This window comes from Phoenix dactylifera, unplaced genomic scaffold (genome assembly GCF_009389715.1).
Source record: "Phoenix dactylifera cultivar Barhee BC4 unplaced genomic scaffold, palm_55x_up_171113_PBpolish2nd_filt_p 000090F, whole genome shotgun sequence".
NCBI classification, from domain to species: Eukaryota; Viridiplantae; Streptophyta; class Magnoliopsida; order Arecales; family Arecaceae; genus Phoenix; species Phoenix dactylifera.
The window spans coordinates 619365-680312 of record NW_024067679.1 but is presented as its reverse complement, the minus strand read 5'-3'; the positions used below and the strand labels follow the sequence as shown (position 1 = coordinate 680312).

Sequence of the window (60948 nt, the reverse complement as noted above, 5' to 3'; positions counted from 1 at the left end):
TTTCAACTTTTTGGATTGCAGCAGAAATAGTTTCATAACCAGAATTCCAGGGTTCCAATGTAAAACTTATTGCATATGTGCTCCCGCTCTCCTTGTCTGTCCCATCCCAAACTGGGGTTGCTATGAAAGCACCAATAATGTCTGATATTGCATTAGATCACTGCTTGAGCTCACTAATCATATTGATAATACCACTCAAACCATTTCTGAGCATGCTCTGGGATTACAGAGTCCTCCATGTATGTCTCAAATTTTAAGTCCATACATAAATGTCGAGCACAGCTAAGCCTTTGATTTCACACAAAATACACAGGAAGATCCTGAATTTGTGCCAAAAATATTGGCATGCAACCAAGTGAATATTGCACATTTTATTTTCCTTGTAAGGTTCATGTTTTCCCAATGGAGAATGGATAATCGACAAAGAAAACATATAGATTTAAAATAAGCAGCTGCTTTACAAAAACAATTAAAATGTAACAAAATATAACTCACTGGCAGCATATCCAAGGAAACGGGGCTACCAGCCCTCTGAAGCATCTCTCCCTTGAAGATCATAATAGCATAACCTGCCTCAAAACCAGGCCCTGCTGAAAGTATCGGTGCTTAAACATAACTTGGGGAAGAGAATAAGCTTGAGACCTGCTAGGCAAAAAGTCCACTGCTCATCAATTAATGCGCCAGGTCAGGAAATATCAATGATTTTTCACCCCTCCCAATTTAGGCTCTGGATTTTGGCATGGAAGCCAGCGACTTAAGAAGCGCTGGTGATGGCTTCCTTACAGTATGAGCAAGAAGGATCATAAGGGTCAGCAGGGTCAATGCTCCAGCTTGGTGGGCTGAGGCCAGAGAGACTGGAACATAAGTTAGAAGCGTCGATATTCCTAAAGTTACCTGAAATAGAGGACCAAAATAGGATTATTTTCCACTTTCATTGCAAAAACATAGATTAAAAGATCCTAACAAAAATCTTGTTCTATGAATAGATAAATTCATTATTTGCAATACTCTTTTATGCATTTTAATTAGAAATTTGTCTTGTAATTTCCAAGTCACTAACGCTTTCCTAATAATATTAGATTTCACTTGAGTATCACCATTATGCGCCAGGTCATTCTGCAGGAACTTAATTTCTGTGCTCATCTCAACAACTGATTATCAATTATACACTACAAAATAACATACGGATGGATATAGATATGAACGATTAGTCATGATATTTTATGTTTGCAGGTATTCATCAATCATTCATGGAATTACAGAGATGGATCCCCTCAAAGGCTAAAGCCTATACCATGCATTATGTCTTCCGGAAAATATGTCTTCCAAATCTCCCAAACTCATTAATGATCACGAGCAGGCTCTGCATTTTCATTGCGAACTTATTTTCTTGCAAATACAGCATAGTTGTGCATATTGCCTTACCAGAAAAACACAAATTATCAATATTTAGGTAGATATTATAAGGTGAGCACGTAACATTGGGTTAGATATGTTGGTAAGCCCGATAGCATTCTCAGATCAGTTTGACGCATATGAAAAGTTGTACCTCAAGGTGTTCCTATTTTGTCAAAATAGTCCAAATCATGGTTCTGATAAAGCTATCATAGCAGAAGGTTTCGTGTCTAAGCCTCTATTGATTCTAATAATATTATGACCAGTCATTATTTGGCTAAAACTCAAGCTTTTGTGCATAATTTTATTACTATGTTTTAGCAGCTATTATTAGCCGCTACAATGGAAATTAATGAGCAATGACAGCAATACAACAGCATTATATGATGCTCACCTCAGTAAAGACGTTATAGAGAAAATAGATGGTACAAAGAAATTTTATAGCTATACCTGAAGTGCAGTCATCCCCAACACACTTCCAACTAATGATTTTATAGCAGGATGCATGTCTAGTTTTCTTGCTGCTAGCCACAAACCACCGACTGACATCAAAGTGGTTGTTGCAAGGATTCGATGATTGAGCTACACAACACAGTAATCGCATTAATAACCAGGTTGGTGTCCGATACTTGTAGAACAACTGATGGTCTTAAAGGTCTTTAATCATAAATGCAAGGCATTTAAATTTAAATATATAAAAGGATTATACAAATTTGAAACGTCTGTTTCCACCTCTAAAAATGGAGTCAAAATATAACATATATGCTGCATGGAGACAAACTTTATTTACTTGGAGATTACCCAATTGCAATAGTTTGATGTAAAAAGAGTGATGGAGGGTCAACTTTGTTTCGTAAGAAATTTCATCTGTCTTCTACTTTACAATTTTCTGAACAAGCAATTCTGCCTCTATCTAAATATATGATAATGTCTCTTTATCAGTAATTAACTTTGCTGAATGACTAGTAAAAACATGAAATGATAAAAAACAATGCTACAACTAATAAGCGTGTAAAGTATGGTGCTATACCACCGTTCACTAACTTGGCATTTTCAGAGAACAATATTGGGTGCAAAGGAATACAATTTTGTCTGCTCTAATCAATAGATTGCAAAAAGAAAAACAAGTTGAGGTTGCAGGATGATGAAACTAAGTTACACAAGTCATTAAATTATTGAGAGACATGGCAAAGCTCAAATTCATCATCTAATGAAGACTATGAGTTGATGTTTGATAGGAAGACATGTCAGAGCGCAACTATGGATAGACAACCCAAAAAGATATGACATCACGGACTAAGATACTCTCTCAAAGCATACTTACCATGCTAGACAAGTATAGGCGTGGCACAGAGCTAAATACCTCTTATGCTATTAGTCCATGATGATTTGTACTGGTTAGGCAAACACAGCATAGACTGATACAGGAATAATGTACCCATTTACTTTGCCATGAGCTCCAGAACATGACTGGTACGACAAAGCAGCAACATGCCTGACAATGACCGGCACAGGTATTGCAGGTGGTACATCGATTCTTGCATCACAAAGCCTTCATTTGAGGTTTCACAGATATGAATCGCAGTAAAAGTTTTCTTAATAACATCTGATTTGGACCACTATCTATAATTCTATACCAGCCAACATGAGTTGATTCAGACTCTCATAAATGTGAAATATGGGAAATATCTACTTGATCGGCTATATTAGCTAGAACGATTTTGTTGGTTCAAAAAAACAAATTGCAATTTTATCAAACATTAAATAAATAAGATGACAATAAAATCACTCATAATTAGAAAGTTTCCTATTAACAATATATGTTGGTTTTGCAAAGAGACAGCCACTACTGAGCTCTAAGTATATTGTTTAAGAAGACTAAGGCACAAGAATGCTGCTCAGTCCTGGATACGGTTAAATAAGACTTGATTATGAGTGCAGATAGAAAAATGCTTGAAAACTGAATAAAAGAATATCCATACTCCTTGAAAATTTTCAAAAACATAAGTAGATAAATCATTGATAAGGAAAAGGACACCAGGACCAAAATGAAGGTGCAGAAAATTGGTGCTATGAACTCGTTTAGCCAAAGAGCTACTTGGATAGAATATTAAAGATTAGGAAAGCATCCGATACAGTAAGTCTGGAGAAGCAAAAAAAAGTTTTAAGTAAAAGGATATCCTAGATGTACATAATGGAACAACCCTTTTCTTTCCCTTGGGAGGATACGAGGTTAGGGAACAATATTAACACACAAGTAATTGTGGAAGAGTTTGTGACAACCCTAAATTAAGGAGTAAGGACACTATTACACCTTCACCTCTTTGCACATGTTATTATTGAACTGTCATAACCACAACTTTTGCTCTATCTAATATAATTGAGTACGCTTTGTAAAACATTTTTCATCAGGCATTCCTATTAAAGCTCTACTTTAGAACTTTGCAAGCCTTTTTATATGTCAAAATTTGACATCTAACATGTATTATCATTCCTTAGTATTATATTTGAGATTTCAAATGAATATTGATATTCAAGCCCATTATCTACGCCATGTGAGGATGATCTAGTCTTTGATACTATGATTGGTGCAAACAAAGAGTTTGACAATCCAAGAATGGACTTGCTAAAGAAGCTCTCAACAATTACTATAGATTACCTGATTGATTGAAATTCCTCTAACTGCAAAGATAGAGAAGCAAACATGGCGACTTTAACATAATATCAACAGAGACAGGGGCTTAAATGACTTCCTAGCTTCTGCAAACATGATCCCATCCTCACGTTTTGCACAACTATACTCTTTATTTCAACCAGGCATCCACCATCATTGTCTTTGGAGTTTTTTGGGCCATTTTTTTGCAGGGGAGTTTGGGGAGGCCCCTTTTATTTTTGTTGGTGGGGGGTGGGGGTTGGTGCATCGAGTAACATGACCAGGGCTTCTCTAGCTGTCCCTCTTTTCCACACCTGTATTAAGAATTAAGTGTTTGCCCACATATTACTCATTCAGCAAATATTTGTCTAAATTTCTTAACTTTTCTCCTGGACAGCCAGATAGTAGCCAAAGAGGTTCAATTACATTTTCTTCTTTATGTTTGTTTGTCTGTCATCTACCGAACACATCCCAGGGGTTCAAGAAGGATTTTTTTCAGGAGTTCTGAAAAAGAAGTGATCAAACAATATCAGGGGAAGGTTAAACTGTTGGCAGAACAAGAATCATAAAGGTTATACCAAACAGATGTGTAAAGCTTGTGATAGATACTGAAGTTAATAGACCAAGCAACTAACTAGGACAAACAAGAGACGAGACAACTTTTATAACTGGGGAGGAGTACACTCCATATCAGACAGCTGCAAACATCATGGATTTCTGGCAGTAGCAATAAACTAGGAACCCTGCAAGCTGTAATATAAAAAATTTATTGCTACAATCACTTCATATAAATGTAATGAAAACATGCTAGAAGACCCAATATCCCAACCAAAAAGAAGTCGATCTGCCAAAATTTTAATGACTAATATTCACATATATAGCATTGCCCGTACATTTAGTGATACTATTGAAGAACTACCTGCACGGTGGATGTGTTCTCGAAAAAGTTGCGAATAAATGGTTGCATGCTAAAAATGTCATCAGGAATCCATGAATCGCCCATCTTGGGAAATGAATTGTACGCATGGCCCTAATAGCATGCATGGTGCAAAAAAATGAATGACCACATAAAACATCGTTACCAAATGACAATCATAGCACATTCATAAAGCAGGTTATTGCCATACCGCATCATTGCCTGCAACAAAAGCTCCAGAGAGTGCAGTAAGGCCCACAAGGACACTGACAGGATGAGCCAGTTTCCGAACTTTTGCTGCCCCCTGCACCCAACTCAATGACCCATTTGGTGGTTCTGGCAAGACAATTGATAGAGCGGTCCACAAAATGCCACAGTATATAACAAATGCAGATGTAAGATGAGTTGCTAAGCGGTACGGACTAACTCTTGGCTGAACATATTCTGATGCAGGTTCCTAGAAACAAAAGAGGAAAAAGATAAGTAAAATACGCAAATTATGCGCATTTTAGGGGACAAGAAGAGAAGTTTCTTCTACCTCTAGACCACTTTTTACCATCCACCAGCCAATTAATCCTTGTCCAGCACCAAGCGCAAAAAGAGCAGTGAGTCTGAGTCCAAGTTGGCGAGTGATATACCCTTTTGCCAGGAAATATGTAAACGGCAAAGCAAAAACAGCACCCAGTCCCCTTCCCCACATCCGGTGTGCATACTCCATCCAATAGATAAATTTAAAATCTTCGATACACATTCCCTTGTTTACTCTGCAAGATTTATGCTACATATTGTAAACAACTACAACTGCAATATATTAGAAAACATGATACCTGTGGAGTAACCAGGCATTAACTTGTGAAACAATAAATAATTATCCAGAAATTGTAAAATTAGTGATGGCTTTTGAGAACATAGGTTGCCTATCAAGGTGATCACACTCTACATAAAGATTTACATACCTTCCAAGAAAATAATGATACTTCTTCACAAAGTTCATCCATGTGATCTATAACCCATGGCATATAATGCATATATTGTCAAATATTGGTTCAGTGTGATCAAGTTACAGCAGATAGAACAATATGATTACAAAGTGCTGAAAACTAATACAAAGTAACAGAATTTTTAGCTCTAATATACTTCATAGTAACAAATAAGAACTCTGTACGAAGACAAGTTCCAAGCAGTAGTGCAAAATTAAATAAAAGACCTTTGATATGCCCCATTGGATTAATAATGATCAATATATCATTTCTGAGTGTATGCCTAGGCAAAAAGAAATCAGCAAGGTTACAAAAAAAGGCCATTTACTTTTTTAAGATATGATACATTTTAGACGTTATTAAGACCATTATGCCCCTATCCTCAGATGGTGGCACATTTATCTTAATCATTGATGCATATGTATAACAGGTTGAAAGACACAAGTGTCCTTGCAAGAAATCATGCAGAAGGGGTGTGATGGTCCAGTAAAATTCAAAATGGGCTTTTTTTCAGAAATAAAAGTGGTTCTTTTCCACAAATTTGATAATTAAGTGGCCTTTTTTTGCAAAACCACAAAAGAAGTTGATCAGAAGAATAGGATAAAGTATATACATGCACAATCAGCACTAGCATCTCAAAGGTCAGGAATGAAAGCATTTCCTTATAAGATTACTTTATCAAAATAATAAAAAGATGCAAAAGCTTAACATATCATGTGAAACACTTAGCCATTCAGAAACTCAGTAACAAATAGAACACAATAAAGCAGTGAAATTACAATTTCATATCCATTTCAAGAAAAAGCACTATGAATGAAACAAACTCTTACCTCTTGTACTCAGGAGACTTCTGATATTTCTCAAATTCAAGAACCCATTGGTCCTCTGACAATGGAGGAAGGTTACCAGTGAACTTCCAGTCAGTCATTGATAGCCCGGAACGGGTGAGGCGTGTAACACCACCAAGTACCACCAAACTAAAGACCCAAGCAGCACAACCAAAAAGCCATATTCCAACCATTTTTTGAGCATGAGGTCCTTTAGCAACGAGCAATTTGAGTCCTGAATTTGTGATTTCTGCTTTATTTGAATTCAAGAGTGTCATGGAGGTTGACATTTTTCTTGAATATTGACTGAACATGCTCTAGAAATAAAAGTTTGCATAGGATGTCAGGTTGTTTCATGTGATACAAAAATAGATATTAAGTCAATAGAGGACAGCAGTAACAATCCACCAATCCAATAAAAGAATGTTAGAGTTATTAGTTTTGAGGGAAATTGAAATTCAAAATTGAAGACAGGAAGCCCACAAGTCATTTGTTTTTTGGCCCTGTTAACTACCCATCCCATTAAACATGATCTCTATTAAATCTCTAACCCCGGCCACCTGTTACGCCCTTTGTAAATATTGTAACCTCAAATGGAAGGGGTTACAACAAAAATACCAAGATTTGAGAACGCCTATTTTAACAATACCTCCAAAAGTACAAATTGGGCTAGTTAAGCTCAACATGTCAACAGTGTGGACTTCTTGCGACTTTCTTGCATTTTCTTCTCTCTTTTCCTCCTGTCCTCTTCTTGTGGTGTTTGCCTTCATATTTCTTGAGCAGAGAGATTAAATTATTCAAATATCCAACTTCTCCTAATTCTAACATTCTATTTCTTAGAAGCGGAGAATTTTGAGCAAGAAAAGTAATAGGATGACATAATATAATATAAATTATTCTGATGAATTAGTGAGCACAGCAGAACATGGCTATAAACCACTTAAAACAAAACAACTATAGAAGAAACTAATATCCCTGTTACATCTGTACGAAGACTACTATTATCAGATTTGATCGACATAAATCAAACAAAATGGAAAATTGGATAGGATCGATAGAATCAAAAGGACATTGAAGTAAGATGAAAGAGAAGATTAGAACCTTCGGAAGGGATTTGAATGCAAGGAAGGAGCTGTATTTGGAAAGAAAACATCCTTAACAGGCTCTCAAGGCCACAAACCTCAAAGAAGACAGAAGAGATAACTCACTGGTAACCCTAGAAAACCCCATGAGCCAAGATATCAGGGTTTGGACTTAGCTCCTTCGAAGAAGAGTTCCGAGTCTGCTCCCCAGCAGCGCTCCCGAATCCCACTCTCCTTACATCACCAGCAGTAATATCAGAAGCCAGAGATCAAGAAAGATGACAGCACTCAGTTCGGTCTATGTGAGACTTCACTTGGGGTGACAACCAGTTGGAGTGCATATGGATCGGATCCTAACAAAAGCATCTTTAAAACCCGAATTAGATGCAGTTCCAAGCTTCAATTTATGGGTGGCAAAATATTGACCCAACCTGAAAACCTGACCTGAGTTCAACCCTATTTGGCCAGCTTTGGGTCGATTGTTTTTTTTAGTTAGGGTCAAATATAGGTAATTTTTTGTGAATTGAACTTTAAATAAGTGGGCTATGGGCCAGATTTTTGACCCAAATCCAGTCATAAGGGTAGAATTCTATTTGGGTTGAAACAACTTGAAAATTTGTTGATAAAAATTGCAAAAGATTGGATTTAAGGATTTAAGACTTTCAATGATTGCCTTCATACTTTCAGTGATTTCCTTCATACTTCCCTAAGTCAGAGAAATCATTCATATTTCCAAGCTGGCCTCTTGCACATCTCACCTCATGATCAGTGTTCCATTCCAAGGACTCATCTCCTTCCATCCAGCCATCCATCTATTCTCCTCTCAAAATTTCCATCAAAGCGACAATAATCTATTTATAATAAGAAAATAAAATATAGAATGGGGGGAGAGAGAACGAAGGGTATTCTCCCCTCCTACAAGTTTGTAGCAGCTAGGCCCCCTTTCTAAACCCCCCTTGTAATGGATCCACTTGTCCCCCCTTCTCTTCTCTTCTTTCCACTTAAACTCCTCTCTTCTTCACTGACCCCAGTTCCATATCTCTTGCTGCTACTGCCATCAAGGGATTGGGGCTCCCCTCTGACACTGGGGAGAAGGCCAAAGGTCTCGATCTTTCTTCCCCTTGTCGTAATCTCCCTCACCAAATCCTTGTCATTTTCTCCTGATCTTTTGGCCTTTTTTCTATTTTCGCAATTTTAAGATTTATTGATCAAGGAATACAACCATGACCATAAGTTAATCATCTAGAACTCCAATGCCTTCAGAGTGGTAACACCCCAAATCCTTTTCTAATTTTAATTTTGGATTTCTTTCGATGAACTAGTGAACACAGCACAACATGGCTGTACCCCATCTACAACAAAGACAACTATAAAACAAACTAATACCATTATTACATCAAATTAACTTAAGATCAACTTCTTGCCACCCTAAGAAGAATACCAAAATAAGATTTAATCGACATGAATCAAACAAAATGGCAGTTTTGATAGTTCTTTAGAATCAAACGAACATGGAAGTTGAAAGAGAAGAATAGAACTTTCAGAAGGGATTTCAATGCAAAGAGGAGCTATTTATGAAAGAAAACATCCCTCACAAGATCCCGAGGCCATGAACTTCGAAAGGAACAGCAGAGATAAGTCACCGCAAACCCTTAGGTTTGGATTTAATTTCTTCAAAGGAGAGATCCAAGCATGCTCCCCAGCATCTCTTTTAAATCCCATTCTCCTTGCATCAGCAGTGGCAAAATCTGAAGCCAGAGACAAAGAAAGACGATGGCACTCAGGTTTATGTGAGACTTCACTAGGAGTAACAATGGGTTGTGGTGCTTAAGGATTAGATCCTAGCAGAAGCATCTTTAAAACCCGAATCGGATATAGTTCGAGGCCTCCAGCTAGGGGAGGCAAAATACTGACCCAACCTGAAAACCTAACCTGACACAAGTTCAGCCCTATTTGGGCTGGCTTTGGGCCGATGGTTATTCAATTAGGGTCAAGTATAAGTCAATTTTTCTGGCTTGACCTTTAAATAAGTGGGCTAAGGCCAAAGTTTTGACCCGACTCTAGTCATAGGGGTAGAGTTCTATTTGGATTGAATTAATGTAGATCATGTTGAATCACGAACTCAGATAAGAAATTTTGAACTGTTGATCTTTTTTGTTAATACTAATTATTTAAATTATTTCAAAAATTAGCCAATAAGAATTGTAAATATTAGATTTAATACTTTCAATGATTGCCTTCATACATTTCCCAGTCAAAGAACAAAATATTCATAATTCCAAGCTAGCTTTGTGCATGTCTCATCTAACAATTGTCCATATTCCATTCGAAGGACCCATCTCCTATTTCCATCTAGTCATCCATTTTCTATTCCCCTCTCAAAATTTCCATCAAAGATACAATAATCTATTAATCATAAGGAAAAACTTGAAAAAGTGGGATTCTCCCCTCCTACAAGTTCGTGACATCCAAGCCCCTTTTCCAAGCCACCACCACTCCCACTCATCCACTCCTCCCCTTTTTCTTCTTCTTTCCAATTAAAGTCCTCCTCTCTTCTCCATTGACCTGTAATCTAACTCTTGCCACCACCACCCTAAAGGCACAGAGGCTCTTCCAAGGTTCGCCGTCTTGGTATCAGACTCCGTACTGGTGCCACACTAGCACAGTGTCGGTACGATACGGTACGAAATTTTTTTGGCGTACCAAGAATCCGTACACCATCCGTACTGAGTACCAGTACCGAACCGGTATGGTATGGTACATCCCGTATTGTCCGGTTTGGGCCGATACGGCATGTCTTGGGCTCTTCTCCAGCACTAGAAAGAAAATCAAAAATCTCAATCTTTCTTACCCGTTCCCATCTCAATCCCTCTCACCAAGTCCATGTCTTTTTTCTCCTAATATTTTGACTTTTTTGGGCTATTTTTATGACTTTTTTCATGTTTATTAGACTTGATGGCCAAAGACTACATTTTATGTGAGACTTTGCTGGATGTGACAACAAATCGGATTCTATGATTCGGGTCAGAATCAGAGAAATCTTCAAAATCTGAATATGATGCAATTCCTATAGATAATCGAATATAGTTTTAAGTTCGTGAATGTGAGAGGGAGAGTGTATTTTAGGAAGTGAGTTGGCTCAACAACTAGTAAGAACACTAGTTGTGTGTCAGATGGCATCTGTGGCAAACAAAAACTATACTGGTGGTGGTCTTGCTAGCCCAGGAGCCAAGACACATCTAGTGTACTACCCATTTATCCATAGATACAACTTCACCTCATAAAAATTGTGAAACACAAGAAAGACACAATGTGTATATTTTTAGGTATTTCTAAGGTCTACCCATGGGATGCATGTAATACAATCCATAAGTGGTTGTTGTCTTTTATCTCATCAGAGAATCAAAGAATTTCTTAGTCTTTTACACCATTAGCATTTTACATTTAGTTTCTATGCACAATTATGAATTTTTTAGAGGGAAGCACCACTTATTTGTATTTGTCTATTTTACGCCTCCCTTGATTTTCCGTGGCCAAGAATCAACTGGTCATGATTTTGGATCAAACATCTAAGTCCCAAGCATCCAGATCGGCTTGAATCTTGGTACCAAGATCAATAGTTGATTTTTCCCACAAAGGAATATGGGCACATGGATAACTCACACTCTTGCCCAAGGTAGTATCATCAATCAATCTGAGCAGGGCTATGACCGAAGTTAACCATCTCGACCTATAGTGTCTCCAAAGTGGTAACACCATGGATCCTTTTTTAAATTTTAATTTCAGATTTTTCATAATAACGCATCATATATAAATTGTTCTAATAAATTAGCGAACACTCAACATGACTGTAACCCAATTAAAACAAAGTCAACTAAACAAAATAATACCATGTTACATCAAATTAGCTTAAGATCAAGACTTAATACCACCCTAGGAAGACTACCAACATAAGATCTGATCAGCATAAATCAAACAAAATAGTAGAGTAGATAGGATCTATAGAATCAAATGGGCATGCAGGTAAGATGAAATAGAAGAATAGAACCTTGGGAATAGATTTAACTGCATAGAAAGGGCTATGTCTTGAAAGAAAACATCCCTCCAAGGGTGCTGAGGCCGTGAACCTCAAAGGAGACAACAAGGATAAATTAGTGGAAACTCTAGGAGAACCCTTTAGCTGAGTGATTAGGGCTTGGGCTTTGCTCCTCCGAAGGAGGGTTCCAAGTCTGCTCCCCAGCATTGCTCTTGAATGCCACTCTTTTTTGTGTCAGCAGTAGCAAAATCTGAAACCAAAGACAAAGAAAGACAACAGTTCTCAGTTGGGTTTATGCAATGTTTTAAAAGCCAAATTGTGCAACAAATCAGAAAAGGAACCAGGTCCTAGGTCAATGGTTCAACCACCCTGTCAACCTAGGTTGAACTATGACATCATGATGACATAATAAATATACTAATTATTAATTATCATATATAGAAAAATATATTAAAGCTTTAAAAAATTACAAAAAAAAAGGTTAAAAATTCAAAACTTATTGGCATTTTCCCAACAAGTTCTGTTACTCTCTTATCGCCAAAATATCAATTTTTAGCATCACTATCACAATATTTCATTCAAGTTCTCAAACAATGATAACTATATATTCAAAGTAAATATAACCATGAACAGAGAATATGGGCAAAATTAATACAAGCAAAATAAATCCCTCTTCATTGAAATAAAACTACATTTTTCTTTAATCTGCTATAAATGATTAAGTTATACATAAACCATCAATTTGGAGACTAATTCATAGTGAAGTAGTAAAACTAAAGAAGCTCCATGGTTTTACACTTAACAATTCATTGCTTAACAACTAACAAATTAAACTAATAAACAGGGGCGATGAGGGGATCATAGTTGCTGCCGAACAGCCTACAACCGGGGTCCAGTGAGCTAATTTAACAATGAACCGTTAGAGCTAAAGAGAAGCCAAGAGCCATGGAACTTCCGAATGCTAATTTCAAAATGACAGACCATCATAGGATGGTAAACTCAATAAATAGATATCAAATTGTTGTTGCTCTCCAGCCTGCCACCAGGCTTTAGTGAGCAGGGTGGAGAGAGAGAAAGAGATCTTCAATGAGATCAGGCTTTATGGCTAGAAGACATCTGATATAAATTCAGTGATACTTTTCCCCTTAGAAAGCAGAGATAAAATCATTGTTCAAAATATTTAGGAGCAACTGTGATGGGCCAAAGGATAGAAAGGCAGAGGCCGCCAGCATAATAATTCAGCAAAAACATCACCGTCGCACCTAAGTTTTTCACATCAAATATAAGTGATTACGAAGAAATGGGTAATTTCTTGCTTCCTTGAGATTCAAAGCCAAGATTTAGCTAATATCTTGAGCACTATATCATATCAGCTCAACTGAAATTGGTAATCATGTTGGTAAATCTAATTAAATAATATACCAAACAGAGGCAGAATATGAAAGAATAAAAACTTTCCCTGCATTAGTAGCTTGAAGAAACAAATCAGAGCATGAATCATAACATATCCATACACATGCAAATAGGAGTTTGTATTTTTATTAGAAGAGGGAATTAAGTAAGACGTTGTGTCGGTACAAGTGGCATCAATTATAATCCACAATAGACAAGTAAAAGAAACAGAGATACTACCGTATCAAGATATAATCAATCAATAAATGATAAAAAAAATACTTTAAAGGAATGCTTTCAGTACTTTCAGGACTGTTCAAACATGTCCTTATGGAAAGAAACATGTCCTGACATTGGAAGGCCCAGGGGCATGAGGCATTTCTTTCTAAAATGAGAAAAGCTTTATATTTATAAATTCATATCAGCAATTTACGGGCAATGGCCAGCAGAATATGTATTGATTTCCATAAAGAGGTGGTTTAACCTGCAAACAACCCACAATTGTAAGATGAGGCATCTGATGACCACAGCCCACATTGTACGATTGTGGATTGTTTGCAGATGCCCACAGTCCTCTCATCCAGCTCAGTCTGTTGTACAGATTTTACAGAGTACTGGCCATAATTACTCACACAATGCAAACTTGATCCAAAAATTTGTTTTCTTCTCACAAAACATGTTGGCAAAAGACTTCCAATACACTCTATGTCATGATCAGTGGTTAAAGGATCATTCTTGTGATATTTAGCTTCACAGTTTTCAAAAGCTTAAAAGCTTGTTTAGATGCACATCGTTGTTTGAGGATAACTCCGCCAAGAGTAGGAGTCTGACGGCCATGGACTTCCCGATCCTAAAAGGGTGAATCACCATTCACAATGGATTTTTTGATATCCATCAAATATCTTGATTGCAAAACTGTTTTTTGAGCACATAAACACAAGCAGACACACTCAGAGAGACCCCTCATGTAGGTTTCATTAGAATCAGGCACCTTAACAACTGCCAAGAGGGGGATTTCAGGTAATGTGAAGCGGGATAGAGAGGTTTCAGGGGATTGTAGCGAAGCGGTGGTGGCAGCGTTGGCCAGGGGCGGCCCAATGCATTTGGGAGCCTAAGGCAAACTCACTAAGGGGGCCTTTTTATTTTTTGAAAATGATGAAATTTTTTTTGAAGACTTCCTCTTGTTGACAGGAATCTATGCTTAGTTATGTATCACAGATTCTTTTTTTCTAAACCTTGTTTACTATGCTTCAATCTTGAATAAGAATTAGTATATCTTTACACCCTTATGGGTTTCATTACTGTATTTGCTCATTGTGTGTAAACAATATCACACTGTTTTCATCTCATCTCAGCTCATTGCTTGGTATCCTAGTTTATCCAGTGATCCACTATCAAAATTAGTCTAAGGGAGAGCCAATACCTTCTTCCTTGCTTCAGCTCATATCCTAAGCTCAGTATTGAATAAAATCTACTAAATTCTCAAAGCAAACTTTTCTTGTGCAACTTGAATATTTTTTCTCTAACCTGTTTGAGTTTGGAAACATCCAACAATGCCAGCATCCGCCAATTCTCATGATCCTACTACTTCAAATGTCTAATCCTAGGCCCCACATAGCATATGTGCTTGAGTCTCTACAATTGCCCCAGCATGGAACTGATAGTCTGTGTTACCTACCATGATCGAACTGCAACCACGCATTTTTTGTATTCCATTTTCCACCATTCTCCTCCCTATCCTCTCTGCTTCTTCCCATTTTTCTGAAGCAGCATAAATATTCGATAGCACTACATATTGTGCATCATTAGTGGATCCAGCACCAGAATTCATGGTTTCAATCTCATTCCTCTCAGGCATTTCATCAAATAACTTACGAGCAACAGAGGGCCAATGGCATTTACAGTACACGGAGACAAATGTGGTAGTCATTGTGTTGATACCAATGAGACAGGCAAATCAAAAAATATATTGTTGTATGCAGTTACAAGATTCATGATCATATGCTGTTACAAGACATGCACAAACTAAAGATATATAGTTGCATATAGTGGCTGAATAGGTGTCAGATCAAATTTGTTGGAGGTGTGACAGGGGACTACCAAATGGGAAAGACTCAAAATCATAGAATGAGGTCATCTGACAATTAAAGAAGTAAAAACAGTGTCATCGCGTCAACGCTCAAAATCCGTTTGGAATCTAGAAAAGATCTGATTTTTGCAATTGGTTAAACAAAAGATTGAAAAACCCCAAATGTGTGACCGGCTTTTAGAATGCTCGCATCGAGAGCAACCGGAAAGAACCATCGGAATCTAAACTGGGGCTCCATGATGTGTTCAGTAACCAGCTGAAAAAGAAAAAACAAGGCGAAACCCACCTGAACAGCTAAAAAGATCTCTCTTTTCCACCATTTTACATTTAAATGCAAGCTATAAATGAGAAAGCGACGGAAAAAAAATAAAAAAAAAACATTTTCCCCCTGCGATTTTCCTTGTATAAATTGCAAATTATAAACAGGAAACCAGGTAAATCTGTTCAAAAAGGTAGTATTTTGATACGGTTTCGGCAACAGTAGACCCAGAACGACAACAAACAGCGATAAAACTCAATTCCAAACTCAAATCCGCCCCTCCTCTTCTCAAAGCCCGCAAACACAGGAAACCCAGCACCATCCAAGAAACAAAAATGATCAGGTACATAGAACTCCCTCCTATACAGCACGACTATTGCCCTCTAAATCACATGGATAAGCGAAAAAAATCCATTTTTGAGGGATTTCGGAAGGAAAGAGGAAGAAGAGAAGGAGAAGAAGGCTCACCCAGAAATCGTAGGCAATGGAGGTGTGATCACTTGACAGCTATTCCTCAGCTCTCAGCTATTCCTCTTTCCTCAGACCTCGAGGAGTTGAAGGAGGAAGGAGGCGAGGAGAGGGGCGAAGTGCGGTCCCTAGCGGCGGAGGGGGAACGAGACTGAGGAGCGCACGAAAATATTGTGGGCGGGGACAGCAGGGTCGAAACCAATCCCTAATTTCGTGAAAAGAAAGTTTGAGCACCCGTTTAGATATTCCTACAGTAAAACTAAATATTCTATAAGAATCAAATTTATCGGCCCATCCATCTCATTATTTTTAAAGAGCCTACATAAATCCAAGTATCCAACCTAAATTCTAGTCTTCAATCTACGGAAAGAGAAAAAGAAATCCTAGTTGGATAGTTTTTGGTTGATGCAACGTTACATTTAAAATGAGCAATTTAATGCATAAACTATACAGAATTTTCAACTAAACTCTATAGAAATATGGACAGATTGGACGGGGCCTGGTATTTGAAATCAATCCCGAGATTAGTGTACCTATTCCTCCACTGTTGTGAAGTATTTTGGTTTGTAACTCTGTTGCCAATGCTCGTGAGATTAGTATGAGTGGCTGGTTTAAAAAAAAAAAAAAACAATCTCAAAAAGGAGAGTCGAAACAAATCCCCGATCTCGTTAAACCAATCCCGAATCAAGCAAGGCTTCGGATGGATTCTGAGGATTGGGTTCGGACTCAAGTTTTAGAATCCAAACCACAGACCGGCTTGGCAGAAACCAGACCTAAAGCCTGTCCTTATCATTTGGTCTGGACCAACTCAGAGCCAAACATAGGTACTCCAGTTTTGGGTCCCTTTAGGGCACGTTTGCACGTAACTGGACGCCTCGAACTCAAGTTCAGGTTAACCAGACCAGTTCGGCTGTTTGCATTGAAAACACAGTGATGCTATACTTAACCAAAAAAAATAGTGATGCTATTATCACTTACTCCACCTTTTCTAGTTTTAAAAGCTATAGGTCTGAAAATGGATTTGGTACAGATCAGATCAGATATTTGTGTATGCCCATATCTTACCTATTTTCTTTAGTAGATACAAATATGAGTATAGATATTAGTGGGATGGCAAAAACTTTTGTCCTTATCAGGATAAAAATCAGCTAGAGAATTGGATCCAGTTTCTGAGATATTCATGCAACATGTATTAGATATGTGAAACGTGTATTAAAGCAATTTAGAGAAATAATGTCTACATTAACATCAGAACCACAATGCAATCTATATATACAAACAGAAGTTCTGTGAACCCATTGTGATCTGCTATAAAGCATGATAGAAGTATGTACAGGTGTATGAGTGTTCTGAGCTACTGATCAAAAATTAAATATGACATGCCTGCTTCTTTTTTTTCTCATCTTAAACAATCACAAAGCACCAAGATGAGTAAGTTGATGACAGATCTTACTTGACATATATGATCCTATCAATCATTCTTCTTCTATTCTTCTTCTCTTGCCTTTAGCAAAAGCAGCCATGATCGCGGGACTTTGAAAGCACCGTCTAAGCATTATTTTCTCGACATATATGATCCTATCAATCATTCTTTTTACTTGACTATATAAGTTGATAATGATGTTCATTTGCCATGAGTAGGCTCTGAAATCTGGTCGAATGCTTGAGAGTTCCATATTACGAATAATGATTTATACATATCTCCAGAACATGGTACGTCATATCGTATCGAACTAGATGGTATGAGGTGTACCATACCATACCGATTATATAATATGGGAAAATACCACCACTCAGTACACCGCACGTATCGACATAGTGACGTGATAGCACTAGTATGGGCCCCAGTATTGAGACGACGTACCTTGCTCCAAACCATGCAAAAGATGACAAATGGATATGGATGGTCCGAATGAAGTAAATAATGCTAAAGATCAGGATGCCAAAGATCGAACACCAATAGCATAGGTGGCATCTTACTTTATGCTGCTTGAATCGTTTTTCTTTCCTGGCATGAAAAATAGTTTGTAAGATGTAATTATTTGAGTACAAGTTGATAAAAAATTATAATCTGTGTGACATAAAGCATGCATCTATTGGACAGGTGATAATTTTCTAGTTTAGATGTAAAACTATGCTCTAGTCCCTGTATTGTGTTATTTATTTCGAAAACTTTTTTTTTTAGTACATCGGTAGCTCACATCAGTCTAACATGAGCACTACTGGCAGAGTCAAGTGAAATAAGATGACACAGGGGTGAAGGGGAAGAGTTGGACCTTGTCTACAAGATCTCTTCTGAGTGACGAACAGCAAAGGAGGCGACCCAGTTAGCAGCCCTGTTCGCCTCTCGATAAATATGAGAAACCTGGATATAGTGCCTTTTGGACACAAATCGTTGGATATCCCTGAGTAATGGATGGCCATTGCCCGGTTGCTCCACCTGACGAATCCACTCAATCACCGTAGCAGAGTCTTCCTCCCAAATAGTGCAGTCAGTTTTTAAAACACTCCTCACATAGGTGATCCCCTCACATGCTGCCCTGAGCTCGGCTCCAATAGCAGTTATGTCACAAGTGCGCCACTCGCCTACCACAACCAGCCTAGACCTATGGTCTCGGATCACAAATTCAGTCCCTCCGTTGTCTCCGCTTGCCAAGACACTACCGTCAAAGTTCACCTTAAGGTGGCCAGGGGGTAGAGGTTCCCAAGAAACAATAGTCACTCGGGGTGCTGTAGAAGCGGTGTGAAAGCCCCAGGTGTCCCTAACCCACCTCAGTGAAGGTAACTGGGTCGTGGCGATAATCTCGATCACATGACGAATGGCTCTATTCCCCACTGCCCTCGGGGGTGTCCTCCTCTCCTCAGAAATATGGGCATTTCTGTCTAGCCAGGTACCAATTGCTCTTGCTCTTTCTGGGTGAGTTGGTTCTAACATCTGATTTGCCTTCTTGTTATTTTTCAGGATTGAGAAGTGTTTCTACCAGCAATTCTGTAGATGGTTATCCTTGCCAGCAAGTTGACTGTTCCGAAGGGGTTTAGAGTTGACTGTATCTGAAGATGAAGGCCAGTGAAGTTGTGTCGCAGTTTTTTTTTCCCCCCCAAATCTACAACTCAATAGTATTCTGTATCTTCTTGATTTGTGCTTGGTCTGACTATATGACACGACTCAACTTGAGCTGTTTGTAAGAAACTTAGTTTATTTACAGCACTTTTATGGTCCAGGAATGCCTGTCTTCCGAGATTCAACATATGCTGTATTCATTTCATAAGTTTTACTCGGATTGCGAAATCTCAACAACATATAAAGCTGGAGGAAGTTGGATACTGGACCAGCATCTCTGTAGTTCTATCAGCCATGAAAGATTATCCAGTACTTGACTCAAAACACCATGTTCATGAAGCAAGGAATTTTCTGTGAGAACTTCTCCAGGAAAAAGAAAAAGAAAGAGAAAAGAAGAACAATATGTAGAAAAGATGGCCATTTGGGAAAATGCAAGCACAAGATCACTCATCAACATCCTTCGGTAGCTAAATTTAGATTCAAAAGCCGACCTGCTTTTCATTTCGACCAAATCCAGTGTCCCCAGGGATTAAAAGAAAAGAAAAAAAGAAAAGAAAACGTGAAGTATGTAACCTCATATCACCTGAAAATTTTACAGCTTAGCAGTGAAAATTTTAACTACAACCGAACAGTAAAATTTTTGCTGCATGAAAATCCAAACCCATAAAATAAGAAAGAAAACAATGTTTGGCTTATTTACCGATTTTCTTCCCAAGAACTGAACAGGAAAACTGCTATGCCCCATGGCAGGCTTTCCATTTCAGCAAGTTACAGGTGAAGAAAAAGACAGCCATTTCCATATTTGTTGATTCATGTAGAACAGGAAAGGAACCAAAAACAATAGAAATGACATGTAATAGCAGATCGTTGCATCCATGGCTCAAACACTTAATATGCCTGCTTAGTGCTTCCCTTGACAAATAAAATAAGAGAACGGGAAGGTTGTATATACAGAATGGAACATCCATACATTGAAGAGTCGAATGGACTAGCACAGACATCACAGTTTATCAACTATCACCATACAATTTTATATTCTGAAGCATCACTAGAGCATCACTGTACCAGACTCAAGATGCGTCTTACATCAAATATAATAGATGCATAGATAAAGCAAGCCTTGAGTTGAGGCATTTGGAAATTATGGCACAATTTAGCTAAATGACCCAAAACCAGGCTACAATCGAACCAACTGCTAAGCCAATCACTAGGAACAAAACAATTACAATCCCTGCAGTCTCAGCATGCTGAATTGGCACAGTTTTTGGCGCAAGAATCATCAGAACGGAAGTGAAATAACCATTTGTTAACCCCAGAAGGCATGTCAATACCGTGACCGGAATTTCTGTTCGGAAGAATTCAGGACCATGGAGGCAACCCAGGAACAGAGGATAAAACAGCAGCCTTGCAACACAGGCAGCAAGTGCAATACTTGCATTCTCAAGGAGATAGAATGCAGTCAAAGACTTCCCAACCAAATCAAACACATTGTATCCAGCAATAAGCACAATTGGGTACCAGTCCTTAAGAACCTTAGAGTGCACGTCCTCTGTGATATATCCCGGAAATATGGACAGAGTAACAACATAGATAAGAAAGATTCCAAACCCAAAACTTTTGACTCTTCCTACAATATCCCACAAGCTTGACCTCCAAGCAGATCCAGTCATGGAACCTTTCTCACTATTCTCTTCTTTTTGAGCTTGCAGTTTAACGTCTTTATAATACTGGACAACAGGAAGCCTGTCTGCCACATTGTAGCAAACAAGACAGATGACCATCACCACAATACTGACAATAAAGTAGAGGTTTGCACTTTTTCTTAAACCATCAGCATCTTGAGGATAGATGGCTTTGGTAAGTATTCTCATGGCTGAAACAAGTACTCCTGCAATAAAGATTTATAACCTCAAATCTTGCCACTCTTGGTAAGATGTAAGCAAATACTGCGAGCAAGAAAGAAACTTAAATGCTAGATCTTTGAAAAATTAAAATTTTCCGGTCCTAGGGGGCACTGGTGCAGGCGTAAACAACAAAGTTAAATTAGCAATGTCTATAAGTCTCAAAAGCTAACTAGGGAATTGATATCAAAAAAACGAAGCTAACTATGGATTGATAAGGGACAGCATAAACAATGAGACTATGAAGTAGAAAACATATGGATACAGCAGAATATGCATACACCAATATAAATCTTGGAAAAAGATATGACTGGAATACAGTAATATATGGCAATCAATCCAGCATTCAAATCCATAGAAAAGGGTCCATGCTTCACAGAATAACATCAACATCACTGGCTCTAAAATCTATAATCAATCATGTCCATCACTAAAGGTCAACTTCCGTTAAGAAAAAGAAAGCCCTCCTCATTAAGGTTTTCCATCTTGGTACCAAGCCCTGTACAAGTACCATGGTGGTACAATGTCAGCATGCTTAGTGTGGTGGTCGATTCGGTGTACCGAGACTTGATACAACCCCCGTCCCAAGTCTCATTTCGACCAGTACAAGGTGGTACTACTAGTATAGCGAACCTTGCTCATCCTTGGAGATGTTCAGAAAGTAACTTGTGTGTGTCAAGGAAGTATCTGCCATCTTTTCTATATTTTTGTAAACAAAAAAAATGAAGTATCTAATACACATCTTGTTTTTTTCCATTAAAAATGTAACCAACACATATCCTAGCCATATCTGACAAGTATTAGTATCTAATACACACCAGATTGGGATATGAGTGCAGTTTGAAATATCTGTGTCTCCTAAGAGAAACTTCAGAACATGATTAAGTTGAATTACAATGCCTTGAATTCTTAAGTAACAAATTGAATTTGTTGCGTAGAGTCTTTAGATCCATAGCTCAATTTCAGTGACATTCAGCTTGAACTACCTAGTCAATAAGTAGTTATCGAAAGCAAAAGAGTCTTTATTGTTACAAGTATCCGTGTGCAAAAGATTTGCCCGGCCTCTTAACTGTTCATTGACCTGATGAGTTTCCTGTAGCATAATAAAAAATTCTTGCCCTCCTATTTTGATATGGATCAGATAATCTTCTTTAGGGTCTCCATTACCTGGATTTGGAGATAATATTTCCCAAAGTAATAGCCCCTAGTGAAGAAACTATAACCAAAGGGCATGAAAGTGTAGCCTTCTCATATTTATTACTTGAATCTAAAAGGAAATATGCAGGAGACAGAACAATTAAGGTCTGTTTAGATGCTAGATGATCTTATCCGCTGATAAGATCGTCTGTTGTCAAAGAAACCGAAGAAAGAAAGGACGCCATTGAAGAGGTTTAAGGATAGACTGGTCACAAATTCTATTATCCCTAATTTCAGGGATAAGAAGAATCATGTTTCTGATCATATCAGTTATACATGATTACTGGGTTCCAACATCTCGGCCACACATGATCTTGTTAACTTCTCTTGCCTCATACTACCTTCATTGTAAACTCTTGAAGAGCAGGGTTATTATCACCAGATAACATGATCCAGCGTCTGAAAAGGCCATTAGCCTATAAACCAATTTGATGATATATAACTGTATAGTGCATGCACTGAATAGACTGAAATGCCTGTTGAGTTATCTTAGTCAGGTTGAGTACACAAAGTTGAAAAATTGGCTAATTTGGCATTTGGGTCTTTCATTTTGTCTTTTAAGACTAAAGAAAGAAAAGAGTAAGGTTCAACAATCCATGTCAAAAAAAATTGTTTTTCTAACAATGGTAATAGGACAATGTTGATTGCAACTACTATTTCTGCAACCTAAATGATTTTTTTCTCCCAGTTTTTATATAGCTAAATAGGCTTTAGACTAATGAAGATGATAAAAGCTGCTAAAGTCAACGAGGATATTGTTTCCATAGAAAGAGTTGTGGATTGAATACTTAGAAGCATTGATATCTTCCATAAATAAGTGGCAAAGGAGGTTTGGTAAGGAAAATAGGTTTTTCATTTGGGTTGTTCTTGCAAAGTGTTAGCAGTGTAATAGTATGATTTAGAATCCAAAGATGCATATGAAGGCCAAAATCATGTGACTTGTAAGTTGCATGTTTGTGTCTAGAACACTGAATCAAGGTTTTAAATTGTTGCCCCTATAAGTTACAGCATTATAGTAGCTGCAATAACAGATTCGAAGGCTTTCTGCTACATCTTGCATATCATAATGAGATTTAAATAACAATTGCTATTTAGCAGTTATTCTTCAATAAAGGTGATTATTACAAATAGAAAAAAAGTTGTTATGAGATATTTTTACTGTAAATTTCAATGATAGAATACTTTTAAATTCAAATATTCGCACTAACTAAGAAAATATATGTTTTTTGATTTGTCGGCAGCAAGGTCTACAATCTCGATATCAGGTATTGCACAGTACACACCCTTGTTTTGGGTAGTACAGGCCGGTACAAGGTAGTTTTACTCAGTTTGAACCAGTATGGACCAATTCAACCCATATACTGAATCTCGATACTCGATACCATACCAATACCTTATTGGTACTATATGGGTCAGTACCGTATAGATCAGTGCAACAAATCTTGGTGAGCACTGACATCGACAAACAACCCATTACTTTCATGTAACTGTCTATTACTTCCTCTTGAGAATGGCCAATAATAGCCATTATACATCTATTTTCTAGGTTAATTTGGTCGATTAATGGCTATTATTACCATTATTATAGGACATAACAATTTCAAAGGGGTTCCATTCCAATTCAATATTGGCTTTATTGAAACCATGGATTGAATAAGGTAATTTCTTGACTATCCTGCCAGTAGAAGAAGTCATAATTTTAAGAACAGGCAAGCAAGTATTGTTATAGCTTGGTTTAGGGACTAAGATGAGAGGTTTAAATAAGGCCAAAATATCTAAAAGACTCTACTACAAGCAAGACATTCCCATGGTAAAAATATTTAGAATTTAGTGTTTAAAAATCTCTTTAGGAATTCTACAAAGTGCATTAAGCAGACAAAATTCTCTAAATAAGTTTTTGCAACAGATAGGCATAGCATGATGAGTGGTCAAATTTCAAAAAGATTGAAAACCATCGGTCAATAGTTGAGATGATAACGCTTTACAAAGCAGTCTTAAGGGGCTGGGATAATAACCGGGTCAATTATTCAAACCAGGTTTCAATTTAAAAGTATTAAAAATAGAAATCAAAAGATAGATAGAATATAAGAAATATATGCATAACTATTGCGAAAAAAATTTTCCATTTTAAAATACTGCTGCTAAAATCACATGAATCTACATTCTAAATACCAAGGTCCGCCGTACCGGTACCGGTCGGCGTACCGGTGGCCGGCCGGACCGTATGGTACCGGTCCGGTCCGGTCCGTACCGGCCGGTACCGGTCCGGTCCGTACCGGCCGGTACCGGTCCCGTACCGGCCGGTACTCGGTGGTTTCAAAAACCACAGCGCGCGGCGCTGTGGTTCTAAAAAAAAAAAAAAATCATACCGGTGCGAACCGGCTGGTTCGCACCGGTACGAGGCCGGTACCGGCCGGTACGGGCGCCGAACCGGCCGGTACGGGCGCCGAACCGGCCGGTACGGGCGCCGAACCGGCCGGTACGGGCGCCGAACCGGCCGGTACGCACCCGTACCGGCCGGTTCGGATAAAAAAACCGGGAAATACCGGTTTTTTATCCGTTCCGGTACCGGTCCACGGCCGGACCGGTACGTACCGGCCCGTACCGGCCGGTACGGACCGGTACGGCATTCCATGCTAAATACTCTTTAATTATCTCGTAAATAGAATAGTCACAGGTCGTGTATCTTAAAAATGTAAGAAATATTACATATAACAGAGGAAAACATGTAGAATTTTTAGTATTTTAAATAGTAAATTTTTGAACATATCCAAAAAAAATGAAGTATATTTATTTATTTATTTATTGATGAAAAGAATTGGTTGTTAAAATACCTCAACATGCTTAACTCCATTTAAACTATGTAAGCCAACAAATCATATACTTCAATTGTTGTTTTGGTAGTTCAAAGATTTTTTTTGTATGCAAAGGTCAGGAGTCCAGCTTTCATGGAACCGGATGCAATTAGGGTTCAATTACAAAACCGGATCTTGGTCCAACCAGTTAGTCCGATCTAGGTTAAATCACAATGCTTCAAGATTTGGTGAATACAGGATGTGAATCAAAACCAATAATGCAAGCATAATGTGCAGGGTCAAGGCACAGAGTTTAAATGGCTTAGTTTAATAATTTCAAGTTAGATTTGTAATACGAGTTTTTTTCTATATTTAAAGTTACTTCAAAAATTCATTTTCCTTCAAACATGCATCTCTAGAAATATGGCTTATGTTGCCTATAGCATCAAACTGATAATGGACACTTGATATGGTTAACAGTTTATGTAAACTTTTATCTGTAATTAAATCAGGTTGTTTGTTTAGAACTTTAAAATATAGTGGCACGAGACTTTTATTTGGGGTGCTACACTTGCTTTGGAAACTTCCGAATAACATGATCCCTCACCTGCTTCTCAAGCTCTTCATATTATAATCCCTTTTCGAGAGATTCACTTTCACACTCCAAATTTACTCTAACACTCACTCAACCTCAAATAACTAAGGTTTAGAGTTTGACTTCACCACTTGAAGTGGTAGGTATTCCTTTCTTTTTTTGTAAAATTTGCTACTGTTCTTCTTTTCTTGCTCCTTGTCATTTTTCTCTTTCTTCATAAACTGTGAGAGCCCATCTCTTTATATTCCTTTTTTCATCTATATATGGATCATTTCTTTCAGATGAATTTAAATACTCCATCATTTGGAAATAAAAGATATTAAAGGCATGTTTGGATGATTGGACTGAAAATCCTATTGGATTCATGGATTGGGCCAGTACAACCAGCAAAATCATAGGATTACAGGCTGAGCTAGGCCTATATTCATAAGTACTCAGGAATAGATTTGGAGTGGGCCAGCCCGAATCCAATAGGGAGAAAAAAAAAAACCTCACCAATAATTTAAGCCTTGGAGAATTTATAGTTTTATTATTTATAAAATATTATATATTCTTTGAAAGGTGAACCATATCTAATTCTTTAACGAAAGATTATAACATTCCCTATAGGCTTAGGGCCGGCCCACTCCAAAGTTATTCCTGGTTACTTATAAATATAGGCCTAGCCCAGCTTATAATCTTATGATTTTGCTGATTGGCCCAATCCACAAATTCAATAGGATTTCAGCCCAATCATCCAATAGGCCCTAAAGAGAGAAAATCTGCAAATTGGCATTCTGTAGAACTGCTTGTGTAGGCACATGAGAACTAGACATGTGATTCTACATTAAGCATGGAAGCATGGAAGTTTTAATAAAACTAGAGGGAACATTAGATATTTTTATGTATATCCAAGTGTCTCAAGAAGTTGAAAGTTTATGGCATAAAGCATGTCATAAGTATACGAAGAATGGTGGGGTGAAGCTGAATTGTGAACAAAGGAGCATTTCATGGGTGTTACAGAGGTTGACTTGTGATAAGTTCCAATCAGACATCGAGTTTATTGAACTTGCGAGATAAAGAAGAGAATTGTCCCTTTTACTAATTGTAGTAGCACGTTGTGTGATGCTAATGAGTGTATTAATGTTTTGTTCGAAAGAGGAAGCTCTAGAATATCTTTGAGGTGTTTCAACACTAACCCAAGTCAGAATTTTCTGTGAAGGTACAGGGGAGTAAGTAGAGATGATAATGAGGTGATTTTTCTTATTCAGAATCTCGGAAGCAAATCGTTGAATCAACCTGAGGCGTATGCTTTCGAGAATGCTCTTACTTTAGAATAAATCTACTTGCTAATAAAGTCATGAAAGATAAATAATCTGTTGACTGCTCAATGCACCATTGAAATTATGATTTTTTGGCAGAAATAGCACTTTATCTTGGGTTCATAATTTGTGGGCTGATAAAATGAAGTACAGTTCTAATGGAGTGACCATTAGCACTATTGATCTTCTCTCAATTCTTGGAAAAGTTTATCCTTATTGTGTTCCAGTGTCCCTACTTACTCAATAAAACTTGTCCTTAATGGTTCTAAACTAAGAGCAAGGATACTGAGCAAGAACCATGCTGGCTTGTAAATGCAAGGTTGGATAGGGTTACACAGGTTGTCTTAGAACCTTGAAGTTCCCTCGGGGGCTTTTTTTTGATGAAACAGATACAAAGGAACTGCTTCTTAATTGCATATTTTTCCAAGGCATAAAATCCTATAGGAGGACTATAGAAGGAGAGGTCTGAAGTGTCATTCTGTTAGTGTAGTCCAGAAAATTTTTAGGAGAGTTTGGTATTACTCTTCAGCAAATGTAATAGGTAAAAAGTGTTGACTAACTTGCCAGTAGATGGTTGGGTGAGAGACACATAGGTTAGATTTAAAACCTCAAAGCTCCATTAAGAATTAATAATTTGGGTTTCTTTGATGGAACAGAAATATGTTTACAGGGCATGGAAGAAAACTGGGTGGAATATAACAGGAAATGCAAGCGGCGTCATTCTATCAGTGAAGTATGAAGATTTTTTAACAGTTCGCAGTATGTGTATATGTGTGTATGTATGCGTGTGTGTATACGTTGGCTAGATTTGGTTACACTCGATGGGCACTCAAATCCGATTAGATCTACATTGGATAATGGTGGTCCCACATTAATGATCCAAGTCATTGGATATAATCTACTACACCTAAACTGCCTACACACCTAAAATCATATGATTTGGCGACCCACAGCCTATGCATCAAGTGGTCAAAAATTAAATAATTTAAATAACACAAAACAATACTTTTTTTTTTGACTACTTGATGCATAGGGCAAGGGTTTCCAAATCACATGATTTTTATGTGTAAACAATTTAAAGATAGTAGATTACATCCAACGCTCAGATTATCTATATGGGATCCCCATCATCCAATATAAACCAAACCAGATCTAAGTAGAGACTCGAATGTAGCCAAGTTTGGCTCTCTCTCTCTCTCTCTCTCTGTCTCTCTCTTTCTATATATATGTACCCTCCAGCATATATAGTACAAACATCTTTTAAGGATTTCTAAAAAGTACGCTCACCTGCTACAATTCCTGCAAGTTTTTCCCCTAAAACATAAGCTCTAAGTACTTTCTTCGAGTCTTTCCCAAAAATAGACCTGGTTAGCCTTAAGTGATAAAGAATTAAGTTTATAATGTAAAGGCTACCCCCCGAAAATTGCAGTTAGAAAGTAAAGTATTTTATACCTTCACTATGAGCAGCTTATTTTTTGGAGTTCTTATATGTTTGCCTATCGTCCCACATAAGGACTAGTTGGATACCTAACAATAGCCTAATTTGAGTCCTTTTTAGGAAAAAATTCCTTGTTTAAAAAAAAAGAGAAAAAATAAACATGGTTCAACTACTTAAATCTTCAAGCTCCCAATTGCATGAGAACCTTATTAAAGAGTTACCACTAGCAACTCTCCACCCCTTTCACCAACCTCTTGAGAGATTCTTGTTGAAAAGCGAAAATAAGTTCAATTAGGGTTTCATGGTTTTTTCTGTATTTGCAATTTTCCTCATGAATTCACTCGATATTAAAATCCTTCATGTGGGAAAACACGATTTCTTCTTAATAAGGAAACTGTGTGTGTGTAAGAATAGGAAATCAGGGAATCATTGTATTTATGGTGTAAATTGTTATGCTTTATTTAGGGGATTTTTGTAGTTATGACAATCCCTTGATTGTGGCGATCAATCCCTTAATTGTGGGGATTTAAGTTGGGATAGTTTTCTATTTTAGTTAGTCTCCCTAAGTGTTATAAATTCAAAAAACTGTGCAGCAGATTTGAATAAGAAGGAGAATAATTTTCTCTTCAATTCTTCACCATGGTATCAGAGCCTTAAGCTCTTTGGGAATTACCCATTCACAGCCTTAATTGCTGTTTTTCTTTCTATTTTCCTCTTTTCCTCTCTTCGGCCATTGTTATTTCTGATCTAAATACATCTTTTTTCTTGATCTTCTTATCATCTCTAATCTCCAACAGCCATGGCAGAAATCACAAACAACACCAACACCTCTAAGATGGCAGAATGTTGAAGCAAATTCTGCTCCATCTTTAGGAGATTTACAGAACCTGCAGGTGGCATATAAATTGAATGGAAAGAATTACCTGAAATGGTCGCAGGTAGTCCGAACGTTCTTGAAAGGGAAAGGCAAATTGAGTCACTTGCTTGGTACGGGACCTAAAGCAACTGATCCCAGATTTGATGCTTGGGATGAGGCAGACTCTATGGTGATGTCCTGGCTATAGAACTCAAGTACTCCGGAGATCAGTGACACATGTATGTTCCTAACCACAGCGAAGGAGATATGGGATACTGTTGGACAGACTTATTCTAAGGTTCGTGATGCTGCTCAGATTTATGAGATCAAGATCAAGATTTCAGCCACCAAGCAGGGAGAACGTACTGTCACAGAATATGCCAACCTCTTGACGAATCTGTGGCAAGAAATGGATCATTATCAATGCATTAAACTGAAATGCAGTGATGATGCAGCCATGGTGAAAAGACTCGTAGAGAAAGACAGGATTATGATTTTCTTGCAGGTCTAAATATGGAGTTTGATCCGGTCAGAGTACAAGTTCTTGAAAGGATGATTTACCCTCATTAAATGAGACCTATTGCGATAATCCGAGCAGAAGAAGGACGGAGAGGAGTAATGGTGGAATCTCAGGCTATTGAGGCATCAGCTATGGTCTCAAAAGGGGCAGGTTTTAAAATCCCACCCCTAACCAACCGATTATGAGCATGAATGGAGGGACCAACCCTATCTAAAACCACAAGCAAGGATGCCTTATGGTGTACATACTGTAAAAAGCCTCGCCACACGAGAGAGCGCTGCTGGAAGCTTCATGGAAAGCCGCAATTGCCCAACAAAAATTGGACCATGAAGAATGAACAGCAAAGGGGACAGGCTCATATGACTTACACACAGCCCGAAAAGGAGGACATGCCACAAGAGCAAGGAGAATTCAATAAAAGTGAGATGGAGAAGCTGAGGAATTTGTTGGGGTCCTTGGAAAAGCCTACTACTACAGGTGCTTGTTCCGTAGCACTCTCAGGTAAGGATCCTTCCCCTTATGTCCTTAGTGTCTCAAGCATAACCTCTTTTTCGAGTTTCCTGGGTCATTGATTCAGGGGCCACAGACCATATGACTCATTCATCACACAAATTCATCTCTTACAGTCCATGTCCTAGCAATAAGAAAATAGCCACAGCCGATGGTACATAATAACAGTTGCTGGCCGAGGAAGTGTTTTAATAAACTAGACTTTGAAACTTGACAGTGTTCTTCATGTTCCCAAACTGTCCACTAACCTCTTGTCCATACATAAGCTCACAAAAGATTTGAATTGTAGCATTACTTTCTTTCCCTCACATTGTGTATTTCAGGACCAGGGAACTGGGAAGATGATTGGACGTGCTAGGGAGAAAGATGGACTTTACTATCTTGAAGAATCAAGTGGGCAAAATAGACCTAAGAATAATTTATCTTTGTCATTGCTTTCTGAGTTTTCTTTTTCAAATAAAGACAAATTTGGCATTATCATCTTCATCTAGGACATCCTTCATTTGGCATTCTTAAAGGTATGTTCCATTGTTATTTAAAGGGATTGATGAAAAATTTCTTCATTGTGATATTTGTGAACTTGCAAAGCACAAACGTGCTTCTTTTCCTATAAGCAATAAAATAACATCTGTTCCTTTTTCACTCATCCATAGTGATATCTGGGGCCTTCTACTGTTCCTAATATATCTGAGGCTCGTTGGTTTGTTTCATTCATTGATGATTGTACCCGTGTGTCATGGATTTTTCTTCTAAAGAATAAGTCTGATGTGAGTTTAGTGTTTCCTACTTTCCACAGTATGGTAAAAAATCAATTTGGGGTTGGAATCAAAAAATTCAGATCTGACAATGCTAAGGATTTCTTCAATCAAGTTTTATCACCATTTTTCCAGAAAGAGGGAATAATCCATGAGTCATCCTGTGTTAACACCTCCCAACAAAATGGGGGTGGCGGAAAGAAAAAATGGCCACTTGTTAGCCACTACCCGAGCCTTCCTATTTCAGGAAACACATTCCAAAAAATTATTGGGGGGAAGGTGTTCTAACTGCTGCTCATCTCATAAATAGGTTGCCCTCTCGAGTCCTTGGTTTCAAAGTCCCATGCAAGTTCTGTCCAAACATTTTCCCAACTTTAACACTACAAATAATCTTGTTCCAAAAATCTTTGGTGTGTGTCCTTTGTCCATATCCACTCTCATAACGGGGGAAAGTTAGATCCACGGGCACTTAAGTGTGTTTTTGTAGGATACTCATCTACTCAAAAAGGATACAAGTGTTATCATCCTCCAACTCGCAAATTCTATGTGTCAGCAGATGTAACATTTGTTGAAAGAGAAAGTTATTTTACACAGCCTTATCTTCAGGGGGAGACAACATTTATGGAAGATAAGGACAAGGACCTATCTTTACTGGAACTTAATTCTCACTCTTCTTCTCCTATTCCTTCTCCGGTCCCTCAAAATTCTACAAACTCCGTCTCCATCCCTGTTTCTATTGAACTCGAGCCACCTTGTACTCCTAAATCACAAACTTTGGCAAAGGATAATCAGGTTCAAAGTTCTACTCGCCCACTGCTGATTTATTCAAGGAAGAAGATACCCATTATTCAACCTATGCAAAATCCAAGATTCTGAACCACCCCTGGTAATGAGGTAACTACTCTATTTACACTTCCTCAAGAAACTATTTCTAACTCTCATGATGCTAGTGACAATAGTCTTCCCATTGCTATTCGGAAAGGCACAAAAAAATGCACCCAATATCCACTATACCCATTGTCCAATTTTGTGTCATATGAGAAACTATCACATAGTCACAAAACCTTTCTTACACATCTGAACACCATAACCATTCCCCAAAACAGTGCTTGAGGCCTTAGGACATAAGGAATGGAGAGATGCTATGAGGGTTGAAATGGAAGCTCTTGAGAAAAATAAAACTTGGAAATTAGTGGAACCACCCAAGGGAAAAAGTCCAGTAGGGTGTAAATGGGTGTTCACTGTTAAATATAAGGCAGATGGGTCTCTTGGAGAGATATAAGGCTAGGTTGGTAGCCAAGGGATATACTCAAACTTATGGAGTTGATTATCTAGAAACCTTTGCCCCAGTTGCAAAAATGAACATTGTGAGAATACTGATATCTTTGGTTGCTAATCTTGGGTGGAGTTTGCAGCAATTTGATGTCAAGAATGCCTTCCTATATGGCGATCTTGATGAAGAAATTTACATGAAAATTCCTCCTGGCTTGGTTCAGATCTAGAAGAAAGAAGGTGTGCAGACTAAAGAAGGCCCTATATGGTCTAAAACAGTCACCTCGGGCTTGGTTTGGGCGATTCGCTAAAGTTATGACAGCAATGGGATATAAACAAAGCCAAGGAGACCATACTCTGTTTGTTAAGCACTCGGTGTCAGGAGGGGTAACTGCCTTGTGGTATATGTGGATGATATTGTAGTCACTGGAAATGATATGGAAGGAAGAGAAAGCCTTAAGGAGGTGTTTGATCAAAGAGATTTGAAATAAAAAAACTTGGTAGGCTGAAATACTTTCTTGGTATTGAAGTTGCTCACTCACGGCATGGAATCTTTATTTCACAGCAAAAATATGTGATGGATTTGCTGAAGGAAACGGGAAAGTTGGGGTGCAAACCTGCTGAGACTCCTATAGAATTCAATCATAGACTCGGAGAAGCTTCTGAGGATGCCACAGTTCAGAAAAGTGCTTATCAAAGGACTAGTAGGAAGACTAATCTACTTGTCACATACCAGACCAGGACATTGCCTATGCAGTTAGTGTTGTAAGTCCATTTATGCATAACCCCAAGGAGGTGCATCTTCAAGCCCTAAACAGGATCTTGCCAGTACCTCAAGGGAGCTCCAGGGAAAAGAAATTCTGTTCAAGAAAGAAAAAAAATTGACTCTTGAAGCCTATACAGATGCTGACTATACAGGGTTCCCCAGTTGACCGAAGATCAACATCAGGTTATTGCACCTTTCTTGGTGGCAAACTTGTAACCTGGAGAAGTAAAGAAACAGAGTGTTGTAGCAAAGTTCTAGTTGCAGAGGCAGAATTTAGAGCAATGGCTCTAGGGATTGCGACTATTGTGGCTCAAGATCATTCTAGAAGATTTAAAGATAGGAATGGGAGACACCAATGAGGACTCTACTGCCGGACAACAATCAGCCATCAACATAGCACACAATCCTGTACAACATGACCGCACCAAACATGTGGAAGTTGACAGACACTTCATAAAGGAAAGCTAGACAGTGGTCTGATTGTACTCCTTTCGTTTCTACTGAAGGACAACTTGCGGATGTGCTGACCAAGGGACTAACTGGTGTGATATTTCAAAAGATGATTAGCAAGCTTGGAATGGATAACATCCATTCACCAGCTTTGAGGAGTGTGGGAAAATACGATTTCTTCTTAATAAGGAAACTGATGTGTGTGTAATAATCGGAAATCATGGAATCATTGTATTATGGTGTAAATTGTATGCTTTATTAGGGGATTTTGTAGTTATGACAATCCCTTGATTGTGGCGGATCAATCCCTTAATTGTGGGGATTTAAGTTGGGATAGTTTTCTATTTTAGTTAGTCTCTCCTTAAGTGTATAAATTCAAAAACTGTGCAGCAGATTTGAATAAGAAGGGAGAATAATTTCTCTCCAATTCTTCACACTTCAAGAAAACCTTCAGGTCACCAATATACACATAAAGCTATAATGCCTCTAAAGGTCATTGATATACACAAAAAACATGATCTCACTAAAGATCACCTCACCAGTTTTAGTTGAGTGCAAGGTTGCAAAAGAGAACCATACAAAATCCAAATTCCATCGATAAGCCTATTCAAGTAACTAATGATTTTTAGGCATTCGATTATCATGGTATAATATATAGACTAAATATTCCTAAGTTTTCCATCAAATATATCTCTTCATATCCACACAAAGCTTTGTAATAATCAATTACTTCCTCAACTCTTTGTTTAATAAAATCTTTTCTTTTATATTCCAAATAATATTTGCCAATATCAAGTCCCTTGTTGTAGCTAAGATAACAAATTTCCCTATTTGTAAAATTTAATCTGCAGCATTACCCTTTAAACTGAACGCCTGAGTGTTCTTCATCCTACATCTTAATTTTCTGGGTTACCATCTTAATGAACCTCCTAAAAAGACCTGGGTACACCACATAATTACAAATTTTAAAATTTGTCGGTTGCTTCATCTTGAAGTGCCCAGGAATAGTAAAACTACAATCTCAAAAACATCCAAAGAGCATGTATTTGACAATCTAAAATGAATGAAGCACGAACATTACAACCCACCCAACTTCCATAAAGAAGGAATATCTTGGACATTTAACCATATAAAGGTTAGCATCCCTTGATATATGGCTTCAGAATCTACTTTATGTTTCCACTCCGCATAATAATTTCTATAACATCATCACTTAACGAAAACTAATGCCATAAACATCACCATTAACACACCAAGTGTTTTCCTTTTTCCCCTTCTTTTTTGGTTGAGAATAGGATGGGAGGAAGGCTGCCAAATCAGGGTGAGGCAAGATGAAACCTAGGTCACTTAGTGTCCAACACTCGATGATTTTACCAAGTGAACCAGCTCTCATTAATAATTACCAAGTCGAATCTTAATAAGTTCCAGCTTATTATTCTCTCAGAATGTATGAAGTATGAACCAAAAGCTTGAAAGGAAAAAGAAGCTAATAAAAATAAATTACAAGATCCCCTCCCAGAATTTTCTTCCCTTTAAAGAAATATGGTCTATGCGAGTGAAACTAGGTAGAAATCATGACATGTTTAGGGTTATAACAGACAGCTGTTAAAGGAAAAAACACAAAATCGACGTAATGTTTATTTAACTAAAAGTATGCTCTGAACTAGTAAACTGTCACATGAATCAGAGGGCTTCTAGCTCATTTGATATTAACCAGTTATTAAATCGACTCATTAGGGGATTGCCAGCTTCTTTGATTCCCTTATACTGAATGCCTCCTGGATTGCCATGCTTTAAAGATCAACTGTGATGGGAAAGTAGACCATATTCTGAAGACAATTAGATCATCAGCAATAATCAAGCCAAACTAGTAAGGGGCTGGCAGGTCAGATCTTTAGAGCTGGAGTGACAAAGAAATTCAGTGCAGAATGACAAGCTTCATTCTGCAAATTATTTATACTGGTATAGGAAAGGATCTAGAAGCTTACAATCCACTGATTTGAGATTTAGGCTTCAACAAGGATTTGGCCCCAATCGCTAAAATTTACAGGTATTTAGGAAGGGCCAAATTATGCCAATCACAATGCTTTGCAGTTATCAGCATCTAAATGGATGGAGAGCCCTCCATTGTGATCAAATGATGGCTGTACCAAAATTCTTTTCAGGCAGTCATGATAAGCTGCTCGTGATATCAAAGCAATGTCACGCCAAGTTTAAGTCCAAATGACTTGCAGATACAAGTAATCCAAACAAACTAAGGAATGGTTGGCTGGTCAATGCCTTAAGAGACATTCTACTTTATGCAGCAAGAATCAGTATAATATTGTAGTTGACTAGATTTTGTACCTTGCATTATATATTTAGAAGATATAAACAAAACAAAGAAAACTATTTGGAGAAGCCAAAGTCGTCATAGTATATTCATTATGAAACTAGAAAAATTGGTGCAATATGTTTCTTAAGGAGCTATCAAGGAGCAGCCATGCCATCATCATAGATCCCAGTAAGCCAATTCTTTTTTACACAAATGCCTTCTTTCTTTTAATCAAATTCTTCAAACAGAATATCTCTATGCTCCTTAAACATAGGAATTTTCGCAAGGTAATGAATTGCCTCTTTTCCATACTTTCTTGCATTTGTACATACACATAATATCATATGTATGGTGGACTCACATCTTTCCTCCTCCTTGCCATTAAACAACTAATCAATTAATTAAAAATTGGTAAAGTGCCTCCCACAAGATTCCCGTCATAATTACTTTATAACCCTCTTTCTTCGAACTTCGTAACCCTATTTGCTACTCTATTCTCCAATCTATTCGTCAAGATCCATTGGCGTACTCTATTCGTCAAAATTCTCTAGCTATCGGTGAATTAAACTAAAAAAAATGTTGCAATTAGTGGTTGAAGAAGAAGATCGGGAAAGAGATGGTACCGGAAGCGGCGGTGCCCGGCAACGACAGCCTGCATGTACCGCTTGGGGAGCTCGCCGGCGGCCCCGATGACCCCTCCCTGGACGAGCGCGTCCGCGATCCCGGAGAGCAAAACGGCGGCGACGGTGACATCGTAAGCCGAATAAAGTCCCCTCACTCCCTTCACATACGCCGCGTCCATCACCGGCACGACGAGGAGCGCCACCGCGAAGAGCACCAGCCCGGCGTTGATCCTCACCGGCGCGCTCGACTTGTGGGCCCACCCGACGATTGAGAAGGAGGAGGAGGAGGCAGGAGAAGCATGTAGACCACCGAGAAGACTCGGTCCACCGGGGACCGCCGGATAGAGGTAATCGAAGTAATCGACAGCCGTGATGAAGCGTTCCACGGACGAGGAACCCGGCCCCCAGGGTGAAGTACACGAGGTACGCGACGTGGAAGTTGTCCTTAGGGACCGCCCCGATGGCCCGGGCCCTCGCCGCCTCCTCATCTCCGCCGTGCGATAGAGCGGCGCGCGAGGAGGGTCCTCCGCTCGTCGTCGTCGCTTATCGCCTTCTCCTCCTCCGCCACCTAAACCCCATCTCGTCTTCCGGCCTCTTCTAAACTCGCTCCCGTTTTATGGGGATCGAGGGCCACGATGAGCTTGGAAGGTCGGGATACAGGGTCTTAGATTTTTATTGTGCAGGGGGCTTGCCTTGCAGCTCGGAAGAATATAAAAAATCTTCTTGTTGCTACAGGAAACCCGTCGGTAATTGACCAATTGGTGTCTCGACCTCAGGGTAATAATATATTTACTGGCTTTAGCAAAAAAATAATTATAAACAATATATTACTGGCACGATGCTCGCGCGCTGCGTGGGAAAATAGTAAAATTTTAGAATAAATTTATTAAATACTCAAATATATTTTTTTATCAAAAATAGTATAAATAAATTGTAAATAAAATATTTAATAATTAAACCGAATTCAAAAATATTTAAAAAATTTATAGAAGGGATGGAGGAAAAGGCGCAAAAAAAAAAAAGAAAAAGCAAAGGACTAATTTAATTGATAAATTAACCGAATCTTCGTTATTATATCCCGAGCCCATATGATCATGTTTGGAATGTTTGTTAATATATATTCATATTTCATTGAGTTTCAATTTAATTTCACCAACTCAATTAAACATGCATGAATTAAACAAAAGTTTTGAAGGCTCCCATATATAATCCATTTATGATTGTAATTTCACATGTGATAATTCTTATTATCAAGGCTCCGCTTTATAATTGATAATTGCATGATCAACTGATCTATAACTTGCATGATTTGATCCTAACATCCAAACTTCGCCTCCTAATTCATTTTGCGCAATCCAACTTATCTCAACTTATATCACTATAAGTTGCATCCTAATGCAAGATAGTCCAACTCAACCCTCAGATTCATTCTAACCCGGACTAACCTATCTCAACTTACACCATTGTAACTTGTTACCAATGCAATCCATCCCAATTTAACCATTGAAATCTCATCAGAATAAAAGGAAACAGAAAATTGACTCAGTTCTTTTAGACTTAATTATTATAACATCGTTTTTTTGTTCAAATGGTAATGAAGCAAATAGTAAAAGATTGGCTGCCTAAGAATTGAGGTGAGCCCCACAAAACCATAATTAACTCAATCTTCAAGTTTCCTATCATTCACACTCAAAATCATATGAAATATACTAAGCCGAGGCTGCCAACCTAAATTAGCAGAAAAGGTTCATTCCAATGATAAAATTATTAGAATCATAACAATCATTCTTAGTATGGAGAGTGAGAACATTTATTAATTAGTGCACAATTGCAACTCTCAAACTTGATGTTTTCTTTGTAAGCATCATTTACACTAATACTATTGATGCATATAACAAAATTGGTATACGATGCAGAATCAAATGTGGTAAGATTTACAAGAAGAGAACAAAGGCATAATTATTGATTTATTTTTATTTCAAAAATGAATAATAACATAAATTGCATATTATAGATAAAAAAAATAGTAAGAATATAGTCTAAATTAGTTATATAGAGATATAGAAATATTAAAAAAAAGAATAATATACAAGTTACAATCCATACTCCACCTACTTCTACCGAAATATTATCAAGATCTATTATCTTTGAATTTCTTTTCTTTTCTTTGTCTAATAATTTATGGGTGATGGTAAGCAATAAAAAGAAGGGATAATTCATATACATGTTTGTTGTCGCAGAATCTGGACCGAGGTCGGAGCATAGCTCTAATGAACCTAAGGTCGGCAGGAACCAAGCTGAACCGGTTGGTCGAGGTGTCGAGGGTTGAGCTCCTTCGGAGATGGCTTACAAGAAGTCCGCTTATCGGAGAGTTTTCGGCAGGGGACCCTCCAATACCCTACGTCAGAATAGAGAGACAACATTATGGATGGAAAAAATTTCAGTATGAGGTAGTTTTTTGTGATTGATATTGTATGATATCGCATACCTAAGATTCTCTGGACTACCCTTTATATAGGAGAGTCAATTTTGTCGCTACCTAGGCACGATATGTACCAGACGCTAGGCAGCGGCCAGTAGTACAACTTCGGTGTGGACTATATATAGTATTGATCGCGCGCCAAATATAGAGTTGCCACTATGGCCAGTCACTGTCATGATGGTCGATAGCTAAGACTGTTTGTGTTAGAATAAGTGGCTCATATTAAGTGGTATTCTTATTTGAGTGGTACACTGGTATTCTAACGGAGCGGAGCGAAGCGACGGGATATATTTATCTTTAGGATAATTATGTAATATTTTATTTTACCAGGGATGCTGATAGGGATTGGGACTCTAGGGTTAGGATTTAGCTATAAATATCTTGTAACCCTTGTTATTTGGTGATAGTGAAGTTACGGCCGTTTCGCTCCCGTGGACGTAGGCACATTGCCGAACCACGTAAATTTCTGTGTTCAATTTCTTCTTCCTCTTCCTTTCTGTGCATTGTTTTGTTCGCTATTTTGCCCAACAATTGGTATCAGAGCATCAGGAAACAAAAAAAAAAAAAATTGCTTTCGGTTGCCATGCGGGTTCTCTCTTAAAGGCCGCAAAGAGGGGAAAAGAGCCGATCTTCCGTGGGTGGTTTTCTTCTTCACGTGGGTTCTATTGTGCCGTGAAAGGTCACGTCGTGGAGCATCAGAGGGGTGCTACAAAGCCTTCTTCTTCCCAAGCCGAAGCCATCTTCTCTCCCTATTGTTCTCTATTTGTGGTGGCTCCCATGGAAAAGGGGAGGAAGGCCCATCACGCCACCGCCGCATCCTCGCGCCGCTGCCGGCGTGAATAGATCCGGAGGAGAAGAACCTCCATCGCCGAGAAAGGGGGAGGCCCAAACCCCATCGCCGATCGGCTGCAAGCGAGGAGAAAGATCCTCCCATCCCGTAGCACCACCTCCAGCGTCCCCATCGCCGCCGCACGCCGGATCCGGAAGAGAGGAGGCTTGATCATCGTCCGACGCCACCATTCGTGGCCGGAACCAGAGGAGATCGACACCCCGTTCGGATCGCCGTTCGGAGGAGAAGAGGAGGCCACGTGCACGGTCCTCCTGTCACCGTTCGCACGCCGCCCGCACCAGATTTGGAGGAACCGCCGCACAATCCGAGAAAGGAGGAGGAGGAGAGCGTCTCCCTAACGCTGTCTATGGCCGGAGAAAGGAGGAGAAATCTCTGCCGCGTCTCCACCAAAGCCGCACATTAGATCCAGGGAGAAGGATCTTTGCCACGCGCCGCCGTCTGCCTTCGCCCACCCGTACGTCACCGTAGACGCGCGAGGAGGGGAGTTCTGCCGTCGCTAGTGCGCGTTCTGACCTTGGAGAAGAGGGGCATTTCTGGTATTTTTTTATTTTCATCAGATCCTATTTTCTCTAATTTATTTTGCAAAAAGATAAGATTGTAGGGATGTCTTCTGCAAAGTTCGATGTAATAAAGTTCGATGGAACTGGAAATTTCGGGCTATGGCAGAGGAGGGTGAAGGATCTGTTAGTATCACAGGGTATGGTGAAGGCCTTGTATGGAAAGAAACCAGATGACATGGGTAATGCCGAGTGGAAGGAATTGGAGGCTAAGGCTGTTTCAAATATACGACTTTGTCTGGCTGATGACGTGATATATCATGTCATGGACGAGAAATCACCGTCAGCAATTTGGTCAAAATTGGAGAGTCGGTACATATCCAAATCGTTGACGAACAAGCTCTATCTTAAGCAGAAACTGTACGGTCTTAAGATGACAGAGGGTGCTGATTTAAGCCAACATATCAACGTGTTCAATCAGATTATCAGTGATCTGCAGCGAGTTGATGTGAAGTTCGAAGATGAAGACAAAGCATTGATGTTATTGGCATTTTTACCCGCTTCTCCTACGTACGAAAATTTGGTTACAACTCTGATGTGGGGAAAGGAGACCCTAGAGTTAGAGGATGTCATTGGAGCCTTGTTAGGTTTTCATCAGAGGAAGAAAGCCAGTGCTGAGAGTTCTCAAGGAGAAGGCTTAGTGGTGAAGGGTAACCAGGAGCGTGGAAGAAGCAACACAAGAAATGGATCAAATCGCAGTAAATCTCGGTCTAAATCTAGAAAAAAGAAGAGCATAACGTGCTACAAGTGTGGAAAACAGGATCACATAAAGCGGAATTGTCCTAAAAAAAGAAGGATAAATATGATGACAGATCTGAAGGATCCAAGTCTGCAAATATAGTGAAAGAAGACACAGAGAGCAGTGACGGTGATATACTTTTAGTTTCGTCCAGTTCAAATCATCTCGCGGATTCTTGGATTCTGGATTTAGCATGTTCCTATCACATGACGCCCAACAAAGATTGGTTTGACACCTACAGGTTAGTTAATTCTGGTTCTATTTTGATGGGTAATGATGCATCTTGCAAAGTCATTGGAATAGGGAATATCAGAATTACTATGTTTGATGGTGTGGTTAGAACGTTGTGTGATGTTAGACATGTTCCAGATTTGAGAAAGAATCTAATTTCATTGGGTACCTTAGAGTCTAACGGATTTTGTTACAAGTCTCAAGGTGGAGTAATAAAGGTTAGTAGAGGTGCTATGACAGTGATGAAGGGGCAGAAAGTAGCACAGAACATCTACAGATTGATAGGGACTACTGTTGTAGGTGGAGTTGTGGCATATGCGTTTGGGTCATATGAGTGAACGGGGTATGCTGGAACTGTATAAAAGAAATTTCCTGAAGGGTATTAAAACTTGCAAACTGGATTTCTGCAAGTATTGTGTTCTTGGAAAACAGAACAAGGTTCAATTCAGGACTGCCACGCACAAGACAGAGGGTATTCTTGACTATATTCATACAGATGTTTGGGGACCAGTCGAGTAGCATCACGGGGTGGACATACATATTTCGTAACTTTTATTGATGATTTCTCGAGAAAGGTCTGGGTGTACTTCATGCAGCATAAGTCATAAACGTTTGCCAAGCTCAAGTTGTGGAAAGCTGAAGTAGAGAATTAGACAGGGAGAAAGATCAAATGCCTCAGGTCAGACAATGGGACTGAGTACACAGATTCAAAGTTCATTGAGTTTTGTGAGCAGCATGGGATTAAGAGACACTTCACAGTATGCAAGACACCTTAGCAGAACAGTGTGGCGGAAAGGACGAACAGGATTATAGCTGAAAGAGCACGGTGTCTCAGGTTAAATGCAGGGCTTGCAAAGAACTTCTGGGCAGAGGCAGCGAATATGGCATGCTTCTTGATTAACAAGTCACCTAGGCAGCATTAGATGGTAAGGTTGCAGAGGAGGTATGGACAGGTAATGAGGTAGACTACTCAGGTTTGAGAGTATTTGGATGTCCTGCCTATGTGCATATTCCTAGTGAGGAGAGGTCAAAGCTAGACCCGAAGTCTAGACAGTGTATCTTTTTGAGGTATCAGAAAGGGGTGAAAGGGTACAAGCTTTGGGATTCGAAGGCAAACAAGATGGTGATTAGCAGAGATGTGGTTTTTGATGAGAAAGCCATGTTGAAAAGTACTCAAGAAGAAGAGAAGCAGATGCCAGAAAGTTGCAGCAGCAATAAGCAGGTGGTGCAGGTGGAGTTAGAGAGTTCTGTCAAGGAGAATAATGTTCAGATACAGAGGTTTCTACCTCAGCCGATCAAGAGCAACATAATATAACCACAGACAGACCCAAGCGTACTATCAAGCCACCAACTAGCTATGGTTTTGAAGATTTGGTTTCCTATGCATTAATCACTAGCAGTGGAGATCCTACTACTTTTCAGGAGGCAGTACACAGCCAGGAGAAGAGTAGATGGATGGGTGCTATGATGGAGGAGATGGAATCTTTAAATAAAAATCAGACATGGGAGTTGGTGGAGCTTTCGGAGGGGAAGAAAGCGATAGGATGCAAGTGGGTGTTCAAGAAAAAGGAAGCAGTATCAGAAAAAGAAGGGGAAAAGTTCAAGGCACCTCTGGTAGCAAAGGGATACTCATAGAGAGCTGGAATTGACTATGATGAGATTTTCTCCCCAGTGGTCAGACACACTTCCATTAGGGTAGTGTTAGCATTGGTAGCACATTACGATATGGAGTTAGAGCAGATGGATGTAAAGACAGCTTCTCTTCATGGTGAGTTGGAGGAGCAGATTTACATGCAGTAGCCAGAAGGATTTTCAGAACCTGGACAGGAGCACTTAGTCTGTAAATTGAGAAAGTCACTTTATGGGCTAAAGCAGTCTCCGAGGCAGTGGTACAAGCGTTTTGACTCTTACATGATTCGGATTGGCTACAGGAGATGTGAGTATGACTGTTGTGTTTATGTGAGGAGCCTTGATGATGGTTCTTTTATTTTTCTGTTACTGTATGTGGATGATATGTTGATTGCTGCGAAGAGTATAAATGAAGTCAACAAGTTGAAGCTTTGTTAAGTAGAGAGTTTGACATGAAGGATTTGGGCGCGGCCAAGAAGATTCTTGGGATGGAGATTCGCAGGGACAGAGATTACAGGAAATTGTGGTTATCTCAGGGTAGTTATATATAAAAGGTGTTGGAGAGGTTCAGCATGGGTAATGCGAAGCCAGTGAGCACACCTTTAGCGAATCATTTCAGATTGTCTACCTCACAGTGCCCAAAGACAGAAAAAGAAATTGAAGACATGTCAAAGGTTCCATATGCTAGTGCAGTGGGATGTCTGATGTATGCTATGGTTTGTACTAGGCTGGATTTGGCGCATGCAGTTAGCGCAGTGAGCAAGTTTATGGCGAATCCTGGGAGACAACATTGGGATGCAGTCAAGTAGATTTTCAGATACTTGAGGAGTACTACAGACCATGGTATCATGTTTGTCAGACAGCAAGATGATCCTTCAGTCGTGGGGTATGTTGATGCAGATTATGCAGGGGACTTGGATGACAGGAGGTCGACTACAGGCTATGTATTCACTCTTGCAGGAGGGCCTATCAGTTGGAGGTCTATGGTATAGTCTCTAGTTGCACTATCTACGACTGAGTCAGAGTATATGGCAGTGGCTGAGGCTGCCAAGGAAGCATTGTGGTTAACGGGATTAGTTAAAGAGCTGGGTGTTCAGCAAGGTGGAGTTCAGTTGCATTGTGACAGTCAGAGTGCGATCTATTTGGCGAAGAACCAGGTGTATCATGCGAGAACCAAGCACATAGATGTGAGGTATCACAAGATCAGGGAGTTGGTTTCTTCCGGTGATATATTGCTTGAGAAAGTTCACACTTCTGAAAATGCAGCAGACATGTTGACAAAACCCGTTACTGCAGACAAGTTCAAGTATTGCTTGGACTTGGTTAACATCTCTAGGTGCTAGAGAGGATGTGTTCCAACCTATCAGCGTCAGGTGGTGTCCGAGGTTATTTCTCCTAAGGGGTGCATATTCGCCAAGGTGGAGATTGTTAGAATAAGTGGCTCATATTAAGTGGTATTCTTATTTGAGTGGTACACTGGTATTCTAACGGAGCGGAGCGAAGCGACGGGATATATTTATCTTTGGGATAATTATGTAATATTTTATTTTACCAGGGATGCTGATAGGGATAGGAACTCTAGGGTTAGGGTTTAGCTATAAATATCTTGTAACCCTTGTTATTTGGTGATAGTGAAAGTTACGGCCGTTTCGCTCCCGTGGACGTAGGCACATTGCCGAACCACGTAAATTTTTGTGTTCAATTTCTTCTTCCTCTTCCTCTCTGTGCATTGTTCTGTTCGCCGTTTGGATCCTGTATTTTGCCCAACAGTTTCTCTATATCGGCACGTGTCAATTGGCTTCTTGGTTCGAGACGAAATTGCTCTCTTCGGTCGGTTGGCTTCTCTGCTAGGGCCAAAATTGCCAACCTCGGTTTGTACCGAGGTTGTTAAGGTCGGTATGGTCTAAGGTTGAGATGTCCAGTATTTTCTCCATCAATGTCCATATTGCATTATCTCTCTAAGCTTGAAAGAGAACCAATCGATGACTCAACTAATCAACCTTTGGCCATAAGCTCTTGGAAAGGTCATCCTCACCGATCTCGAGGGGTGCAGAGATGGCGTAGATGACTGGCTGCGAGAGGCTAACAAAGAGACATTGGCAGTAGTCATCAGTGACCTATCGCATGAGAGTGTTGACCTTGGATTCATCGTGGAGAGGGAGGTGGGTGTGCCATGGCCTCTTCCATGAACTCGGCTTGGACCTCCATGTTGACGAATTGGAGCTTGAACTTGTCAAAAATCTCAGGCAACTTCTAGAGGTTGCTAGTAGTGGGGCAGAAGTTGAGGGCCTTGATGATGGAGGCCATGAACTTTCTGATGAATTACATCCATACTTGGTGTCGAGATAACCAATTATGGCATCAAGGCAATCGGCAAGGCGGCGGTAGTTCATGTGCTCGATGCACTTGCATATGGCATTCTGGACATAGATGTGGGCATAGTCCACTTGTCACTATAGGCTTTTTCTCTTTCTTTTTTTTTGTTTTTTTTTTTTGCTTTGGCAGATTTCTTATACAATACATGTGCAAATACACCCAATAAAATTAGAAAACAAAAGATCACGGAGTGCCTGAGGCAAGTCCCTCTCACCAGCCTACAAGATGCTCCTAGAATGACTAGCCATATAAGCGGCCATCCAATTCGCAACACCATTGGCTTCTCTGAAAACATGCTTGGCTTGGAAGGCCCCATCGTCCCTTGTCATTATTCAGATGTCTCGAAGCAAAGGATGGTCCAAGCCCACACCCCTCGGACCCTCTTGGATCCAACTGATCACTGTAGCCGAGTCACCCTCCAAGATAACCGAACTGGCCTGTAAAACTCGCCACGCATATCGAAGATCTGCCCAGGTAGCCCTCAACTCTGTTTTGGGGATCAAAATATCGAATAACTGGCAGCCGCCCGCTGCCACCACCTTGAAGTTCAGATCTCGGATGACAAAATCCGTACTTGCCCTTGTGCCTCCATCACTATAGGCTCTTCATCGTGAACTTCAACTCCATGGTCTATTTCGGTAACTTCACCATGTTCCCATCACCACCATTATCGTCGGTGGTGGATCGATCGGATATGATGTGATGCCTAACAACGGAGGGCAGATGAGATAGGATTATTAGTGGAGGAATTTTATGGGACTCGAGAGATAGAAAGGCAATAGTAATGGACCTTGGTGGGGATCCGAACTTCTATTAAAGGACTGAAACTCACTGATTTCTATTTAATAATTGGATAAAAGGTTTGTGATCTCTAACTCTCACTATATCATGCGAAGGCCTTAATTAACACGTGTTGATGTCATCCGCTAAGTAATAACATATAACGTTAAAGGTTGAGATAAAGAGTTGGAAGGTTTCATATCTCTAGAAGACTACCTAGTTAATATTTCTAATTGAGATGGTCTCTTGTGTTAAAAGTGTTACATCGGAAGTGAAATTTTATACATGGCCATTCATGGCATGGCATGCTTAATTTTTCTATAATTTTCTAGGATTATTTTTGAATTTTGGAGAGGGTAGAGCTCTCTCTCTTTTATTTGTTGACATCATCTACTAAGGAATCACATATAATATTCGAGGTTGAGATAACAGCTGGAAAGTTTCATATCTCCTGAAGACTGACCCAAGTAGTACTTTTAATTGAGATGCTCTTATGTTAAAAGTGTTACATTGGAACTGGGTTTTAACACATGGCCCTTTATGTTGTGGCATGCTCAACTTTTCTATAATTTTCTAAATTTAGTTTTCTGAAGTTTGGAGGAGTTAGATCTCACAACTTACTAAGTTGAAAATCTAGGTTTGCCAAACAATGAGCAAGCTGAGAGGATGAGTGAGATATTTTTAGCTTGTTTAAGCTCACTTGATTAAATTCAAGTAAATTTATATAAACAAGTTATATATGATAGGAATATATATTTTAAGTATAAAATTTAGATATAATTGAGATAATCGGCTGAAATTATATAAATTAAATACTTGAATATTTTGAGATAGGCTAGCTCAAATTGAATAGATTGAGTTCAATGATTTTGTATTGTTGCTAGTTTGTTTTATAGAGAGTTTAGTGAGTTTGAATGGTTAAAGAAGCATGAAGAAGCCTAAAAGAACAAACCTCAAAGTTGGAGAAGCATCTAAAGCATTTCAGAAGTTTTTATAGTGGAGGAGTCGACCCTAGAACCATCCAGAAAGCCACAGGTTGAAAACAAAAAGCAATAAAAAATAGCCCGATTGAACTCAAAAGGTTAATTTTGATGATGCAAAACAGTTGAGTCAAAAGTTGACTAATCTTTTACTTTGAGTTTAAATGATTAATTTTAGAAAACAAAGAAAAAAGCCTTCAACTACTCTCCAGAGAAGATCATCCATCTGAAGCTCCACATCAAGAAGCCGAACTCCAAAGACCATAAGAACATTTCTTGGAAGCTCACTTGCAAATACAGAAAAATTCATCTTGAGTTACCTTAAGAGTTGACCCCATGCTTGCAATGAGTAGACCCCGACACACTGTTATTGACTAATGCATCTTTGACGAGTCGACCCATGAATTACCCGAACTAACTCCATCTTAGCACGAGTTGACCCTAGATAAAGACGATTCGATCTTGGCCATAGAGAAAAGACAGAAAGATGAGAAAATTACTACGTTTGCGAGTCGACCCATGAAATTTATAAGCTGACTCTAGTAAAACTAGAGTCAACCCCAGAAACAGTCGAGTCGACCCTAAAACGGCCATAATGGAAAGACAGAAAGTAGCAAAAGATAGTCCATTGAAGAGTCGACCCTGAAATCATCGAGTTGACTTTTGAAAATCTTGAGTCGATCCTTGAACTAAAAGAGCCAACTCCATAAGTGCCATAGATGAAAGACAGAGGGCAGCAAAAATAGAAGCAAGCTTGAGTTGACTCCTGAAGATCACGAGTCAACTCCTAGAAAGCTTGAGTTGACTCTAAAAGATGGTGAGTCGACCCCTCTATGTCTGACAACTGTAATGACTAGTTTTTCTATGAGTCTAAATGGTTATTTTCATCTCACAACGGCTCTATTAATTATCTAATATCCAGAAAAGTGTTCCAACCTTTTTCAAAGAGTATAAATATATGGGAACACTAAAGAAAAGATGAGAGCTCAAATACTACAGCAACAAATCCACCAAAGCTAAAAAAAGAGAGCAAAAAGAAGAGCTTTAAAGAAAATATCACTTAAGAGCTTTCATTGTGAGCCGAAAGATTATATCTTCAACATCAGAAAGTTGGGAAACCACCTTCAAGAGCATGAAAGTCAACAAACAAAATGTAGCTTCATTTATTATTTTATATTTATTGTCTTGGAGTTGTGTTTACTGTAACAACACTTAATTCTTTCTATTCTTTGTTGTAATAAGTTTTAGAGATTGAGGGCGTAGATTGTGGAATTATTGTGAGATACTGGGCTGAAGCCGGCAGTCCCAGCCGACTTCAGCCCAACACCCCTTTTGGAAGGGGCAGAGCAATCGTGATCCCCTTCGACTTCTCCGGACACAGGGACACCGCAGGCACTCCGCAGCTACTCCGCGGTTGTTTCGCGTCCACCCCACGGTCGCATGAGCGGCCGCTGATTTCGCCCCATCGCTGCGATTCCCGTGGCGGAGAACCATTGGAATTGGGTGATAAAACTCCCTTTTCTTCCTTATAAGATCACCTGTGAGCCCTCCTCCCTCTCCTCTGTCTCCTCCGTCTCCTCCTCTTCCTCTCCTCCCTTCTACTCCTCCCTCTTCTCTTGCTTCCCAAGAGGCCGGTGTGCCGCCTCAGCCAACCACCACCACCCAAGCCGTATTCCCCTGTTTTACCCCCCCCCCCCCCAATTCGAGATCTATTTTGGCCGTCGGAAAGTGCCGCCGCTGGACCAAGCCACCCTCGGCCATGACCCTCTTCTCCGTCAACCACCGGTAAGACTCTTTCGCCCTTTATTCAGCATGCTTTCCTCCCTTTGTTTTGGCCCCATGAACCGAGACCATTCTCGATTGATTCTCGACCCCGGCCACCGCAACGGCCGCCGGCCACCACTGCTGACGGCTGGCCGTCGACCGGACGACGACCTCCTCCACCCAGGCTGGCCGTCTAGACCCCCCCGGTCCTTTCTTCCTCTTCTTTTTCTTCCCCTGTCCGTGGGGGTTTGGGGAAGAAGAAGGGCCTTGTTCCGAAACCCAGTTCAGACCTGGAACCCGAAACCCAAAATCCGAACCTGTTTGGCCAATAAATGGAATTTTACAGTTAAGCCATTGATAGTATATTATTGCACAAAAGAGCTTTATGTAAATTATGTTTGATCCCTATAAGAAACATTTATTACATAAAGGCCCTCAAATATATTTGTTTGGTCCCTTTACTCAAGTTTTATTATAAAACAGTACCCTGTAATTAAGTATTAGTCCCTGCAATGAATTTTTATTGCATAAACGAACCAATTAGAGGCTAACCTTGGGGGCTCTATTGGGCCCAGTCTATGCGGGCCCATTGGGTCGTGTCCGATGTGGGCCCTATCGGGCCATTCATTATGGACTAACTCTGGGCCCTGTTGGGCCGTGCCCAGTAGTATTATTTTTGAATTTTGCTTAGCTCTGAAATTAACAAGAAATTAATTAAATTTAAACAGGTGAACTTGATCCGCCTATCTGAAGTAGGGGTTAATCAAGAAGATGTAAGTAACTTAATACTTCAAGTGTGATTTCCAAATTATTTGATAAATTGATTAAATTTTGACATATATTTTGTATTCAGTAAAAAGGGTCAGGCATGTTAAATTTTATTTGAAAATTATGTTGTATGCTATGAAATCCGAAAAATATGACTGGATAATTTATGAAATCTATTTTTGTATATATACATTCTCAGCATGGCTATGACATATTCTGTTCTGGCCCCGCCAATGGGGATTATACGTTGGATCTGTCGACTTGTAATCTATGAGGAACCGGTTTCGACACCGCGCCACCGGTGATTAGAATAGTGGTTTCTGGACACCATTGCCACCGGTGACTAACAATAGTGGTTTCTGGCACTCTGTGTAATCCGTGCCACTAGGTTACGTGGCCGTAGTCTATTATATTGAGATTCTGGTATTGGAGTTTTTGAAAAAATGATAATAAATTTTGAAAATAGTAAAACTATGTTATTTATGATTTATTCTATACATTATCCTGTATTTCGATCTGATATGCTCTGACCCCACTATGGGATATTTTGTTGCTTACTGGGCTAATGTAGCTCATTATTCTGTTTTCTGTTTTTCAGATCCAGAGACTTGATTGTACGGAATTGGGGGAGTGCGTTAGATTTTTTGATGATTCCTTCAGTTATTGGCATTTTAGTTAGATTAGCTTGGACATTTGAATTATATTGGCATATGCTATTTTGAAATTTTGTAAGACTGCTTTCGAATATTTTAATTATTTATGTCAATTTTAAGCATCTGTGATTAACCCTTAAATAAGTTTTGAACATCTGTATTTGCTCCGATATGTTCCGATGCCTTGCATGCCTGTGCGGCCCGCCGTACGGGCGTGCGGCGTCTGCCGCGCTCCGGGCTCGGGGCGTGACAATTATAGAGGTCGAATCTTGCACAAGGTGGTGGTCGAAGGCATTATGGACATGACTTGTGGAGGTGGGCAAAGGCAACAAGGAGGAGGAGGAGGCATTATTTTTTGCTACCTTCTTCTTCTCCTTCACGGTCGAAGGCATTATTTTTCATTACCTTTTTGGGAGAACCATTCAAATCTATTTATAGCTGGAGTCCAAATCTTCTAAAATCGCATCGTAACAAACTCAGAGTCGTACTCCAATAGATTGTTGACATGGCGTAACAACCTTAGGGACATGCCATAACAACTTCGCACATAGCGAGATCAGGTGCACCTTTTGAGGCGGTAGAAGGCAAGCTGCTCCTTTTGCAGGAAGCCTTTGCTTGGCACAGGTCGGCAATCGAGGTTGCAGAACCGAGCTAGGAGGGTATTGACCTCAGGAGTTAGATGCTTTTGCGCTACCTAGCCTGCTCTCCACACCTAACTGAGGTGACCAGATTGAGATGCTCCGCAAGGACCTCGGACGCATGAGGACCGCATCATGAACTATGCGTTGGACGAATCTTTATGTACCACATCACACCCGTGCTTAATTGCTACAACAATACTAATGGGCTCTTAAGCATTACAAATATGATGAAAGGGGGAGGGCTTGACATGGCCAGAGAGGCTATTGGTGTACCGGAGGAGGAGGTGGGCAATGCCAACATGGCTATGGAGCTTATAGATGGTATTGGGGAAGACAAATTGTCCCAAGTCGCTGTTAGATGTATGCCCTAGAAGCCAATTTTTGGCTGACACATTATTAATTTTGGGACATAATTTGTACTTGACTTTATTATTATTGAATAAATGAAAGGCATCTTTTTTATTCATATTGTTTATGTGTCTATGAATCGTCCAAGAATTAATAAGATGATGATGCATATTCTTAAGAGTTAAGAATTTGAGCCATGCATCATTGGTGATTAATTTCTGAATGCTCCTGATCGATGGATCATCACGAGGGCGGTGATCGATCCGATGAGATCAGTGCACACATTACTTTCCTTATGGATGGACGAGACTCGAGTCCACGGTGTGGGAACACTGAAGTAATAGTGCAGGTGCTTGTTAGAGAACAAGGGTACTGAGCGTGACCAATACAAGAAGTCACTTGGATGTCTATCCACTTGTCAGTGACTTGCTTGATGTTGCAGTAGTGTGACTGGTCCTTTGACCTGCGGTGCTTCGGCTACTCACAGTGAGGTTATTGTAGTTTGACTGCACACATGCATGGTCTCTAGCCATATGGGTCCATGCCGTGTAAATTGGCTGCAGTAGGTTCACTGTAGGAGTAGGGTATGCACCTATAAGGAATCTATCGACCTTGATAGATAAGGAGAGATCCTATGTGATTTATAAGACTGAGTTCGTAAGACTTCGGCCGGGGCAATATACACAGTGGAGAAAGAGTTTTCCACTCTCGAACTTAAGTCGAATAAATCTTCACATATGACAGACGATGGGGTTTGACGAGTTGTCCATGACCTCCGTCCTGTAGGGATCCACGATAGTAGGACTGTATCACATGATAACTGCACCTAGAGGTTCATCATTCTATTCTACGGGTAGCCACTACATGCTGCTAGGTATCACTGGTAGATGGTGGGACTCACAGAAATTATCTTGATGATCGATAAACCCTAATGAGTAGAGTTGGAATCGTTCCAATCCATTGAAAGGAGTTTTCAATGATATTATGATAGAGATCATAATATATCTCAATACCAGTCAGAGTAGAACCTATGGGGTCACACACACTAGAAGTATTGACCGATCCGATGGTTGAATCGTAATTAGGAATCACAAGTAATCAATTCGATTGATATTCAGTTGAAGAAGGAACAAAGGAAATTAATTAATTGGACTTGAAACAAGAGTCCTACTTCGAGTAGGATTCCTAGAGTCCTAATTGGATTAGGACTGGGAATCCTAGTTGGAGTAGGACTGGGATTCCTACTTGGAATAGGATTCCTACAATCCTAATGAGATTAGGAGTTTTGAATTAAAATCGGATTCCTACTTGGAGTAGGATTCCTAGAGTCCTAATCAGATTAGGACTTCGGATTCAAATAGAGTCCTAATTGGATTAGGACTAAAATTAAATATGTCCTAATTTGGATTAGGATTTCTTAAATCACAATTAATTATTAATCTAATGAATCAATAAGACTCCTAATTGGATTAGGATTGAAGAGTTCAATTGAGTCAAAATTGATTTAAGTTCTAATTGGATTAGGACTTACCTAGATTGGATCCAAATTGGTTCACCCTTGGGCTAAGCCTAATTGGATTAGGACTTGACCACATTAGGGCATTGCAAACCCTACTTAATGTGGATTAGGGTTTACCATGAGGAGGGGCGTACGCCCCTCCCCTTTTCATGTGGTGAGGGATGAAGAGAGGGGGCCGGCGCCCCCTCTTAGGAAATAACTCTAGGACTCCTAAATTGTAGGAGCCCTAGATGGCTATAAAAAGGGAGCAAAGGGGCCGGCGCCCTAATCAAGTTGAATCCCTCTTCCTCCAAGCCGTGGCCACCCCTCTCCCTTTCCTTGGTTCAGCCGCAAGCAAGAAGAGGAAGAAAAAGAAGCTTGGCGGCCTCCTCCCTCCTCCTTTGCTTCATCCAACGCAGGGAAGAAAAGAAAGGCTGCAGGGCCTTCGTTCCTCTTCCTCTATCCCTCCTTCTTCTTCCTCCTTTCAAGCACATTCAAGAGTTGAAATAAAGAGAGGAGATCAGCCATCAAAAGAAGTCTTTGCAAGGGAGCTAGCACCTCGGGAAGACTAGAGAGCTTTGATCGGATCTCTGCTTCGTGTGGATACCCGTAGAGGCCGGACACTTGAACGGCTTCAAGCAAACCCTCTTTCTAAAACCACGAACTCAAATTTGCGGAGATTATCTACCCGCACAAGGTGAAGATCTGATCTTCTAATTAGTCTAAAAGGTTTTTAATACTTATCTATCTACGAACGGTTTTTGAAACACGTTCATGCGATGAACGTCGATCCCGCACATGCCTCTTCCGCTGCCATCTGATTTTATTTTTGAAATATCAGCGGCATGGGCGGATTCCTAACAGTGGTATCAGAGCCTAGGCATCGTAGATTAAGGTAAGGATTAATTATTAATAGGCTTATTAGATCTGAAAATTGAATGATCATGCATGCTGAAAATTTTCTGCATGCAGATTTTTTCTAGGGTGCTGATTTTTACATGCTGATTTTTATGTGATAAAAAGATGATTCTAATTACATTGTTAATGGGATTACAAAGTTTAGAATCATGATTAGCATGATCAGCAACCTATGTCATAAGATAATCAATTAGTTTTCAGATCTGAAAAGTATAATTGTTGCATGCGGTGATGATCATAGGATTCAAACCCTTTTGGTATTAAATGTAAAGACCTGCGATGTGATCTGCAATGTCATGTAATTTTTCAGATGCTTGCATGCATCTTATTTAATATTTTGAGAGGCCTGCATGCCTCCTAAAAGGGAGATGTAATTTATTTTTATTTTTATTTTATATCTGGTTGTATTTCTGTGTGTGATGTACGTCAACGATCAAGTCAAAGATGATGCATGAGATGAGCAGGGGTCTAAGCGGTTGATGGCGATTGGATCAAGAGTTGGTCAAGGATCGAATCAAGGAGGCTTGGAACCAATTCAAGAGTTGAAGACCAGTTGATCGATTGACGTGCATGTGCTTGTAATACGACCTAACTAGAATCCATGATCATCACCTATTTAAAATTTAGCTTTAATTATTGCTGCGATTATAACTGCCTGCAATGTGCTGTTTGCATGTGATGTGAATGAGAGTCGGGTAGATAGGTTTACATGTGATGTAGCAAACCCAATGAGACCTAAACTAAAACCTCCTCAATCAAGTCGAGAGTGAACCGACATGAGCAAGTCATATTAGATTAATTGATCTAATTGGTGTCTAGGAAAGTATGAAAGGTGGTTACTTAATTAGGACCTTACTCTCTGAGTAAGGGGAGCCTCCCACCTGCTTACCTGGCCAATTGTTCGATTACCTCTTATGAAGAGCTCAAGTTGCAAACACTAAGACCTGATTAACCAATATTAAGTCAATAGGTCTTCCACCGTAGTAGAGCTGCTAAGGTCTTTCTGATGTTGATTTGTCTCGGCTGGACACAGTGGGCAAGTTGCATCGGGGGGCTGGATCTCTCTATAGACATGAGATGTTGTAGGGTAAAGATGGGGTTGGGCACCAATAACTGTTAGGTGAGGACCCAATGACGACTTTATTCCTACGGTTATACGGTGGGTCTGACTTAACTAAGAAATGGGACCAATAACTGTTAGGTGAGGTTTTTATGGCTTAGAGACCAAGTTGCACTGCAACATGCTTGAGAAGCATTGTACAAGAGTTGTACATTCATCAATCTATGTGTCACCAATAACTGTTAGGTGAGGTGGCATGTAAATCGGTGAAACCGCAGTACCCACTAGAAACCCTAGTCATGTAGGATTTCCGTTTTCCTACCAGGGGAGTGTGAGGAATTCGAGAAAATAGTGGGAGGTACATTCGTTCTAAAAGTCCTTAGAACAGATTAAGGATCAAGTACAAAAGTCTAACTAGAATCTTTACTCTCTGCAGATCATAATATCAGCCTCAAACCCTTTGACCCGTATTCTTGAGACCAACCGATTGATCGGTACCAATTATAGAGACTGGCTTAGGAATCTCAAAATTATTCTGAGTTGCGAGAAAATAGGCTATGTGCTCGACAATGACATCCCCGCATTACCAACACGTCCAACCGCTGATCAGCATATGACGCATGAGAAGTGGACAGACGATGACACTAGGGTCAAGTGCTATATCATGGCATCCATGTCCAATGAACTACAATGCCAGCATAAAAATATGAAGACTGCTAGGGACATACTGGCACACCTGCAAGAGTTGTATGGTGAGCAGAGTCGCACAGCTCGTTTTGAAGAGTCCAAGAGGCTCTTCAAAGCAAAGATGCGCGAGGGGCAGTCTGTCCATGATCACGGTCTAACTATGATCAAGGACCTTGAGGAGCTTGAGAAGCTCGGTATGAACATGCACAAGGAATTGCAAGTTGATCTGATCCTTCAATCCCTTCCTGATTCATTTGGTCAGTTTATAGTAAACTACCACATGAATAAGATTGAATGCACTAAGACTGAACTGATAAATATGTTGGTAACTGCTGAGGAAGCCTTGAAAGGTTCAAGGGGCAATGTCCTTGCTGCTGAGTTAACTTCTGGTTCCAAGAGAAAGTCTACTTGGAAGAAAAAGAAGCCTGCTAAGAAGCAGAAGAAAGACAAAAAGCCAAAGAAGGAAGTTCAAAAGAAAAAGGCTAATAACAAAGAAAAATGTTTCCACTGCAATGTCGACGGCCACTGGAAGAGAAACTGTCTTTCATACCTCGAGAGCCTGAAGAACAAGAAAGGTGACACACCTTCAGAAGGTATAGACTTGCTCATAATTGAAACTAATCTAACGGTTTCTTCTACTTCTAGTTGGGTTATAGATTCTGGTTCTAGTGCTCATCTATGCACTACCATGCAGGGTCTAAAGGAAAGTAGAAGGCTGGCGGAAGGTGCGGTAATCCTTCGGGTTGGCAACGGGGCAAAAGTTGCTGCTGTGGCTGTGGGCACATACCATCTGCGACTACCGTCTGATTTTAGTTTATTACTTAGAGACTGCTATTATGTACCTGCTGCTAGCAGAAATTTGATTTCTGTTTCATGTCTAGCACAGGAAGGTTATGTTTTTACATTTGACAAAGACTGCTGTTCTATTTATTTCAGAAATAAAATAGTCGCACGTGGTTTTATGATTGACAGTCTCTATCATTTGCATATGGATGTATCTATAAATGTGTTTGAGCAAGAAGTGAGTGCTAAAGGATCCAAAAGATCCAGAGATGAGATAAACCAAAAGTATTTGTGGCACCTCAGGCTTGGCCATATTGGAGAGGACAGAATGAACAAAATGGATAAAGATGGGCCTCTTGGCTCATTGACTTCCGAGTCATATCCAGTTTGCGAGTCCTGTCTTCAAGAAAAAATGGCCAGATTGCCCTTTGTAGGACATGGGAAGAGGACCACTGAAATACTTACCCTGGTACATACAGATGTATGTGGCCCATTCGATGTGCTAGCCAGGGGACGTTATTCATACTTCATTACCTTTACCGATAATTATTCACGATATGGGTATGTGTATCTTATGAGACACAAATCTGAATCTTTCGAAAAGTTCAAAGAATTCAGAAATGAAGTAGAAAAACAAACTGGAAAACCCCTTAAGGCTCTTCGATCAGATCGAGGAGGAGAATACATTAGTGGAGAATTCCGGAACTATGTCAAGGACAATGGCATAGTCTCTCAATGGACTCCTCCAGGTACACCTCAACTCAACAGGGTGTCAGAGAGGAGAAATCGGACTCTATTGGATATGGTCCGGTCCATGATGTGCTTCACTGATCTACCGATGTTTCTTTGGGAGATGCCTTACTTACCGTAGTATATCTACTTAATAGAGTTCCCTCTAAATCCGTTCCTGCCACACCGTATGAGATATGGCATGGTAAGAAACCAAGTCTTGGTCATCTCAAGATTTGGAGATGTCCGGCCCACGTCAAAAGACTACAGGCGGACAAACTAGAGGCTAGGACCATAAGTGCTCGTTTTATAAGATATCCTAAAGAGTCATTAGGATACAATTTTTACATCTCAGAGGATCACAATATGTTTGTGAGCCGTCATGCCATCTTCTTGGAAAATCAGTTTATCCTTGACAGAGGCAATGGGAGGAAAATTGAGCTTGAAGAGAAAGTCTCTGAAAAGCAACGAGTCATGGATCCTATCGAACTCATTAATACAGAGCCAGTACACGATGTCCCTCAACCACCTCGCAGATCAAGTAGGGTCTCCCATCCTCCCGATAGATACTTAGGTATACTAGAAGAGGATACTGAGGAAATGTTCCTAGTGGGAGATAGGGATCACATACAGGATTCCAAAACCTACAACGAGGCGATATCTGATGTCGATTCTGAGAAATGGTTGGAAGCTATGAAGTCAGAATTAGACTCCATGCATTCCAACCAAGTCTGGACCTTAGTAGATCCACCAGAAGGTATTGTACCTATTGGATGCAAATGGATCTACAAAAGGAAGATAGGTTCGGATGGAGAGGTAGAGACCTATAAGGCAAGGCTTGTGGCGAAAGGGTATAGTCAACGCGAAGGCATTGACTATCAGGAGACCTTTTCACCTGTAGCCATGCTGAAATCCATCCGAACATTGCTTGCCATTGCAGCATTTCATGATTATGAAATCTGGCAGATGGATATGAAAACTGCTTTCCTAAATGGATATCTTCAAGAAGATATCTATATGGAACAGCCTTTGGGTTTCACTTCCAGTGATGGAGATCACAAGGTCTGCAAGCTGCAAAGGTCCATTTATGGACTAAAGCAAGCATCTCGGAGTTGGAACACTCGTTTCGATGACGCAATCAAAACATTTGATTTCATCAAAAACGAAGAGGAACCGTGTGTTTACAAAAAGGTTAGTGGGAGCGCTATCGTATTTCTCGTACTGTACATGAACGACATCCTCCTGATAGGGAATGATATTCCCATGCTAACCTCGGTCAAGGTCTGGTTGTCAAAAGAATTCTCCATGAAAGACCTTGGGGAAGCATCCTATATTTTGGGAATTAAGGTCTATAGAGATAGATCTAAAAGGATGCTTGGCCTATCACAGAAGATGTACATAGAGGAAGTATTGAAAAGGTTCAGCATGGAAAACTCTAAAAGGGGTCTCTTACCCCTAAGACATGGAATTCATCTCTCCAAGAAGATGTGCCCCAACACATCTGAAGAGATTCAACGCATGAGCAAGATCCCTTATGCATCGGCAATAGGGAGCTTCATGTATGCCATGCTATGTACACGACCTGATATAGCTCTTGCTGTGAGTGTCACAAGCAGATATCAGTCGAATCCAGGTGAAGAACACTGGACAGCTGTGAAGAATATTCTTAAGTACTTGAGAAGAACTAAAGATTTATTCTTAGTCTTTGGAGGATCATCAGAGTTAAAGGTAGAAGGGTACACAGATTCAGACTTCATGACTGATGTCGATGATAGAAAGTCAACATCTGGATATGTGTTCTTGTGCAATGGTGGTACGGTGAATTGGAAGAGTTCTAAACAATCGATCATTGCTGATTCTACTATGGAAGCTGAATACATCGCCGCCTCTGAAGCTGCTAAGGAAGGCTTCTGGTTCAAGAAATTCATTGCGGAATTGGATGTAATGTCATCAGATGCCATAACACTCTACTGCGATAATAATGGCGCCATAGCCCTTGCTAAGGAGCCAAGGTCTCATCAGAAGTCCAAGCATATAGAGCGGCGCTTCCATCTCATACGCGACTATGTTGAGAAGAAGTATGTCGAAGTGCAGAGAGTAGACTCCGCGGACAACGTGGCAGACCCATTCACTAAACAGCTAAGTCAGCAAAAGACTGAAGCCCACCTTGAGAAGATGTGACTAAGATATATGACTGATTGGCTTTAGTGCAAGTGGGAGATTGTTAGATGTATGCCCTAGAAGCCAATTTTTGGCTGACACATTATTAATTCTGGAACATAATTTGTACTTGACTTTATTATTATTGAATAAATGAAAGGCATCTTTTTCATTCATATTGTTTATGTGTCTATGAATTGTCCAAGAATTAATAAGATGATGATGCATATTCTTAAGAGTTAAGAATTTGAGCCATGCATCATTGATGATTAATTTCTGAATGCTCCTGATCGATGGATCATCACGAAGGCGGTGATCGATCCGATGAGATCAGTGCACACATTACTTTCCTTATGGATGGACGAGACTCGAGTCCACGGTGTGGGGACACTGAAGTAATAGTGCAGGTGCTTGTTAGAGAACAAGGGTACTGAGCGTGACCAATACAAGAAGTCATTTGGATGTCTATCTACTCGTCAGTGACTTGCTTGATGTTGCAGTAGTGTGACTGGTCCTTTGACCTGCGGTGCTTCGGCTACTCACAGTGAGGTTATTGCAGTTTGACTGCACACATGCATGGTCTCTAGCCATATGGGTCCATGCCGTGTAGATTGGCTGCAGTAGGTTTACTGTAGGAGTAGGGTATGCACCTATAAGGAATCCATCGACCTTGATAGATAAGGAGAGATCCTATGTGATTTATAAGACTGAGTTCGTAAGACCTCGGCCGGGGCAATATACACAGTGGAGAAAGAGTTTTCCACTCTCGAACTTAAGTCGAATAAATCTTCACATATGACAGACGATGGGGTTTGACGAGTTGTCCATGACCTCCGTCCTGTAGGAATCCACGATAGTAGGACTGTATCACATGACAACTGCACCTAGAGGTTCATCATTCTATTCTACTGGGTAGCCACTACATGCTGCTAGGTGTCACTGGTGGATGGTGGGACTCACAGGAATTATCTCGATGATCGATAAACCCTAATTAGTAGAGTTGGAATCGTTCCAATCCATTGAAAGGAGTTTTCAATGATATTATGATAGAGATCATAATATATCTCACTACCAGTCAGAGTAGAACCTATGGGATCACACACACTAGAAGTATTGACCGATCCGATGGTTGAATCGTGATTAGGAATCACAAGTAATCAATTCGATTGATATTCAGTTGAAGAAAGAACAAAGGGAATTAATTAATTGGACTTGAAACAAGAGTCCTACTTCGAGTAGGATTCCTAGAGTCCTAATTGGATTAGGACTGGGAATCCTAGTTGGAGTAGGACTGGGATTTCTACTTGAAATAGGATTCCTACAATCCTAATGAGATTAGGAGTTTTGAATTAAAATCGGATTCCTACTTGGAGTAGGATTCCTAGAGTCCTAATCAGATTAGGACTTCGGATTCAAATAGAGTCCTAATTGGATTAGGACTAAAATTAAATATGTCCTAATTTGGATTAGGGTTTCTTAAGTCACAATTAATTATTAATCTAATGAATCAATAAGACTCCTAATTGGATTAGGATTGAAGAGTTCAATTGAGTCAAAATTGATTTAAGTTCTAATTGGATTAGGACTTACCTAGATTGGATCCAAATTGGTTCACCCTTGGGCTAAGCCTAATTGGATTAGGACTTGACCACATTAGGGCATTGCAAACCCTACTTAATGTGGATTAGGGTTTACCATGAGGAGGGGCGTACGCCCCTCCCCTTTCCATGTGGTGAGGGATGAAGAGAGGGGGCCGGCGCCCCCTCTTAGGAAATAACTCTAGGACTCCTAAATTGTAGGAGCCCTAGATGGCTATAAAAAGGGAGCAAAGGGGCCGGCGCCCTAATCAAGTTGAATCCCTCTT

The 60948-nt window shown here is 39.7% G+C and overlaps 2 protein-coding genes across 3 annotated transcripts; both read right to left on the bottom strand.

The window, feature by feature from the left end:
• Nucleotides 1-325: 325 nt before the first annotated feature.
• On the bottom strand, nucleotides 326-16314 carry LOC103718234 (cytochrome c oxidase assembly protein COX15). Of its 2 annotated transcripts, XM_008806950.4 has the most exons (8): nucleotides 16098-16314; nucleotides 11902-12139; nucleotides 6775-7088; nucleotides 5503-5728; nucleotides 5176-5421; nucleotides 4968-5078; nucleotides 1846-1977; nucleotides 326-894 (listed from the first exon to the last, which is right to left on the bottom strand). In XM_008806950.4, exons 2-8 carry the CDS (start codon nucleotides 12094-12096, stop codon nucleotides 721-723), a joined length of 1398 nt encoding a protein of 465 aa, XP_008805172.2. In that variant the 5' UTR covers nucleotides 12097-12139; nucleotides 16098-16314; the 3' UTR covers nucleotides 326-720. The 2 variants fall into 2 exon arrangements, with proteins under 2 accessions (XP_008805172.2, XP_008805173.2); XM_008806951.3 differs by lacking the exon at nucleotides 16098-16314 and having other exon boundaries at nucleotides 6775-7021.
• Nucleotides 16315-20015: 3701 nt separating this feature from the next.
• LOC103718235 (equilibrative nucleotide transporter 1) lies at nucleotides 20016-36994 on the bottom strand (the record flags this gene model as incomplete). The annotated part of the gene is given in 6 exon segments (XM_008806952.4): nucleotides 20016-21046; nucleotides 36452-36467; nucleotides 36469-36741; nucleotides 36744-36785; nucleotides 36787-36835; nucleotides 36837-36994. Coding segments are annotated over 6 exon segments (1269 nt in total), but the record flags the coding sequence as incomplete, so codon positions are not given.
• Between the last annotated feature and the right edge of the window lie 23954 nt (nucleotides 36995-60948).

What these genes read in the sequence shown, in the direction of transcription:
- LOC103718234 (XM_008806950.4), bottom strand. Translation starts at nt 12,096, where the DNA reads ATGCTGGGGAGCAGACTTGGAACCCTCCTTCGGAGGAGCAAAGCCCAA. An exon ending in AAGTCTCCTGAGTACAAGAG is followed by an intron (nt 5,729 to 6,774) that starts GTAAGAGTTTGT and finishes TAAATCTTGCAG; the next exon opens with AGTAAACAAGGGAATGTGTA. An exon ending in TTGTTGCAGGCAATGATGCG is followed by an intron (nt 5,079 to 5,175) that starts GTATGGCAATAA and finishes GCATGCTATTAG; the next exon opens with GGCCATGCGTACAATTCATT.